Source organism: Beta vulgaris, chromosome 4, assembly GCF_026745355.1.
Source record: "Beta vulgaris subsp. vulgaris cultivar EL10 chromosome 4, EL10.2, whole genome shotgun sequence".
NCBI lineage: Eukaryota > Viridiplantae > Streptophyta > Magnoliopsida > Caryophyllales > Amaranthaceae > Beta > Beta vulgaris.
In genome coordinates, this window is record NC_079205.1 from 26103775 (window position 1) to 26175863 (window position 72089).

The 72089-nt window shown below is 38.2% G+C and overlaps 4 protein-coding genes across 5 annotated transcripts; 1 reads left to right on the plus strand and 3 right to left on the minus strand.

Moving 5' to 3' along the window:
• Nucleotides 1–6850: 6850 nt before the first annotated feature.
• Nucleotides 6851–25934, minus strand: LOC104884097 (COP9 signalosome complex subunit 3). 2 transcript variants are annotated; one of them, XM_010668690.4, is made up of 11 exons: nt 25651–25932; nt 23073–23185; nt 22748–22994; nt 21585–21642; nt 21192–21281; nt 21007–21072; nt 17813–17902; nt 17554–17712; nt 17135–17256; nt 7476–7548; nt 6851–7362 (listed from the first exon to the last, which is right to left on the minus strand). In XM_010668690.4, the coding sequence occupies exons 1-11, from the start codon at nt 25833–25835 to the stop codon at nt 7291–7293; spliced, it is 1275 nt and encodes a 424-aa protein (XP_010666992.3). In that variant the 5' UTR covers nt 25836–25932; the 3' UTR covers nt 6851–7290. The 2 variants fall into 2 exon arrangements, with proteins under 2 accessions (XP_010666992.3, XP_057250233.1); XM_057394250.1 differs by lacking the exons at nt 21007–21072; nt 21192–21281 and having other exon boundaries at nt 25651–25934.
• Nucleotides 25935–45472: 19538 nt separating this feature from the next.
• On the plus strand, nt 45473–46753 carry LOC104884100 (uncharacterized). The gene has a single exon (XM_010668693.2). It carries the CDS (start codon nt 45473–45475, stop codon nt 46751–46753), a length of 1281 nt encoding a protein of 426 aa, XP_010666995.2.
• Nucleotides 46754–63670: 16917 nt separating this feature from the next.
• On the minus strand, nt 63671–64958 carry LOC125494219 (uncharacterized). Its single transcript, XM_048637866.2, has 5 exons — nt 64768–64958; nt 64395–64532; nt 64149–64292; nt 63868–64062; nt 63671–63796 (listed from the first exon to the last, which is right to left on the minus strand). Exons 2-5 carry the CDS (start codon nt 64518–64520, stop codon nt 63671–63673), a joined length of 591 nt encoding a protein of 196 aa, XP_048493823.2. The 5' UTR covers nt 64521–64532; nt 64768–64958.
• A 1795-nt stretch (nt 64959–66753) lies between these two features.
• LOC109133755 (uncharacterized) lies at nt 66754–67568 on the minus strand. Its single transcript, XM_019247516.3, has 2 exons — nt 67453–67568; nt 66754–67309 (listed from the first exon to the last, which is right to left on the minus strand). The coding sequence occupies exons 1-2, from the start codon at nt 67566–67568 to the stop codon at nt 66754–66756; spliced, it is 672 nt and encodes a 223-aa protein (XP_019103061.1).
• Between the last annotated feature and the right edge of the window lie 4521 nt (nt 67569–72089).

Sequence of the window (72089 nt, forward strand, 5' to 3'; positions counted from 1 at the left end):
CAGAACTTGCTTATAGTCAAAGCCTCTTTCCATAGTTCTATACAAACTCATTAGTGTCAAGTTTGCCATCATAATCAGGTATATCTACCTTAATGTCATTAGATTGACAAGGATTAGGCCTTTTAGGACGAAAGGTAACGTCACTTGCTTCTTCTGAATCCTCATCTCCTTCTCTTTGTCTAGTGAGTCTAACTAAAAGTTGTCTCACTTGATCTTGGAGTAATGTCATTCTAGTATTGTTCTCCCTTATATCTTCTTCCAAAACTCACATAGTCTCACTCCAATTAGGTGGGGGTTGATCTTCATCTCCCATAGTGAAGATTAGGGTTTAAAAGTGGGTTTTAGGTGGTGTTTGTGTTTGCGGGTTTTGCGAGTATTTGGGACGAGGCTAAGATTGTGTTTGCGGGTTAATGGTGGATGAAATATGTAGTATGCTCGTACATACAAGTAGGAACACACATTGGTTGAGATAAAGCAAACTAAAGGAAGAACCGATGTAACTTGGGTGTTCTTCCAGCTCCAATGAGATACAGAAGCACCACTAAATAAACTTAGAATTTTCTAAGATCACAAATTAGCTTGCCAAGGTTAATTAATAAAATGACAAATTTCTTGTAAGTTTCCAATCCAAGAAACGCCAAAGGAAAACAAAGGGTTTAATATTCACTCGTATTTTGGTCATAAAACTTGATTGTCATTCTCATTTCAGTCATTGGTATTTATACAAGTCTTACAATCCATTTTCTAATTTTTTTTCCATTATTCAAAATGCATAAATAAAACTAAAGCACTACAGCATTATCTCCACTAAGCCATGTAAGAGGAACGTGGGAAATAACTCCTAAACTAGTCGTTTGTGGATGCTTCAACTAACTCTACTCCTTACTGTATTTTCCCTTGATTATTGGCGTGTCTTGAGTGATGACTTATGATCTCCAACACTTAAAATTGCAGACGCAACATGAGGATCCAATGCCACATAAATAGGAACAAACAGCCACATGTACTTGGTAGCTCTTCAGCTTTGAATGAGGCGCCTTAGAGATATGAAGTGGTTCCTATTTTCAAGGTTTGTTTTCTTACTTGTTGCGGATCATGTGGACGTGGTTGAGCATTCACAACAACCTTCAAACTACAGTGTTTCAAATGCTTTCTTACATGACTCAACTAACAACACTTTGTCCTAAAACAATCAACCGTAAAATCAACAAAGGAAATAAAGACTCCTATTACACTAGGACTCTTACAACTCGACAATAATGAAAATAAAACTAATGACAATGAAACTAAGAAAACTAATGAACATAGCTTATCAGGAACTCCTCAACAATGGATATAGAAGGACTTAAAGAATTTAAGACCTCACGCAAAGTTAGAGCCACTATGTGAATTAGTTTCGGATCCTTAGTCGGAGATGGTGATGTTGTAGATGGTCCTCCATCGTACTCGATGCTAAAACTAAAGATATTTTAATTGAAAAAGGGGCCTATTAGAGAATGGAATCTAACATTTCTTATAGATAGTCTATTTATACATTTTTCATATGCTTATTATTCCAAAAAAATGAGTAATGAAGAGACTTTTGTTAGAAAATGATTGGTTTATTCTAAACATATGGATAGAGTATATTGTTTTTGTTGTAAATTTTTCACTTCTCAGAATAAAAGAAGTGTTTTGGCAAATGATGGGGTGAATGATTGGAAGCATTTAAGTGAGAGACTTAAACAACATGAGAATAGTATTGAACATATGACCAATATGAATACTTGGAATGATATGAGACAATGATATGAGAGTGAGACTAAAAAATAATGAATGCATTGATAAAGATTTACAAGAAGGAATCTCAAAGAAAAAGGAGCGTTGGAGACAAGTTTTAATTAGAATAGTATCCCCTGTTAAATATCTTGCTAAATATAATCTAGCTTTTCAAGGATCCAGCGGAAAATTTTATGAGGATAATAATGGTATTTTTTGGGATTTGACAATGCAAGACCATGCTAGACGTATCAAAAACAAATAAATTCACTATCACTACCTAAGTCTGCAAATTAAAATCAATTGATTTCTCTTTTAGCCCATGGTGTTAGAAATTCAATGATAAGGATTATAAAAAAGGCAAACTACTTTTCTATAATCCTTAATTGTACCCCAGATATAAGCCATCAAGAACAAGTGACTTTTTAGGGTTGTGAACTGTCAGAAGAGTATGAGAGTACGTCAAGCTGTGTTGTCCTTAAGAATGAGGCCGACTTATGGTGGAGAGAGAATGGAGCTGAACTGAGTGCTGTGGAAGGATTCACTTGGGATGCTTTTATGATTGCCTTAAGAGGGCAGTTTTACCCTGCGTTTATGAGGAAGCAGAAGGCTCGGAAATTGATTAACCTTAGGATGGGTAGTATGACCATCTCTGAGTATTATAGTAAATTCACAGCACTGTCGAGGTTTGCACCTAAGGTTGTAGCTACTGAGGAGCTGAAGGCTCAGAGGTTTGAGCAAGGGTTGACTGATGAGATTTAGTCGGGGTTCGGAGGTGAGACCATTACATCCCTAGATATTGTGTATGGGACAGCCACCCATATTTATGGACTCCAGTTCAGGCGGGATAAAAACAATGTTATGGTAGGTGAAAAAAGGAAGGATTATAATGCTAGGGGAAAGCAAGGGAATTTCAAGAAAAACAGGAATGGGATTGGGAATTTTTAAGGGAGGAACAACTAGGTTAACCGCAATAGGGGTCGAGCTGAAAGAGTCTATCACTGCAACAAGTATAACAACAACCACCCTGGTAGAGACTGTAAGGGAGACCCAGTGACATGTAACTAATGCCAGAAGAAGGGGCATAGGTAATATGGGTGTTATACTAAGTAAAGCAAGAAACAAAAAAGCAATGGGAGTGGTAATCAGGTTAGATCGAGGTTCAACCAAACAGGAAACCAAGGTTCTAAGCCTGTAGGTTTGCAGAACAACCAAGGGAACTATAGTAAGCCTGGTAGTGAGAATGTCAACCAGAATAAGGCTGCAGGTAAACTGTACGTGATGAGTCGCAATGAAGCTGAAAAATCTGCTCACGTTGTTTCTGGTAATTTTTCTATTAACTCGATCCTTGTTAAAACATTATTTGATTCAGGGGTGACTTATTCTTTTGTGTCGTCATCTGTTCTTATGAGTCTGGGGCTAGAAGATTATGAAGAAATTGACTTGCCTATCAGTATACCTACAGGGGAGATCATAAGGTGTACCAAATTGTTTAAAAATTTGCCTATGAAGATAAGAGATTGTGTATTTCCATCTGACTTAATAGAATTCAATTTTGGAGACCTAGAAGTTATTATTGGGATGAACTGGTAAAGTCTATACAAGGCTAGCATAGACTATGAGGTTCATAAGGTAGTGTTGAGAAATCCTTTGGGAAAATTGACCTCCTATAGACGTTTTGGGAAGCCTAAGAACTTTGGGGTTATTTATGTGATGCAAGTGAGGAAGTTAATGAAAAAAGGGTGTGAATTATTTTTCTGTAGTGTGCAGGATGTGAGTAAGGAAGTTGGAGTAAATATTAAGGATGTCCCAATTGTGAATGAGTTTATGGATGTATTTTCGAGTGAAATTTCAGGTATGCCACCTCCGAATGTTGTTGAGTTCATCATAGACTTAGTTCCTGGAACTGCACCTATATCTAAGGCACCTTATAGAATGGCACCACCTGAGATGAGTGAACTGAAGATGCAATCGCAAGAATTACTGGATAAGGGTTATATTAGGCATAGTGCATCACCTTGGGGAGCTCCTGTGTTGTTTGTAAAGAAAAAGGATGTAAGTTTGAGGTTGTGTATGACTATAGGGAACTGAACAATGTAACCATCAAGAACAAATATCCTTCGCCTAGAATAGATGACCTATTCGATCAGTTAAATAGAGCGAGTGTGTCTTGAAGATTGATTTGCGTTCGGGGTATCACCAATTGAGGGTAGCTGATAAGGATGTACCTAAAACTGCCTTAGGACACGTTATGGTCACTATGAATTCACTATAATGTCATTTTGGGTTAACCAATGCTCCTGCTATATTTATGAACTTGATGAATAAGATTTTCCATGAGTTTCTAGATAAGTTTGTGGTGGTTTTCCTTGATGACATACTGATATATATTTTCGAGGAACGAGGTAGAGCATGATGAGCACTTGAGGATTATTTTGGAGACGCTTAGGAAAAATCAATTGTATGCCAAGTTCTCTAAGTGTGAGTTTTGTTCGGAGAAAATGGCGTTTTTGAGTCACTATGTGTCTAAGGAAGGAGTCTCTATAGATACTGCTAAGATTCAAGTTGTGAGTGAGTGGCCAACTCCAAAGAATGTGTCAGACATTAGAAGTTTCCTAGGTCTAGCTGGCTATTATAGGAGATTTCTGAGAGATTTCTTGAATATAGCGAGGCACATGACCAACTTGATGAAGAAAGAGTCGAAATTTGAATGGAGTGAAATGTGTGAAGAAGCCTTTCAGATTTTGAAGGAACGTTTAACCTCCGCACCTGTTTTGACCCTACCTGATGGGAGTGAGGGATTGGAGGTGTATAATGATGCTTCGAAGAATTTTGGGATGTGTGTTACAACATAATGGGAAGGTAATTGCGTATGGTGCCATGAATTTTAGGGCATATGGGTAGTTTGTATATGAAAGATAAAGAAAACTGAGTTGGCTAAACTTAGCCAACTCAACTTGAAAGGTAACATATACGCAATAACATATACGCAATAAAGGCTAAAATAGAGCGTATGGTGCCATGAAAATTTTAGACTTAATGTTTCTTTAATATGATGGGTAGTTTGTATATGCTGCCATGAAGGAAGGACGTGAAGAAGAGGTGCTTACATCCAAGAAGGAAAGCTAGGTTTGTTAGCATGAATCTAGACACTTTGTGCTATGAACTTAGACATTTGGGATTGGTTGTGGAAGCTCCTACAAAAGTGATGTGCTCCTTAGCCTCTTCTGTTTGTTGCATTCACTCCTACAAAAGTGTCGTGCACATTCAAGAAGGACAACTTAGGTGCCACTCCGACAAGAAGTCACAACAAACTCCTATTTTCAAGGGATGTGGAGTAGATCATGGAGAAGCTCATAGGAGAGGTTTAAACAGCCATATTACACGTCTCACATTCCATTACTTAGGTCCAAGTGATGTTTGAATCACTTAGGACATGATATTCATGTATTTAGTTAGTGGAAGTAGTGGTAGCTTAATTAGTTGCTTTTATTTCTGAAATTACAAGGACAACGGACATGTATAAATAGGACATTGAACTTAATGAATAACACATGCTTTTATCCAAAACTTGAGTATTGTTTACTTGATTTCGATTAATACTTGTGTTATTAATTGATTTGCCTTTGCTAGCTTAACTCTTAGCTTAAGTTAAGTGGTGATCTAAGAAACCTTCAATCAACTTAGTGGTGTAACTTTATTCAAGTCAATTTTAGGCTAAGCTTTAACCCTAATTCATTCTTATATTTCGATTCATATAGTTGAAATAAGACATTTCCCCATAAAAGTGAGCTGTCATGGGTTTCTTAATTTGATTAATGTTTCTTTGGGGCATTGCACCACCAGATTGGAGTCTAGGGGTTATTCTCTTCCTCCCCTTCTAGGGGGTATTCTCTTCCTCCCCTTCTATAGAAGTTTTCATTATTTTCCTTAGCTTTATCAACATATTGAGATGATCCTGCCACCACTTGCTTGAAGGACAGCTCCTAATATCTTTGCTTGGATGAAGGATTGGACGAATAACCATATTGTTCTATTCATCGTTCCTTTCAGTTTTACCAATTTCCACTATTTCCATAGGATGATCCTAATCAAGATTGCGTTTGTCAACCTGTAGTTCTTTTACTTGATCCTCCATAGGGGCCAGATCTTCAACCATCATCATTGCAGTAGAATTATCAGGTTTTGCGATATATCTGAATAGTAAATCCACTTCCTGAGAAGTCATTTCCAATTTCGCTCGACTTGAATTAAACTCAAGGCATTAAAGCTTAACTGGACGATACCTAAGGGCTTGGAACACTAACTGGATCCTACTAAAAATATAATAATCTGAGGACTTTCCGATCCAACAGAACACTCCCAGATCCTACAATTAGATGTAGTAGAACCTCCGGGTGATGAGGCTATTAGAGAGAAGATCGAGTTTAGTCATTAATAATATTAATCCAACCAAGATATGACCGATTAGAAATCTATCGATCAAGCTCCACCTAAACCTGAATGGACACAACCACACCAAAAGCCAAAATAACCCAACACAAATCCAAATTTAAAAGATCCAATCTCCACCTTAAAGCACAATACTTCATAAGCATTCTACAGCTTATGGTATGATATCTTATAGTGCTTTTCCTTTTTCAAAAAATAGATTTGCATGGAATTACATCAAACCTTTCGCATATTTTCAGCTCCTTCAATCTCAGATTGTGTGACAAAATCTTTTCAAACCTCAACTTTTCCAAGATGTCTTAACCTTCTGGATCCAATGATGTAATCATGAAACCTCGATCAATTGTACTTCATTCCATGAGAAATTTATATTATAACGATCCTTTTTGTTAGTGGTCATAAAGTATAATAATGTAAATTTAATGGTAATGGAATTTTATCACAAAACATGAATTCCCTACATAAATTTCCATTAATGTAAATTTAATGTAAATTTGAAAGGGAATTCTAATATTAATACTCATATTAATGAAATTTTATCACAAAACATGAGTTTCCCTGCATAAATTTCCATTACCGCCCAATATCACATTCCCAAGTGGTAATGGATGATAGTGGAATTCTTGGAAGAAAATAGATCTTTGAGGATGAAATAGCATTACCACAATTAACAATATAAGATTTTTTTTAAAAATTCATACTACAAATGGATTACCTAACTATTTATGACTACTAGCTAAACAAGCCGTCAAATGATTCATAGTTACTTGCCTCCGTTTTATGAGGATAAGATTCTGGAAACTGGGAGTACGTAGATGGCCGCTTTAAATAATTGGTTATCATCAATGGGACACACGGGTCATTTACTTTGTACCGGAGAGGACTCTACGGAAAGAAAAGCAGATTACCTTTTTTCAGCATCAGACTCAAAGCACAACGATCCAAAAGGTATGTACATTTTAAAGGTCCTACTAGATAGTTCTATTCTCTGCAAGATGAACGTAGAAAATACATGTTATAACCATGACCGGAAACTGAAGTAGGATCGAGCTTTTCGCCATGTACAGTGGATTCTTGGACTCAAATGGTGAATTTCTGAGGCACACTACTATCATAATCATCAAAGTCAAAACGCTGTCGTTCTTTCCCAACCTGTAGTATAAAAGGCAAATCATATATATATATATATACACATATATATATGTATATATCACATATGATGAACTAAACATTGAACACATTTAAACTTTAATAAGCAGGCTTACCTTTGTCAAGTACAGTGGATCGCATGAGATTAGTTCATCTACAGAAGCTAGTTTCTTTGACAGAGACATTATCCTTCAGACAAATTTCAAAGTATTACCAACGAGAATTAATCAAATAAATACCAGTTTCATATATAGTTATGCCTGATTCCAACAGTGACCTTGGGAGAAAAACCACAAAAAAAGATGAAATTGCAGAATATACTAATATTGATTTTCACAATACATAACCTTCAAGTGAGCCAGAATCTTTTTTTGGATTTGTTATATATGTACAGTTGGCGAAATAAGAGGTACGTTGTAGAAACTTCCAGCCATTGATAAGTGTTTTGCTAAAACAAAGTGTTCCTTCGGTTTATGGATTGAGATTCATAGATTTATTACGAAGATTTTTTTGTAAGACATTGTGTTATGCGTCACACCACTTTGCTTAATTTAAGATTAACTTTTCTCTCTTTACTCTCTAAGTTGTATCCCTTTAAACTCTAAATGTACACCTTAAATTTAAAGGAAAAATTGTCAAGAACAAAACAATTTTCAAGCCATCCACTAAAAGTAAGTCATTCTTTTGATTATTTCTGAATAAGATAATACACATCTGTTTTAAACAAGTCAAGTGACCACTAATCGGTTTGATGTGTAATTTCTTTTTTAAATTTTTTTTAAAATTTCTTTTTCTCATTTTTTTGAAGAGACATGATAAGATGGTTTTTTGTGTTTAATTTTCCTTGATTTTGGTGATTAATGATTCTAGGCCTTGATTTTTAGTTGAACTTGAGATATGGCGGATTTTAGGCCACGATGTTTTCACATTCTTTGATAAGATTGATTAACTTGAAGAACTGCGAACTTCTTTGCTGAATTGAGTATGTGGAACTTGATGTTTCCACATTTTGTTGCTGGAGTGATTACTAGATTGGACAGTATTGAAAGGGTTGCGGGTGGTCGTGTTAAAGGGGTTTTAGGCACCGGCAAAAGAGATGGTGGTGTTTGAGTAGGTAGTAGTGGGGATGGAAGAGGAAGAAAAGTGAAATTGATCCTAGACATTGATCCAAAGTCTAGCCCACATAAAGGCTCTTTGGTTCATGAACTGGTTGTTGCACTTGTTTTAGAAGCTCTTGGCTTTTCTACATTTGTTCACAAGCCTGCGTTTGTTACTTGTTTAACTTCGATGGTAGATTGAGGCGTGCATCACATTTCAAGAGTCCAAGTTCTGTTTGAGTCGCAAGCAAGGATGTCAAGGAATCCCAAGTTCTGTTTGGGTTCCTATTTATTTTTGTTTTTTATTTCAATGCTTTAAATAAAGCCTAGTGATTACTTGTATCACTTAGGCAAGTGGCGTGAGTTTTCATAAGTTTTTTAGGCTTATCATATGCTGATTTGCAAGCTTTGTAACGGCACATTGATTAAGCATCAAGTAGGGCATGATTTAAGGGGGTTTTGTAACTCCTAAATTATGTCCAAGTTGACAGTTTTTAGGATGGTTTTTGAAGAGTTTTTGCTGCTCCTTTGTCCTATATAAGGAGAGCATATGATAGCAGAAGTTTAGATTTTGGGTGATATAAAAAAACCTTTGTGTTTATAGTTTTGTGCTTTAAGTTTGTCTCAAGTTTGAAACAAACCCTTATTGCTTTGAGTATGTCTTGGGTGATAAGATTAGGGGAGATTGAGTGAGTTTTGTCTATGGCCTAAGATCCCAAATCATTTAGTTTGTCTTCAGATTTGGTCACTATCCTAAATTCGTGAGTTACAAAGTGTTATTGTAAGTGTTCTTGTTCTTTAGTTTAAAATCATCATCCAACTCTTTGGAAGGTGTTTTTAGATTCACATCATCTGGTATCAGAGCTTTGGAGAAGAGATTCATTGGGAAAATCGAGTTTTGGAGAAGAAACAAAACTGCCAGAATTCAACTAGCTTTTTATCCGACTTTGAAGGACGATTTCTCAACCTTAGGAGTCCAAATTGGTTGATTCTTTTTTTAATTCTGCATAACTTTTTGTATAGAACACTCACATAATTTTTCAGATTTTTGTGAATTTTTTAGATATTAAAGTGGGCACGTTTTTTGCAACTGCGCCAAAACGGAGCAAATTGAGCACACTGAACTTCAAACGACGATTACTCCGTCTGGAAAGCTTTTAAAGAGTTTATTTTTTTGATTCTGCTTGAAATTTCCTGAATTTTATTAATTTGAGAGTCTCAAGGCCATTTACATTTTCGTTTTGTTGTTCAAATTTACGGCAGTTTACATCTTGTATTTGTAATGGTCTAGCAAAAATAGTGAAATCATGGTTGATGGTGAACTTGCTAGGATGTTATAAGTAATAACTCAGAAGTTAGAAAAATTTTAGAAAAGAAATTAGAAGAAAATGAAGAAGATAAGGCCCAACAAAAGAGTAGGCTTGATGCTATATCTAGTATGTTGTTGCAACCTAATCAAAAACTAAATTTTCTTGAAACTGAAGATGGTGAGTTGAATACACCTAGAAACTTTGATGAAGATAGGGGTTTGAAAATTCAGATGCACGAATTTGATGGGGTGCATGATAGTGAGGCTTTTCTTGATTGGATGAGGCAAATTGAAACAGTTTTTGACTACAAGGGGTATGATGATAGAAAAAGGTTTAAACTTGATGTCCTGAAACTCACTAAACTTGCCGCCTTGTGGTATGAAAACCTCAAGTCAAATAAAAGGAGAGGGAAAAGATGAGATAGACTCATGGGATAAGTTGAAGAAAAAGATGAGGGCTAAATGGGTTAGCAAGGAGTATGAGCAAGAACAATACTTAAAACTTACCCACCTTTCCCAAGAAAATGACATGAGTGTGGAAGAGTATGCTAGTTGGCGTGTGAAAACATGTCTACTTGAGTTCCACAAGGAATCTTCATATCTTTATTGCTTTATGTTTCCTATTTTGAGTTGTATTAGGAGTCATGGTTTTGCCTACATTCTTAAAACGATGGATTTTACATGACTCAAACTTAGTTAGAGTTTGATTACGAGTATGACTTAGGTACTTGTCCGAAGCATAGTAGTAAGTTGTTTTCCATTTTATATATAGCAACAGGTTGTATTCGTTTCATTCAGATTATGTACATAATTTATTCCGTGAGTTTTATGCTTACATGTGAGTTTAATTGCTTGCAAACCATTAAGTTCAATTCAAGAGTGTTTTGAAGTTGGTGCTTGATTAATTAGGCTAGGAGTCACTTAATTGAATCAAAATCCTATTTGATAGTTCAGGAGTGTTCAATTTTTGTTCGAGTGTTATTCGAGTATATTCATTAAAGATTAAACCAAGAAACCATCAAGAACCCATCTTTCTTTCAAGATTCTCGGGATTTTGAAAACTTCACTATAGTGAATAATCAGAGCCACAAGAAATAAACACGGAGGAAGGTGCTTGATCTCATTCCAGATTCACCCAAAATTTGGTACGTTTTGTTATGTTTTATTCTCCTACTAGGAAACGAATTCTTCGGAGTTTCTTGATTCTAAATTGGACTATTTTAAGTCTCGAATTCTGTCCGAAAATTTCGTAAAATTTGGAGATCGTTTGATACCTTGTTGAGACGGTTTTTGTTAGGTGTGTCGGTTTTGCTGGAATCTGGCATAGTTGACTTCTGTTGGCTACTGGGAGCGTTCTAGATCGAACTTTTGAGTGATTCCAATTCGAGAGGTCTTAGAACATCTGGAAGTTTATTGTGTTAAAATTTCTTGGAGTTTCATCACGAGCTGAGGGAGTTGTGAACCAGAGAAGTAAGGGGTTGTGCAAAGGTTTTTTCCGGTTTTCGAACAACAATTTGGAGTTCGAAATAATGAAAGAGCAGTCCGAAACCATGAAGGCTATTAGGGAACTCACTCTTAAGGTTAACAATGTGGAGGGAATGGGCACTAGAACCGATGCACTCACGAGTATAGTGATGAAGAAAAAGAACAACATGTTTCCCGAAGAAGAAGAAGGATCTGATGAAAAAAAAGTGAGAGGAGTAGCAATAGCCGGAGTTATGATGAGGATAGGGAACTGAAATTGGAACTTTCGGAGTTTAATGGGGATTCGGATCCTGAGGATTTCCTTGATTGGATTCGACAAATAGAAAAGGTATTTGATTACAAGGGGTATGATGACCATAAAAGATACAAACTTGCAACGATGAAATTAACAAAGTATGCATCGTTATGGCTGGAGGGGTTCAAGGCTCAAAGGAGACGAGATGGGAAGGCATCTATAGATACATAGATACTTAGGTCGAGTTTGAAGAAGAAATTGAAGGCTAATTTTCTACCTAAGGAGCATCAACGGGAACAATATATTAAACTCACCTCTTTGGTGCAAGGTAACATGAGTGTGGAGGAAGCTGATTAGCTTAGCTTGATTTGTGATATGCTAAGAGAAGGAACCCTTGAAGATTGCAAGGTATATTAAGGGGTTAGTGAAGCATAAAGCAAGCCAGGTTGATGTCTCTCATTACATCACCTTCGACGATATGTGCAAACTAGCCTCAAGTTTGAAAATAGGAGTAAGGAGCAACAAAAACCCAACTTTGGTGGGGGGTACAAGTCTTGTTCCAGTGGTGCTTACAAAGGAAATCATTTCCAAAACACTTACAGAAACACTTCTTCCACGTTTGGAGGAGGAAACAAGGGTTCAAGTTCTCAAACTAAGGAGGACTCGAAGGGAGAAAAACATAAAGTGTTTGTACCAAAAGAAAAATTTGAAAATCGAAGGAAGTGCTTTAAGTGCCAAAGTAAGGGACATATTGCAATTGAATGTCCAACAAAGAGAGCTCTTACAATGAGGCAATATGAAGAGATGCTAAAGGAGGAGGAGTTATACGAATTCCTTCCTCAAGAGATGCATGATGAGGAGGAGGAAGAAGATGCTTTTGCTGAGGATGCGAATGAGGATAAGATACTTGGCGTGAAAAGGAGAGCTCTTCACATTGAGAGTACTCCTAAGGCAGAACAAAGGGAGAACCTTTTCCACATAAGGTGCAGGATTGGAGATCATACATGCAAATGTTATTGTGGATAGTGGTTCGTGCACCAATGTAGACTCGTCAAACATGGTATGTAAACTGAAACTACCTACTCGAGACCATCCTAGACCCTATAAATTAAATTGGCTTGATGATAGTGCTGGAATTAGGGTTAGAAAGCAAGCGCTTGTAGCTTTCTCTATTTGAAGTTATGTGGATGAATTATGGTGTGATGTAGTGCCTATGAGTGCGTGTCACTTATTGTTGGGGAGGTCATGGCAGTTTGATAGGAAAGTGAGCCATGACGGGGATACTAATGTGTACACTATGACGAGCCATAGTAAGAAAATTAAACTCCACCCTTTACCTCCACAAATTACACCTAAGGCACGTAAGGAGTCTAAGAGTAGTATGTTCTTGAGTGCCAAAGAGATAGAGAAGGAGATTGCGGAAGAGGGAGTTGGGTATGCTTTGTTCATTCGACATTCACAAACTTTGATCTCAAAACCTACATCCATAACTTTACAATAACTAATGGAGGAGTTCGGGGACGCGTTTCCTGATGAATTACCCCAAGGTTTACCTACAATGAGGGGCATTGAACACGCAATAGATTTGATTCCTGGAGCCCCATTGCCTAACAAACCTGCCTATAGGTGTAACCATGATGATTCTAATGAGCTTCAACGTCAAATTGAAGAGTTAATTGAGAGGGGCTATTTAGAGAAAGTATGAGTCCTTGTGCTATGCCTACTTTACTTGTGCCTAAAAAGCATGGGACTTGGAGGATGTGCATAGATAGTAAGGCAATGAATAACATTACCATCAAGTATAGGTTTCCTATGCCTAGGCTTAAGGACATGGATGATGAATTGCATGGAGCCACAATTTTCTCCGAAATTGATTTAAGGAGGGGCTATCATAAGATGAGGATACGGAAGGGGATGAATGGAAGACTACTTTCAAGACCAAGCAAGGCCTCTATGAGTGAGTGGTTATGCCTTTTGGTCTTTGCAATGCACCTAGTTCATTCATACGCCTAATAAATGAGGTATTACGCCCTTTCCTAAATAAGTCAATTGTTGTTTATCTTGATGATATACTTGTTTATAGTAAGAGTCAAGACGAACATCTTTTACACTTAAGGGCTTTGTTTGAAGTGTTAAGGAACCAAAGGTTGTATGGCAAGTTAAAAAGTGCACATTTATGTCTCGTAGCATTACTTTTCTTGGTTATATTGTTGCTGGGGATGGGGTTAGAGTGGATTCTGAAAAGGTTACGGCCATTTCTATTGGGTGGTTCCAAGGAATGTTCATGAGGTTAGAAGCTTTCATGGATTGGCTTCATTCTATAGGAGATCCATTCGCAATTTCTCCTCTATTATGGCGCCAATAATTGAATTGATGAAAAAGGGTGAGTTTGAGTGGACCAAGAGTGCTCAAAAATCATTTGAAGAGGTGAAATGATTGCTATGTAGTGCTCATGTTCGCTTTGCTAATTTTGATAAATTGTTTGAGGTAACGTGTGATGCTAGTAGAGTTGGGATAGGTGCGGTTTTATTGCAAGAAAAGAGGCCAGTTCCGTTTTTGAGTGAGAAGTTAAGTGGTCCAAAGCTTAACTATTCTAACTATGATCGAGAACCCTATGCTATTGTTCGAGCTCTTGATCATTGGTCCCATTATTTACGCCCTAAACCTTTAATTTTTCATTCTGATCACGAGGCTTTGAAGTAGATTCATGGGCAACAAAACATAACCATAGGCCTGCTAAGTGCGTGGAGTTCCTTCAATCTTTTACTTTCTCTTCGAAGTACAAGGATAGCGAAAGCAATGTAGTGGTCGATGCATTGTAAGGAGAAGCTATTTGTTAGCTATGGTTGATGCTAGAGTTCTTGGGATTGAACATGTCAAGGCTTTGTAAAAGGATGATCCGGTGTTTTCTAAGGAGTTGGTGCAGCCTAGTCATGACTATTCTGTCTAAGAGGGGTTTTTGTTCAAGGGTAATAAGCTATGAATTCCTAGTTGTGGCATGAGAGAATTACTTGTGAGGGAAGTGCATAGTGGAGGGTTGCTGATCATTTTGGTGCTCATAAAACCGTGGATGTCTTGAGTGAGCATTTTTATTGGCCATGTAGGATCAAGGATGTTCAAGGGGTGGTTTCTAGGTGTGCTCGTTGTCAACGAGCCAAGAGTACCTTCATAAAGGTTTATACATACGGATTTCATAGTTGGGTTGCCTAGAACTCAAAGAGGGAAAGATTCTATCATTTGTTGTAGTAGATCGATTCTCAAAGATGGCACACTTTGCTTCCATGCACAAAACTGATGATGCGCAACATGTGGCTGATTTGTAATTTGGAGGGATTGTGAAATTACATGGTGTTCCTAAGAGTATAGTCAGGGATTCCAAGTTTTTGAGTCATTTTCAGAAATCTCTTTGGAAGCATGTTGGTACAAAGTTACTTTTAGCACTTCTCACCATCGTCAAACAGATGGGCAAACGGAGGTGACTAATAGGACTTTGGGTACTTTGTTGCTTGGATTGGTAAGTAAGACTGAAAAGGATTGGGATGTGAAGCTATGTCATGCTGAATTTGCCTACAATCGATCATATTCTATTACAACTACTCGTTCTCCATTCGAGATAGTTTATGGTATAAATCCTTTTGTGCCTCTTGATTTGTTACCTTTTACTAGGGGTGATCTTGTTCACATGGACTGAAAGAAGAAACTTCAAGTTTTTCAGAAGACATGCTAAAATTGAAAAGATGAATAAACAATACAAGGAGAGAGCAAATGAGCAGTTAGCAGTACCTTTAACATTGGTGATCTGGTGTTGAGAATTTGAGGGCGAATTCTTTTGAAGAGGGGGAGAATGATGTGGATTCAAAGGCGTTTGTACAAGAGGAACCAATTACCTAGTGTTCGATGCTATGGGGTTTAACTTGTTTGCTTCTAAACAAAAATTTCTCACTTGTGCTACTTGGGCAGATTTGAGTGCACGTGAGGAGTAAAGGAACGTGTGTTTAGAAGACATTCCTAGTTCTGTTAGGAATGCTAGTTGGCTTGTGAAAACATGTCTAGTTGAGTTCCATAAGGACTCTTCACATTTTTATTGCTTTATGTTTCCTATTTCGAGTTGTATTAGGAGTCATGGTTTTCCCAACGTTCTTAAAACAAGGGATTTTACATGATTCAATCTTATTTAGAGTTTGATTAGGAGTATGACTTAGGGACTTGTCCTAAGCATAGTAGGAATTTGTTTTGCTTTCATATATGTAGCAATAGGTTGTATTCGTTTCATTGAGATTAAATACAGAACTTTATTTCGTGAGTTTTATGCTTACATGTGAGTTTAATTACTCGCAAACCATTAAGTTCAATTCAAGAGTGTTTTGAAGTTAGTGCTTGATTAATTAGGCTAGGAGTGACTTAATTGAATCAAAACCTATTTGATAGTGTTATTGGAGTATATTCATTCAAAATTCAATAAAGAAACCATCAAGAACCCATCTTTCTTTCAAGATTCTTGGGATTTTGGAAAACTTCACGAAAGTGTGGAATCACATCCACATCAACAGTAAATGGCTCGTCGGCTTCCTCTATCACCTCCGGCGACTTCACGCTCATCGATTGCCGCCAAACCATAAATTAGGGTTTTCTTCTCAAATTAGGGCAAAAATTTCGCTGAATTGAACGCGGTTAACAAAGGGGTTTTACTCGAAATAGGTGAAGCTAAAGCCAGGTAAGTTACATTTGAAAAATTTTTGTTTTTTTTCTGATTCTTCGTTCAAATCTACTCTCAACCTTCTCTAATGCGCCTATGTACTCAAAGCGGTCACGCGGTGCACCTTGCGCCTCGCACAAAGGCGGAAAGAGGCACGCGCCTTTCCTAGCCTGACGTAATACGCCTCGCATGAATTTGAGGAGGAGATTTTCTCAGCGCCTCTACTCGCCTAGCGACTGGGCCAGGCGCGCTTTTAAAACTAAGGAGATGAACGTATCCGTTCCGTTCCAACGAAACAGCAACCGTTTACCGAAACCGCAGTTTCGAACTATGGACCAACCGGGCCTTGGATGGTGTCCATAGCAGCGAATGGCGTGATGCCATGTGTACAAGATTGCTTTATCATTGCTGTTTTTTTGTTTCGAACAAGATTGTTTTTTTGTTTTGAAGTAAATAAAAAAAATCAGCTTATAATTAAAAAAAAACTAACAATAACTATAATTTTTTTCTCTATAAATTGTGCCAAAATTTGATATATTTTACCATGTTTTTTAGTATAGCAAAAGTAAGAGAGAGAAATAGAAAAGCCAAGTAACACTAGCCCACCCATTGTTAGAAACAAAAAAGATGAGTTGGTGGAGAGTTAGTGGGATGTGAGGGGTAAGGAGGAAAGGAGAGAGAATGGAAAAAATACAAAGACCAATAAAAGTGACTCATGTGAAGAAGAGAGAACTCAATGCCAAACGTGAAGTAGTGTGTTGCAAGTAATTTGATATTGCCATAAAAGGGAAGTGTTGCAAGTAAAAGTAAACAAAACAAATATTATGGTTGGTTTAGATGCACTTATACCAAAAAAAAAAAAAAAATAGGCTTAGTCCATCATTGTTTCGAGTAGTGCCACCTCAGCCAACTGTGACCTCAGATGAGAACATAGTTTAATTTCAGGAAAGTACCTCTGAATGGAGCAGTCTATATGCTCAATCATCTCACACGTCTTATACTGTTCTGGGTCCTCTAGGAATCGAACCATTCCATCTTTCTGGTTAATTGTAGCATATATATGACCATCTTGAATCTGCGAGGGGGAGACAGTAATTGAGCCATATTAGTTATATTCGAATGAAGCCAGAAATGTCTCATTGATATAGCTACGGAATAGCAGAACTTTAAAGAGTTATATTCTAATTGCAAGAGAGAATAAAAGTCTAAGATGTTATAGAAAAGTGTGGCGTCACAATAAGTAGCAGTGTAATAGAAAATAAATAACCATATCCGAACAGCTCTAGCATAGATAAAGATGTCCTACCCCCACAAGAAACCAAAAAACAAAATAAAAAGGAAAAAGAAGAAAGTTGTCCAAATTAGTATTTACCATTTGAAGTACATACATCTCTGCTTCCTTGGGGCTGTTTAATTGCACTGTAGTGGCTATATCCTGAAGGGATAAAGTCAAGTATGTTTGAGTCAATCTCTGGATATTTCTCTTATATATCGATGAAACAACCTGCTTCACCAATCCTAGATTGTTATCCTGGAAAATGAAAACAAAAAGGTTTGTAAAGCTTTGCCCACTTTCCAACAGAGCAATCACAACAGAAAGAACAACATTACTCCCAAATCAAATAACTCACCACCTCAAACTTATCCTTGTTCACCTGTAGAAACGTCTCTAATTCAACAATTTTCCCGTTGCTATAGCAATTAGCTAGTTCAAGGTAGGTCTGCGATTTAGATCAAAAGCAATAAATTACACTGAAGTTACAGAAGGCAAAACTAGAATTTGCAAATGCAAAAAACACAGCAGAAAGAACATGCGCCATGGGCCACAGATTACAGATCTGACCACTGCTAGTAAGAAAACGGCATCTTTAAACAAAAAAGGGCCAATGGTGCACTGAAGGACTAGTGTTTTGGTAGAAAGATATGTGACTGACGAGTGATCATTCTCCGATCAAAAGCTACCAGACCAAACATGTAGGGCATCAAACAAAAGTTGAAACATGTAAAATAGAACAGCTAATATTAACTCAAATCTAGCAAAAGCTGACATGAATCAATAGATAACCATACATGAACTTGGTTTTTTTGGGTCTCAAGGCAGGCCAAAGAGACTTTCCAATAGGATTTTGTAATCATAGTATTAACACTGTAAGTGTTTCAACAGTCAGCCGACCTCTACAAATTGCTTATTGTTTTACTTCAAGTGAAAAAAGGATGCAACCTTAGCAATTTTCATACCCACCATTACAGGCAAGAACCTAGGCAGAGCACAAAGGCAGAGTCATCAATTTAACTAGTAAGTTTGGGAAGGAATTTAGACCTAAAATCTAAGTCTTCAAAGGAACTCAATAAATTAGGGTTCACGGAGAATATTAGGGGCTTAACCTCAGTCAGCCAAAACCCTTATAGACGTGATCCAAAAACAAATACTAAATCATATAACACCCGTGCCTGAGGCCATTGGGGAGAGGGGTGTAGTAGATGCAGCTTAAAAAATTTAGTTTTAAAAAAGCTAAGAAGTGATTAATCAGCAGCAAAATAAGAAAAGGCAAAGTTGCATATAACTTAAATATTTTGGTTCATCAATCATAATCCAACACTGAACAATTATCATGCTCACCTCTATTCACGAAAAGATGGGTCACATCAATGGCATGACAACTACACAAAAAATTACAAACAGATATAATACTCATGATATCTACATATATTCTATGTTACCCTTGTCCAACAGACAACATTTAATTTAGACTTCATCGGATGTCAAGAAACAATATCAAGCAGCGCTCGACTAAAAGTTGAATTTTATGTAAGTACCATTACCAAAAACATAATACAAGTGAAAAATTACTTAATGACAAAAAGGAACTTCAATTTTCATTCTTTAGCGTTCAAGGAATGCATTTCAATTCAAGCACATTAAAGTGATGCAGTGACAATCAAGCCCAATGATAGGCAATCGCCTTATTATGTTTAAAGCTACATCTAAGCTCCGTGACTTTACTATTCATCTCACCTTATCTACCTGTATACTTGACGGCACTTCGAACATAGGTATGGACACTTGGCGATACTTCATTTTGGATCAAGAATATAAAAAGTACTTCATTCTTTTTCAAATATCATTTTCATGGAGTCCAGTGCAAACTTTGACCATTAATATTGTCAATTACGTATAAGTAAAATTATAAAAAGATTTGGAAAATACACATTAAGACGAATCCAATAAGATCTCACGTGATAATTTATTTTTGATAACATTAGAATAAATATACGGTCAAAGTTTGACAAGTTTGACCATATGTTGCGACTTGCGATAGAAAAAGAATGAACTAGACAATGACCATAAAATAGACAAGTCTAACCCCTGCGCATGTATTTGTATCCAAAATCACTACCTAGGTCTACAAAGGAGCTTAATCGGGGTTGATTGAAATACAGTGGCATGGACTGGGTTCTATGTTTGGGTGGACCCTTGACACCCTCCTGACAATGGAGCCTTGGTCAAGTCTAATGAGCGCACCATTGTTCCTTAGTCCTTCTCTGGGTGATAGCAAGTTGCTAATTTATACTATTTGTGTACTTGTATTAATCTGGAGCATGTCAATTGAAGAATAAAAGGCCTTTCAGCACCAATCGATGGATTCCAAGAAGATCTAGATGAAACTAAGCTTCATATAAAATGCAAGAACTATAGTGACATAAAAAGACTCAAGGCGCATTGAGGCGGTAAGGATACTCATGCGCCTTATTGAAGTGAGTCGCAACAAAAAAGATCTGATGTAGAATAATTTGATGATGGCCTTGCGTGCACCTCAGTGAGCTTTTTTGTGCTCATCTCTTAGGGACTCAAGAGATCAGTTTGGAGAACTGGTTGTCCACATGCACGAAATGCCGAAATGTGATAAGTCAGGAAGTATCAACTTAAAGTAGTAAGGAATTGATCAAAATAGTCCAATTATTGTAGGTATCATGAAAGACACCCCCTTTGATGATTATTCTATTCATTCTTCATTTGTTATACTCAAAATCATTATGCTTCCATTTCGCTTTGATCATGCTGCTAGTGAAGCCACTCATCCCTTCTTCAACCATTAAGGAAGAGTTCCCTAAGAAAGGGAGACTGATGCACATGGCAATAAAGAGCTCCAAAAGCTAAGTTCAAGAAACAAAATCCCTTCTTGGCTATCTCTTTCCTTATTAGGTTCATTAAGACATGTCATAGGAACTGAAATTTATTTCGCAACTTTTGCACCACAATAAGATCTTATATGACTTTCATTTTTCGGGAGTCATCATAGTAGCGTGAGGTTTTTTCAATATAAATTAAGGCCTTCTTCATTTGACACAGATAAAAAAAAATAAGGTCATTTAAGTATGTTTGGATGAAAGCCAATAAGTTCAGCCTTCGAGAAAGGGCTAGCAATAAGCATTTATAGCCCACAAAAAGTTCAAGTAAGTTCATACAAGAACAATTAAGTTTATGTAAGTTGTAGTAGGTGCAGAAAGTACAAAAAAATGAAATTAAGGTGGAAGAATAAAGACTGTGTCTGAAACTACACAAGGAAGCAAAACCAGTTTCTGGAGAATCTCTCTAGAAGAGGAGGTTCTATGTCACTAATATGTACTTGTTAGGACAAAAATCCATTGACAAACACAGAAAAATATAAAAAAGGACATGTAATCAACGATCATGGCGTTGTGACTGTAAATAGCAGGAGCTAAAAAAGCAAAATAAGCTCACATTTCCCTTCCCCATAACCCATGGACATGAAACCCTGTCAAAGAAACAAGCTTTAGACTGCTTCCACAAGCAACACTTTACCTGAGTAAAGTTCTTCAAACTCCTCTGACAAACTGAAGAAGTATACTTTGGAAAATGAGTGGAGAACTGCCACCAGACATATCTTAGTCAGAGCTTGCACCTTATAAAATAGATATTTATATAGGATATCAAAGAATGACAGCAAACCACCCAACATTCAAAAGTATACAGAGATAAACAAAGACCTGCCCATGGTGAATTAATGAAACCAAAATGTACTTTTTGTATGCTTCAACAGCTATTGCATTTAAAGTAGACATAGGAGCAGTAACAACCTGCAAGAAAGATGAAAATAGTAAAAAGGTCACAACAAGGACTTAGCCAGTAGTCCATCTATTTCACATTATCCTAGTATGAAACACAAACACCAAAAGGACAGGGAAGAGCGTGATTATTGGTAAGTAAGAGACCAGAAAAAGTGGATATTGCATAAAATTACATGGAATTATGGAACTTATGATTGCTGTAGACTATGCATTATGTCATTATAACTCATTTCTAACGTAGAGAATTAAAACAGAACATTTACCATAAACTGGACAAATAGGTCTCTAAGTCACAGCAAGAATAAGACTTACGTTGTGAAGAAGCTCCAATGCTTTCTCAAACTTCTTTAGTCCAATGTAAATCAGTGCCCTGTCATTCGAAGTCAAAGCAATCAGTAATTTAGATTACAAACTCCAATGCGTTGAGCAAGAAAAGGCAGTTAAGATCAGAAGAGAATTCTGCACATTCATACTGAAAGAGATTACATTCATATTAGCTTCATAAATGCCAAAGATAAAATTGAACACTTGTTGGCAATAAAGCTGAAAGTGCAATTTTAACTTTCAAGTGAGGGTACACAACTACACACAGAAGTTAGTGGTCAAGTTGAAAGACTTAACTGAAGGTAACCTTTGTTATTTTCATCAATAAAACCACATTGACAATGAAAACAACAATATCAAAGGTCTAAAGAAAACTACACGAAAACTACCTCAAATTACAGTTGGTATATCTATACTAATATATTAAAAGGCGTGCGTAAATCAGGAACGGTGCCACGTGGCGCTCTCCCTATGGAGTTTTAGTTCATGTAATCCATGTACAATAAAAAAAAAATAGAAATTGCATAGTATAGGTTTTGATCCCGTGACCTCAAGTTCATATACTAAAGTTTTAACCACTAGACTAAGTTGTATTTAGTACTATCATATCAAAGTACAATATTAATAAATGAAATTTTTCTTACCCGGGGCAAAGCCCGGGCCTAATAACTAGTTAGTTTTCAATAAGTGAAGCCCCTTTCTGATAGCCCTAGATTAGATGTACTTTTGCCACAGCTAACGATCTCAACAAAACATAGATGTAGTTCACCACAGAAATACTAGTGAAGAAGAAAACATAAGAGAAGTGCATACTTGCATGCCGAAACAACCTTTAGTCACCTACTCACCTTCAGGTGGGCACCTCCCCTAATTAAAATATTAGCATGACAGCACATAAGTCATCAGGTTGTTTGTCAGCCATATAATTCATTGAATCGAATGGTATATCAAAGTATTAAAGTGATGTGGCTTTCGTTATCTGACAATCAATTTATAAAAGGTTATGAGTAGTTACATCTTTTAACTTTCAAATTTAAGTCATAAACATTATGTTTCACGATAAGTAACAAGGCAAATCATTATTCGAGTTTAGAAAGGATGAGCCTTGGTAGAGAAAATCAAAATCAAAAGCAACAATAATAACAACTCACCCATAATAACAGTAAAGAAAAAGGTCCTTTGGCTGGTCAACCTCAAATACATCATCCTCTAGCACAGATAAACCAGTCTTGTAGCATTTTGCCAATACACAAAGAGAAAGAAAGTCAGGATGCAGAGTAGTTAAATGTTCAGAAGAAGGCCGGATTTTATGGATGGCAGTCAGCATCGGAGCAACACCCCTCATGGGAGCCGAAAGCACTATAAGTTGGTCCTTGAACCTCTTGCAAACACATATAACTGCCACACGAAAAGATCAAATAGTCAGATTACAGCTATAAGTTATAATTATATCCCCATCCTTCAAAACATTCATACATTTATGATGTGCAAGACGAATCTGTTCAGCGAGGCAAGAACTGATAAATCTAGCCACTAATAGAACGGCCTCATTTGTTTGATCTCTTGATACTGAAGCTGTGTAAGCATCCCTGTCGGTGACAAAGTAAGGTTAAACGTGTCACGTGCGAATTAGATATGTCCAAAGAAAAACAAAATGTAGACAGGCCATGTATGACATCAAAAACATAGATACTGCAATGAAATATCAACAGACAAGTTATCACCAGAACTACTTTTGAAACCAAATAGTTATTAAGTATAGAAAGCATACACAATTGCAGTCTAAGAAAATCAAAGAACCATCGTCACTGGTATTCGAACTTCTTCTCAAGACATATACGCACATAAAGACATCAAATTACTAGTATGTGTCAAAACATCAAATTCAAGACGTCATTTCTAGATACATATAGATTGTGTTTATATTTTCTTATCAGCCGTGATGTACACATAACTGGTGTTCATAATCATCTTATCCAAGAAGTTGTTCCAGAATTGCAGTACGATATCTCGCTTAGGTCACGCACCGCAAGCAAGACTATTTTGAAAAGCGCCTATTCCACTACAACATTGGATAAAATGTCTACCAGAATACCAGTCTTGTCAATACATGACAGTCTTCTCAAATTCAGGAGATAATGAATGAATTTATCAGTTCAAGATCAAGCATAAGGCCGTACGTCACATATGAGCTGACACGTTAAACCATACCCCTTCACTCTTTCCCCAACTAAATCCTAGTAAATTATGACTTTCTAATACATCCAAATTTTGCAAAAGTTGCAGAGAAATTCAAATCACATTTTTTAGTACCCTCCCAAGGATGTAATTCATAAACTCTGATGCACCCAAAAAATGGCAGAAAGTAGTTGGAAGCAAGATATGGCAATGCGAATTCTGCAAAGGTGGGGGAAGAGAGAAAATGATAGATCGGTGAGAGATCTTGGTTAGCTGAGGTGTGACAATGAGAAGGTGAGGGTCAGAAGATGCATTGCGCATAAGGGTAGAAAAGAAGAGTAGGGAAGAAAATTAGGGAGTATGTGCAGGTTCCAGTCCCCTTATTTATATTCAGAGATTTCCAAGTGGTAAATTAACAATCTTCATAACTTAATTAATCGTAAGGTGCAACTTAATAGTGATCATGAAAAATATTTGTGCGAAAAAAATAATACAAAAGGTCTAATATCAATCTTTGTATGTATAAACTTAGTTTCTCACACATCACAACTCGATTGAAAGAAAGCTAAGGGTTCTAACTCAAATTCAAGGCTCCATTAACCTAAGATATGACTTAGTGGATTTAGGCTGATAGTACTCTAACAAACTTTCCTCAGCAAGCTTTACTTGCATAATGAAACCATTCATTTTAACATGTTTGGTTCAACATTTTTTGGCTCCAAGAAGAAACGGAATCGTTTAGCTACTCTCTTTCTTCTTGTTTGGTTCAATTCCCCCTCAATCCATTACCATTACTTGGTGGTACCCGACTCCCCAACCTTGTTACCTTCTCTTCCCCCTACAATCTATCTCTTCATGGTAATGGTTACTATTCCCTTTCCATTACACATCTAGAGCCAAACACCAAATAAAGGTAGCACTTTTTGTTTACCATTCCTCTCCTCTTTGGATCCTATTCCCTTTTTCCAGGTTACATGAATTCTCATTTCTTTCCTCTCGACAGATGCTTTTTTCACTTCATAGCCTAAGCCCAATTCAACTTTCCGCTCCACGGCTTGTACCAAACAAGCACTAAAAGTAAAGTAAACCGCATTGGACCCTGAGAAGTAGTAAAGACAGTATTACTCAAATATAACCTTCTAACACATCAAGGTCTTCAAACGTTTTAGGTGTTAATAGGGCTACTAAAAGCAACAAATCAAGCCATTAGGTTCTAAATAAACAGTTTTTCCTCCTAGTAAAGAGCCTAAGAGGTCCACTCACACTTCGACAATTGCTAAGGCCCGACTCTGCTCATTCTCATAATCAAAGAGCCACCCTAATCCCCCTCCCCCTCCCAAAAATACAAAAGAAAGATGAAAAATACAGAAGGAACAAAAAAAAAAAAAAAAAAAGGCGAATTACAGTGTAATGAGTAATGACTAATGACAATATATAAACATTATGAATCATATAGTCACACGCATAGGCTAGTTTAGGGACAAACTAGAATCAATTTCAAAACATGAACACAAGTCATTGAACCGAAATATAGTGAAAACCATACCAGGAAACCAAGTTGACTATTACTTAAACTCATAAACTCTAACATATTAATAAATCGTGCATAGAATTAATTATTTATAAATCATCTGGTAATTACATATCAGCAATTACTCGCCAAAAAATTACAATTCTTATCTCAATTAACTTTTCCAAAATCTACGGAAATAATTGCCATCATATTCTTTCCCATTAACACCTAAAAGTGCAATAAAACCCTAATCGCACCCCCAAAACACAATGCAATCCTTAAAACTAAATCGCAAAATTAAAAATAAATGGAAAATAACTGGTAAATAGGAATTGAAACAATAAGCGCCAAAAGGGGGCTTACAAGAAGTAGAGATATCCGAGAGAGTGAGCGGAGGTATCAAGCTGAAGGAGGAAAGAAGGCAAGCGAGAGAAATTGGCACGAAGGGAATCTTCAGATTGTTTGAGGAGGACATGGAGGTTATTCAAATCTGCTGCGCTACCAGAAAGACCTTGGATTTGCGCTACCACCCTTTCCACCGCATCCATGGCCGCAGTTAGGAAATAGGGAGGAGGTGGAGAGACGAGAGACGAGAGACGAGAGAGACTTCTTCTATTGAGTAGGAAATAGGAATAGTGAGCTTTCAAGAGCGTTTATTATTGCGCCCATGCAAATAAAAATTGAAAAAATAGAATCTAATAATCCCACCTTTTGGTTGTGTTCTTGAAATATTAGACCTTTTAAAAGTGGAAATTGCCTACACTATTCCTTCTAATAGTGTTATGGGTGACAAAAAGTTGAAAATCACTGTTCATTTCACTTCCATGTGCAGCTCGCATGCACTGGTGAGCTCAGACCTCCACGCACCCTTCACGTGACGCAGCCATCTTCTCCCTCTCCTCATTCTCGCAAGGCGTGCTTCCATCTCAGCCACACATTGTTTTATTTCTCTCTTCTTCTTCTTCCATCACGTGAAACCCTAGACCGCCCCTGTCACTTCCTTCAGCTTTCATCGCTTTCTCTTCCACCACAAATTCATTCGGCTTGCGCTTGAATTGTTAGATAAAAATGGCGATTCCTCAGCTTCCTCCTCTTCTTTGATCGCTTTCATCTCTCTTTCAGGCGAAGACGGTTGAGAATACAGCAGCGAGCACAACATCTCCGGCACTGAAATTCTGACGAGCATAACGGTTAAATCTTTCTCCTTTGTGACTTATGGGTTCTTACATTTGTACTTACCTCCCAATTATGATGCTTTAGAACATTTAGATTTTAAAATTTTGTCCTATTTCTTACACATTCGCTCCTTTAATTGATGAGTTTTATCTGATTTTAGTTTCGTATTATGACTAATTGATGAAGCAAAGTACAAATTCATCTTCATCCATGGCTTTTACCCCTGTCGACATCATGCTTTAGTTGCAAAACATCTTTCTCCGGTAAATAGTTTGGTAAAAGTTTTTGATTTTGGTAGATTGCTTAGTACTTGGAGGCATATTTTTCCCCAGTTTCAAGGGTTCGTTTTCGCTTTAATTTCAAGTCATGATGCACATTAAATAGATCAGCAAAAATCCAACATTTTGGTTGCAACAAGTTCTAGCTTCAAATGTGCAAGCATCAGGAACTAGGAACCGATATACTTTCAAGGCCACACATTGATTATTCAATTGAAGAAGCTGTTAATCAGGTCAGAGAATTAGTGTGTCCGAATTTATCAAGAAACATCGAATTTCATTTCGTAATTCATTCAATTGACTTTTTTGATTTTATGTGCATCTATTGTAGTGCCTAGGTAAAATCAGAAAAGTTTCAGGTATGAAATCTTCACCAAGAGACCTTTGCTTTTGATGTTACTGTATTATACATCGGCACTAGAAATAAGAGAAAAGATATTGTTCAATCAATGTGCAAAATAGTCATTGGTTGTTCAAATTTTTTATTTGGGTTATTACCTTTTTTCAGCATTGCTTTTAACACCAGAAATTTAGTGGCTTCAAGATAAAATGAGTTAAACCGTTCTTTTGGAATATCAAATGTAGTACTTAATATCCAAAACTTGGATCTTACAAATGTGATGTAGTTTTGTTAATAGCACTTGAGTCAAAGGAAATTCATCAATTTTCTAAAATGACTTGAAAATTAGCAAATCATGATTGTATAGTTGCGTCCTGGTAAAATGTTTTTTAAGGGATAGAATTATTTAATATCGAAAACTTGGATCTTACATATCTGTTGTAATGCAAATAGCACTTGAATCACGGGAAAATCATCAATTTTCTAGCATGACTTGAAAATTAGCAAATCATGATTGTATAACTGTGTGCTGGTTAAATGCTTGTAAGGGATAGATTAGCAATTTTCATGGGCTTTTGCAGCTCCTTTTGCTTGAGCTGTTGTTTTTGTGGTGCAAACTAGATGTCATCTTCTCTTTATATTCTTTCTTGTGATAGTTACTGATACAATATATGTTTCCCTCTCAAATTTCTTTTTCCACAAATAATTCTGATTTGGTTGTAAGTCACTTATAGTTAGAGTTTTTGAAAGTGGGCACTTTCGGTTTCTGGGCGCAGTTAGTGTTGTCGTGATTCTTTCATTTTCCATTGTAGTCCCTGGAAGATCACATCGCCTGCTACCTTCTATGCTACAACGGATGGAATAGCTGCCACATTTATTTCTATTTCCTTTCCTTTTGGGTATCTTTGCCTAGCAGAGAACTCCGCAGAACAGCAAATGACCCATCAAAGGTATGACTAAAGAAAAAGCCACTGGTTTTCTATTGTTGGTATGTCTTTTCTTTGATTGTTCATGGAAATTGTCTTCAATAAGCATTCAAATATTCAGTGAAGGACCATGATAGAACAGCCTAAGTTTTTTGGTGTTCCCTTTGGCCCCATTTATATGCTAGAGATGATGTAATAGAAATCCCAGGCTCGAATATCATATCATGCTATAATATAAAATGCACCATCACGGTCCTAAGCATCTTAATACTTACTGAGTTTACTATACATATGATTAATTGACTGCTTGCTTAAGCTAAATTGATAAGTCATATCTGCACGAATGCGTATCATGGTTTGATTGTAATTTCATGTGGTACATGTTTATCAAATTATAGAGCTTCCCTTGCACATATGCAGTCAGAAATGCTGTAAAATTCAGAATCCATGTGATTTTGTCATCTCTTCTAAGTTTGAGTACAATATATATTAATAAAATTTGAGTGACTACAGTTTTTTGAGGTATGTAGTTCAGATGATTATCTCTTAAATTTTCAAGGAAAGGCGATAAACTCTTCAAATGCCTTGAATATGCAAATTTATCTATTTCTAGACTCACTCTTTAGCTTAGGCCTTTGTTTCTTCATGCATTGGCTATTATTTCACTCTTTTTTGCTTATTAAATGATCTTCTATTTAGATGATTTTTACCTGTATTTCATATGAGTTTCTTAATTAAACTAAATACCAATGTCTAGAAATATCTATAGTCCTTTTCATATTTAACTACAACTAAATGGCCTGCTTATCAGGGAATTGATTTGTAAGTGGCACATAGTTAAGCAAACACGTGGTTTTCTATATCATGCACTCACTTTTGGAGATTGCTTCAACACTCAGCACCACTTTTGCACACCATCCACTAGAGCATATTGAGCAATATGACTTATCACTATGATGCAGAAGCTCAAGCTTATCATGCCCAGCAGATCTTTTTGGGTCCTCTAGTTAGTTCCCTACCAGATTTGAACACCAAAGATAAGCTGCAATTGCACCTAACTTACTCTCATTTCATGTCTCTTGTTTTTTATCCCAACAAACATCAGGTAATGGATGATTTTAGGGTTTCGATTTTATCACAATTGGTTCTGATTTTATCTGTTTTGTTAAAGGTTTTCGTCAATTTGTTAATTGATTCTTCCTTTTTTTTTTAGTTCCATGAAATACCTAATTGTTCCTCTCATTTTTCTCTTCCCTTTTATGAATTTTTTCATCTCATTTTTCCTGATTTCCTCGCTTCCTGTTTTCTAACTTGTAATTCCATGAAATCCTCAATTTTTCCTCTTTGCATTTTGGGTGACTCCGGGTTTAGAAGGCTAGATTTTAAGGGGAAAATGGTTGCGCTTTGGCACTTGTAAGGCCCGGTATTATTTTCCTTGTTTTTGCTTGTTTTCTTCATATTTTGTCCAATATACTTTTTTCAAATTTTCTCTGTTTTTGCAGCAACAGATGGAAGACAAATAGAGATCAGATGATGCAATGAATTTTCGGAGCTAAGAAGCCCTTTCATTTTATTACAGATGCTTCCGAACAGGTATTGCTCTTTTTTGCTTTTGATTTTGTTTATACATACTTCACGCTAACATTGTAACTTTCAAAAGTAGAGATGTTTTGTAGGGTTTCTGAGTGGCTAATCTTTGGGAATGATTATATATTGACATATAATTTTGTTTGCAATAGCCTAATCTTTAGCTTTCATCTGCTAATCTACTGATTTTTGTTTTAATTATCTTTCTTTTTTCAAGCTTTATCTATTGATTTATATTTTTCATTTCTTGAACTGAATATAGAAAATGCTAATCTATGGAGATGAATATACAAGGATGAATAAGAAAAGGAAATTGATGCACATTGCTCTTTTTTCAATGATTGTGTATTCTAAGACTTCCAACAATACGTACCTCTCATTTTTGGGTTTCATAAATGTCATGAAAGGCTATGAGTAGGAGCAAATGTATCTCAGATTCTCAGTGCCTTCATCCATCAAAATTAAAACGGTTGCTCCTTGTGTAAGTATGTTTTCTCTTTTGTTATATTCCATTTATAAACGATATTCATTTCATATTTTGCTAAAGCCTTTGATAATGGTTTCATGTTCAATTATTAGAAGGATGTCTTACATATTACTATCAACTAAAGTCTAAAGAATCTGTCTATTTGAGACAGAAGTTTCATCCATAAATTTGTCTCACTTTCCGGTCAATATATTTCTCCTTCATAACCATGTCTCTGTGTAACACCCCCAAAATCCACACACGTCTACCACTACTACGTCGCATCGACTTTGGGAGTGTTATCGCCGCGATGGAACGCAAGTCATAATAAGAGTTAATGAATACTTAAAACATTGTCTCGAAAACTAAAATGCAGCGGAATTAAAATATAAATACAACTCGAGAATCATCAATGACCCATTTCATTCAAACCACAAACCATTTATGTAAGTACTAGAAAAACAAATAATACTTATTTCAAAATGCTTTAAATGCAAATACCAAAGACTAGTCCCCGTATGCTCGATATCATGCAGCAGCACCAGCACACCTAGTCTGCTAACCATTGTAGCATCAATGGTTCATCGCAGTTCAACAAACACATAGTAACACACAATCAGCTATGCTGAGTACGTAATGATCCATTGAATACATATAAGCATAAATGATGCACACATGAACAATCTTAAGCATGATACTACATTATATTACATCATTTAATCTTTATTTATTTGGCATCGAACGGGCACCGTCATCTTACTAGAATCATACGGGCTACTGAATCCTTAATAGACAACTTGGTCTATTAGATGAAATGCAATTACGGTTTTGTTTCCGTCTCACACCCATCACCTTAGTATGCATACCCCCAAGATCGAACGGAACCTTCCGCCTACTAGAGTTATAAAAAATATAAGGACACTACTGTCGTCACAGTAGGCCTGCGTAGGAGCATAGGACAAGTCCCACACTCCCCCCATTGTTCATCACTTGTAGGGAGTCCAGCTACAAGTTATTGCCATAATTCATTTTAATACTGTCCATTCATTTCATAACCACATAGAGTCATTTAAATGTTCTCTTAGTTACAATGCTCAAATCGTATCTCTTGTAACACTCTTGTTACACTATGGATACATAGAATCATTTACATGTTCTCTTAGTTACAATGCTCAAATCGTATCCCTTGTAACACTCTTGTTACACTATGGATAAGATTAATAATGCTCATATTTATACTACGATAGAATTACGCATTCCAATGCCACATATCGATTTCAAATTACAAATGTCTAATCAAACAATCTCAATCAATCAAACGTTCCCTATCATGCTTCTAGGTTCCAATAACATAGATTGCAACCTAATCATGATACTAATACTTGGGATTAAACTGGTACGCGTACGTACCTTGTAACGGAGAATTTTCGTTGTCTTAATCGAACGTTCCGCTTATGAAATTAGGACCTAAACTGTTAAATAAAACTTTAGTGCTACGTCGTTGGTAACATTAACAACTACTACGTAACTAAGACTATACGGTTTAATAATTCGAAATAAACGATAGCTAAACCCCTTGTTCATGAATTTTCATTACTTTTCTATTCTAATGAGTTTAGCGTCTTTTAGGAGTCAAAGTTAGTGAGCGAACTAAACTTAGCTAGTGTAATTAGTCCACTACCTTTACGAAACCAATTGAGTCATAAATCCAACCACGTCTTATGTCCAAAATCTTATGTCTAAAAGTCTTAGGTCCAATCCAGTCTTATGTCCAAAAGTCGTATTCACAATTATAGTCAGAATAATAAAATAAACTAATTAACTTGAATTACTAATTAACTAATTATAATTTAACATAATTATGAAAATAGAAATTATAATTAAACTAATACAATATATACCTATTAAGTTTTATACCATTGACTTTCGCCGGCAAAAGAATTCCGGCGACCAACTTCCGACGACGACACACACCTCACATCGCCTACTCGTGCGACCACCACGCTCAACCGCTCGCGCACGCCAACACACATCAGCAGCAGCAGCCTCGTGTAACCCTCGTCGCGCGCCCTTCGAGCCTCGTTGCACAACACGAGCCTCGCACCAGCCCTCGACTCGCACCACACTCCAACGCGAGCCTCGTCGCAGCACTTCGTCGCTCGCGTTGATCTTCGAACTCCCTCGCTCACCACCTCACTGGTTCGCACTTCACTCGCACTCAACCACACTCGTCCAGCCTCGTCGCTCGCAGCACACACGACGAGTCAAATCCTCGCTTTCACTCCTCGCTTTCACTCCTTGCGTCACACACTCTCGCACACCTCGCACTACACTGCAGCGCCACTCGCTCGCACACCTCGACGAGGATCCGCGAAGGAACCCGACGAGGGAGACGAAGAAAAGGACGTACAACGAGAGAAAGAGAAGAGGAAGAACAACACGAGAGAGGAGACCAGCGAGAGAGGAGAGAGAAATTGAGAGAGAAGAAGGGGATGACGGCTGAGAAGGAGAAAGGGAAATTTAGGGTTTCTCAAAATTTCTGCTCTTATTTTCCTTTTTATACTCTTCTAAAAGTGGTAACCCTAGATCGGGTGAACTCGGTTCAACCTTTATAAATCCGAAATTAGCACAACCGACTCGTATTATTATTATTATTCTATTCTTATTATTCATTAAATAATACTAAAATCCTTTTTATTAACTTCTTTATATTTTCTTAATTAATACGAATTAACTCCCAAAATACGGAGTATTACACTCTGTGTGATGGACTGATGATCACATTCTTAATTGCAACTACTTTATTTTTGGATTTTGTTTTTAGTATAAGAGATGCTCGACAGTTTTGAGTTTGCTTGAGGTTATCGTTATTCTTTATGGGGTTCCCTTCGAGCTGTAATACAATAGATGTAATCCCCCATAATTTTAATGGATTTTATAAATATATATATTTATATTTAACCCAAATTAGTTTTAAAATGATTTGACTATTTAAAATGGTTGACTATTTTAAAAGTCAAATGAATTTATTTTCATGATATAGTAAAGTTGAAAACTTTTTAATTAAGCATGCTTTGATAAAAGTTTTAAATACTAATTTGTATCGAATAGGAAAAGTCTAATGGAATTGAGAAACCTAAAAATCCTAAAAGGATAAGAAGGAAAAGAGTCCTAGTGATGATTAACGTCTCAAATTAATTGTCATGTTCATCATCAATTTTCATTAAACTTTATCTCTTTTCCTAAGCCCAACCAAGGAAGCCTTTATATAAATACCTTAATACCCAATTATTTTATCCCACACAAATTATTTTTTCTTCCTTTCTTCCACACGCCATTCCTCGATACTCGACTTTCTCTCTCTCCTTGCACGTCGTTCTTCTTTCTCTTCCAAAGTCTTTTCTTCTTCTTCAAGTAACGTTTCTTCTTCAACAAGAAACGTCACAAGCCTTCCTAAAGTTGCCAAATTGCTGCCGCCTTGCTGCTGCCGTGAGCTGTTGTTGCCGGCGCCCTTCCTTCTCCTCTTTTGTTGGTTGTTTTCTTTTCTTCCTTCTTAAGATTCCATTAAAGACTATATTTTTATGTTTTCTATTATTGTTAATCATATTTATTAGTTTAAATTACTGTTTTTAATAAGTAATTTTGATTCATCTATAGTTTATATTATAAGAGAAATTTCAGATTTATTATTATGATTAGATTTTTAGTTTTTTAGACATGAAAACATGAACTTTTAGGGTTTTAAATTGCTTGAAAACCATAGTAGCATATTAGGTACTATGAGATTAACTTAGTATATGATTTTAAATATGTTATACATGTTTTAAGGAGGTTTATTAATTTTTAAAGTTGCTCTAATTTCAGAAAAGGTTAATTTATAGAGTTTTTAAGAGTTTTTAATTACTAGCATGTAGTCCTATGCTAGACATTAAAAATAATTCAAGTTTTGATATTAAACTCGACTTTTAAACGTTTTTAAAGGGGGTTTTAAGTACTTTAAGGCTGCTGTAAATTTTATGTAAAGTTATTAATTTCGGTTACCTTGATTTCTACACGGAGAATATCTCGTAGGGGACTTTTAAAGGATTAAAAGTGGCCTACAGGCTAGTTTACACGAGGTACGTACATAATTACGTGCTATGTGATTAGTATCATGTTCTAAGGAAGATTAAATTTTAGTATAATGTATAGGAACCTACTTTGTTCATATATATGTGATTTCTAGTAATTGATTTACATGTTTTATGCCTGTGTGCAACATGTGATTTGGAATTTATTATGAATATTAGATTGTATGTTTGTATGGAATAATTGATGCAAGCATGAAAAGAAAGTTTATTTATTAATTCGCATGAAGAATTAGTATATGTTATAGAAGTTGAATCATGTTATTCATGTATTCCTTGACAAGTTTTATTTTATTATCTTATGAGGACTGTGGACCTTATTTCGTAAGTTTACAAGTTATATATGCCTATATAAAAGTAAGATTATTGTTGGCTAGGTTCAACAAGTAAAGAAAGTTGAGATTAAAAAGGAAAGTATTCTTGGATTGTAAGTTGTGATCACTTGCTAAATCCAAAGATAAAAGAAGTTCAGTTGTGACTGTCTGATTATTATTTATGTGTTACTTGTATGTGTGTGTCAACACAAGTGATAATATGTAAATAACGTAAAGTGTAACGAGAATAGTTATAGACTTTAGACTGGTGCACGTCTAGAGTTGGACATTAAGGGTTCGAGTACATGGTGGTAGTAGCCTATGGCTTTTCTAGGAATGGATTGATCACCATCCCTCTTTTATTTCAAAGGTTCCTCAATATCGCAGGTCACTCTGGAATACGGAGTCGCGCCCGTATTTCGCATTAGTAGATAAGACAACTCAGTTCCAATAACTATTCCATTTAAAGTGAGAAATGATGTTTAGAGTCTAGTTCAGTAAAAGTTACCTGCAGAATGTTATATGATTATACTATTATTTATCCCTGCACGCACTACTACAAAAAAGGCCTAGGAAACCAGTTGAAAATGACCTAGAAAACCAGACTACAACACGTCTCCATCTAACAGGTGTCCTAGGTTAGGAGACCGGTTATGATGTATGGTTTTCTTGTTTATTTGAGAGACCAGTTGACAACTAAAACCAGTCTCTTAGGTAAGCGTATATATCATATGACAAAGAGGTTAGGAGACCAGTTAACAATTCAAACCAGTCTCGTTGCCTTACCTTTTGAAACCAGTTATTAACCACAACCGGTTTCTTAGGTGTATTTACACGTTTTTTAAAATTAGAATGTTACAATATATATACAGTTTCCTGTAACTGCTCCTGTATTTTACGGCTCCTTGTATATATGCTTTTTCATAAAACAATTTATAAATAGCTACAACAATATTATTAAATAGAAATTCCTACTTGCTTTATTCATCATGTCAATAAAAATTGCTACATTTAATATTATATCCAAACCAATTTCACTCAAAGCATCAATTTCTTCCAGTAATATCTTTTAAAAAAATTCTATAATCTAATGTTATCTACTAAAAGTAAAATTCTAAAATATAATTAAATAATATGTACAATTTAAACTTGACAATCGTTTTCAATCTCCATCGCCTTGTGTTTGATTGTTTAAATATTTCACCTACATATCTCTTAGCTCATCAATCATCTCATGTGAATAAGTGCTAGGAATCCCGTGAAAGTACTACAAAATAATTTCAGATAATTATAATTAGGACTTATATACATACATATATATAAATAACAAAATAATTATATTCCATCAAGCTCAATAGTCAATAGCTAATTTCATGGATCCCAAGCAATAGTTGAACATAAAATTGTACGATGAACGAAAGTGGAACCATCTACTTAAGGAGAACCTGGCCATACTCGAGAGTTGTATATTCATATTGTGACATTAAGCAACATCGAATACCCTTCAGAAGTCATTACTTTAGAAACATATATACTCCGAATTAAGCCACGTTCTTTTGGACTAAATTGGACAACTGAACGAAAATTAAATGAACTGAATTGCAAAGAGAAACTGAACTGAACTGAAATTAAGTGAAATGAATTGAAATGGAATTAACTGAACTGAAAATAAGGGCATTAGATAAATTATTTCTATAAGGTCAGGTTGTATTTCACCTTTATTTAATGTATTCCTGCCCCATTACTACCATAAAAACATATTCTTGGTGCAATTAATCTGCATATTGGAAAGGACAAAAAAGGGACAACTACTTCTCTATTTGTGAAACTCAAGCGTACCAAGCAAGGCAATGAATCTGCATCAATCTAAAAGAGGTAGAATTGCAAAACTAAATAATAGAGTCCTCTAAATTACTTGCAGCATCTAGGAGGTGGGCAAGATATCCTTTGGTTGATCTCCACATCAGATAGAGCGTTAATCCCAGCTTTTAGCTTAGCAATTTCTTCAACAATTTCCTGTTTATCATGGAGCTCTAAATTGTACCTATAGCAAGCCTTAGCAAAAAATAATAGATACCTTCAGCTCCACATGAGCTATCCCAATTCTCTTTTGCTGTAGAATGTTGTAATGTCAAATACAAAGATATACCTTGAAATAGCCTGTCAACCACCTGTCGTCCCCTAAGTTTGATAATGCCTTTTGAGCTAGGTGATAAGCCTTCATTTGTATATCATTTACAACTCTAATTTTTGTATGCCAGTGATAACCAACTAATCCTAAAATCTTCTAGAGAATGAACAATATGATGTATCAAATATAATATTCCTTAATCAAAGATAGGGGAAAACAATCATGAAGATAAAGATACTAACATAAGTTGGTCGTCTAGCGGCAACAACAAGAGAAGATTTAATTGCACCATATCAATTATGCACTATAATATCGATTGCCTACACATGTGAAGGAAAAAGTTTGTTGACACTGCATCTATCAAAAATATACATAGTTATTAGTGAGCAAGTATAAAATCGCAAAGAAATTGTTGATATGCAAAGGTAAACTACCCACCTCCACTTATGTCTGCTTACACAATATAGAGAAATGGATAAGGTTCCCTCGGTCAATTGCAAAGTACGTCACTTCTAATTTTTTTTAAATATAAGGATGTCAGATCAATCTAAAGCTGATGAATGGGCTTGTTTCTTAAATGTGCTAATTGAAGTATTTCTTAAGATGACAAATGTGGCAAAAATCTATATCAGTAATTCCATATAGTTGGATTAACATACTTCATATAATAAAACTATCAGCAACATTAATAGGCCATGTTAAGCAGAAACTAACCGTATAAGTTTATTTGACTAGTTCTCTACCAAAAACCTAAAAGAGTTTCCCAAAAAAAAAAATAGCCCTTTCATGCAAAACCATGGAATTACAATCTTTTCCTCAAGTAAACAACAATACATCAAGCTCAATCAAATTAATTATATCCTAAGCTAGTTATCTTAATCCTAGGTAATTACAGTCAAACTAATTACAATTGTCATCTTTCACATTTTCATGATATTAAGATTCAGCAAAAATTAAAAAACAACAACGTAGTAATCTTAATCCTAAGTAATACAATAGGTTAGTTGGATGAATCAATTGTACCAAACACCCCCTTAATCTTTTCTCATGGAAACAAACCCAGTTATCCACACAGAAAACATAATTTACACCAAAGTTCAGCTTTTTATGCTAGAACGAGACACTAAATTGAAGAAGTGGGATCCCAAATTTGCCATTAACTAAATAACAATAGTATACGATAAGCATCATACATAAAAAAATCCTTAATCTAATTATCTAGGAAGAATGTATGTTAAGTTATCAATCTCCTTTTAAATGATTAATAGTCTATTAAATGTCTCATCTTCATTATTTGCACATAGAATTATCTTGTACATATTATAACGAAGAGGTGTACGGATATACATAATCATAAACTAAAAGAAGCAAAGACCTTCTCAATAGACAACATTCTAGATGATTGCAAATAACAAATACAAAATCAAACTTTGCAAAAGCTAATGCGGTAACATAGTTCCAAACTTCCAATCCACACAAAAAGAACAATGTAACTACTCGACTAAACCCCAAAAAAGCAAAGAAAACCCATGCCAAGAAGCCAAAAACACCATCTCAAAACATTCCAAACATTTATATACATTAAACTTGTTATTCTCACCTAACAGGCACTTGCGCACTGGCGGTCGCCGGTGATTCACGCAAGTGGAAGAACAAAGTGGTCGCTGGTGATTCCGTAGAGTGAATATGCTCTAATTAGATTTCAAGTTCACGCAAATTAGAACTTCTAAGATGGATTGAGATCTCAGATTTGAGAGAAATGAGGTGAAATTGTGATGGCAAAGATAAGTAGTTATGAATTTAAATGTAATTCTATTATTGAGATTTGAGAGGGTGGTTTGAGGGGGTTTAGCAGTTGGCGGCGTCATTCTTCAGAAATGGGGTATTAGTATGCATGTACAAAAAAAAAAGTGTTATTTCCCCAGGAACACTACAAGAGGGGGGTGAATTGTATGTGTAGAAATAAACGTAATTTTTTGCGGAAATTTAAACGAGGAAAAACTTCTTGGGCCCAACAAGAAGAAACAACCTCGACCACTAGGGATTTTAAGCTCAACTCTTTCACTAATTAGGCCAAACAACTTTGTTTCAACCTAATTCTATTCTCGAGCCACACCTTGAGTTCCTAAACTCAAGTTCCTGAGCCACTGTTCCCTTAACAGCAGTTCCTCTCAACTTCACTCGAAGTTTTCTCACTCTTACTAGCTTTACTCAAAGCTTCTCTCTTACAGAACTTCACTCAAAGTCCCCTTACCCCAAAGACCAAAATACAATTGATCGAAATAAGCTTAGTGGAATTAGAGTAAGTAAGCAAAGAACAAATGGCTATTATGAGAGAATGAAGGCACTGACACTTAATTAGTTAAACTCACTTAATTACTTAGTCAGACACACTTTGGAACTTACTTAGACTTCAATATTTATAGTGACAGTAACGTAGAACGTGGGAATTAAAATCGTGTTCATGATAAGACCATTATCCCATGATGTTCCTTCCATAAAGGAACGCGTTCCATAACACATCCCATGATCCCATGATCTTTACTTGGACGTGGACATGTTTTAATTACTGCTCCTAGAATATAGGAATTACTTGAGCATTATCCGAAAATCAGTTTTAATTTAAAACAGATTTAATATTAAAACTAAAATTAAATCTTTAAGAAAATATTATATTTTAAATAAAATCCTCTTTTTTTTTATTTTTAAACCGAATAATATTTTCTTTCTCTTTTTCGAAAAACAAAATCTTTTCCTTAAAAAAGATTTTTCATAAAAACGGATTTTCTCTTAGTAAAAAAGGGTTACCTATTATTTAGGCATGATTTACTCAACTTCCATTAGTGAACCGTTATAATGCTTCGAGCCTAAGTCTAGTTCCTTTTATTCATAAGTTCCTTTAACTTATTTGTTTAGTGCCAACTTGTCTGTTCCTTACAAAGGAACAAACTATCATTCTCAAATAAAACTGCCAATGTTCCTTACCAACATTACTTGTTCCTTTACAATGGAACTAGAAAATAAAAACGCCTTGCTTTATTCTTCTTGCTCCAATGCTTCTCCAGTATCAATTAAAAGAGACATCTTCACTTAGTCTTCAAAATCCTTACTTGATTTCTTCCTTGACTTAGTATTCTCTTTGTTCCTTTCAGTGATACCTTAAAAAATCATACACTTAAATAATTCATTAGTTCACTACTTAGTTTGCATCTTTGTTCCTTCGGTTTTTTCACCAAGTACCCCCGAGTTTTCAAAAAATTCACCTGGTACCCTCCAAGTTTTCAAAATTCACAGGGTACCCCTAAGTTTCAAACTAATACACGGGGTACCCTTAAATGCCCTTAATGACTAACAGCGTTAACCGACGTTAGTCATTAACCGTAATTAACATCTAATTTCCCCTAATTAACTTAAATAAACTCTAATTAACCTAAACAAACCCTAAACCCTAAAAGCTAACTAACCCTAACTACCACCCAGCCCCCCACCACCACACAGCCCCCCTCCCCCTCCCCTACCCCCACAACAGCCCGACCCCCTCCCCCGCCAGCAGCCCGACCCCCTTCCTCCACACTCGCTGCAGCCAGACCCCCTCCCCCACCCACACAACAGCCCTTCTCCCCCACCCACGCAGCAGCCCCCCTCCCCCACTCAGTTCAGTTCAGCCGTCCCCCCACTCCTCCCTCCCCATTGCGCTCCTGACCCTTCCCCCACCCCTCCACCGCACAACCCCCTTCCATTTTCGCACCCCACCGCTTGCGCCGTCCGGAACCCCTTCTTCTTCTCTCTGTTTTTTCGGTGTGGGGTACTCTGTGTTTCGCCGAAATTGGAGGAGGGTGGGGGAGGGTTGCGAAAATGGAAGCGAGGTGGTGTTGTGGTGGCGCTGGGGTGGGGTGCGGGGGTAGGGGATGGGTGAGATTTCGGGGCTGCACTGGTTGCGGGAGTGGGGGAGGGAGGGTGGGGGTTTGCGGGGATGGGGAGGGAGGGTGTGGGGCTGCGGTGGGGGTGGGGGGTTGCGGTGGGGGTTGTGGCTGCGGGGGTGGGGTGGGTGGAGGGGAGGGGGTGGTGGTTGGGTGGTAGTGGGGTTAGGGTTAGGGTTTGAAATTAGGGGTTATGGTTAGGTTAATTAAGCCTAATTAGGGTTTAATGAGGTTTAAGGCTAACGACGGTTAACGCCGTTAGTCATTAAGGGCATCTAAGGGTACCCCGTGTATTAGTTTGAAACTTAGGGGTACCCTGTGAATTTTGAAAAATTGGAGGGTACCAGGTGAATTTTTTGAAAACTCGGGGGTACTTAGTGAAAAAACCGTTGTTCCTTTGTCATCATCAAAACTAGGGTTCAACAATTTCCCCCTTTTTGATGATGACAACAAAGGTACAAACTAAGGAAGTAACAAATAATATAAGTGAATGAAAAAGATAAACTAAAAAGCAGAAAATGAAAAATACAACAAATTTAAGGAACCTACTTAATGTTTGATTTTGAAATGTTTGATTTTGATTCTTCATTTACCTTTACCTATTTTTGATTTTTCATTTACCTTTAATATAAGTCAATTTATTCATTCTATACAGTTTGTTCCTTAAATCTTTTCCCCCTTTGTCATCTTCAAAAAGAGCAAGCTCTGCGTGGTGTTATGAATTGGTTGGAAGACCTTAAGACCATAAGCAAGCACCAATTATGGTTAAGTTAGAATTGCAAAGGATAGACTTGCTCAAACATCAATCACAAAATACTAGCCATTCCAAGGAAGAAATTATGCACAAATAAGCACAAACGAAGACAAAATAGCAAAAGTCATATTTATATAGCACTTGTTCCTTGAACTACAAAAAGAGACAAAGAAAGAAAAGAAGAAAAGAAAAAAAATAAAGCTAACAGTCTTGTTCCTCGAAAGACAAACAGGAACAAAGAACTAAGGAAGGGAAGGGGAATGATGTTCCTCAACTACTTCTTCTTCTACCACATCCTCCAGTTTCTTCATCACTTCACCATGATTGTCACCAACCTTATTCGTCAAACTCTCAAGGGCTAGGACCATTGTCTCTATCTTCTTCTGTTGCTCAATCACCGTATCACTTAGAATTTTCATTAGACCCAGCATTTTGTCAGTTTTATCATCTAAGGTCCAGTGAACGTGATTATAAAATTTTATCATATGTTGTGCAGGAAGAAAAACTTCATTTACCCAGCCACAATCATCCGTTGGAACTTGTTCCTCACCCTTGGAACAAGAGGCAGTAGGAGGGTTTGGTGGAGGAACTGGGGTAGGGTTGTTTGAAGGACCATCAGTTCCTGGAGTAGAAACAGATGGTGAGGTGGTGTAAATGGGAGGAAGAAAAGGTGGTGGTGGTGGAAGAGTTGTAGGGGTGGTGGAGAAGGGATTAGGACCAGTCAACTCATTCTTAATCTGTTCAAAGCTGGAAGGAACAGAAAAAGATGAGGGAGATATGGAAGAGAGATTAGGGATAGGAATAGGGAGTTTTGGTGAGGATGGAGGAGTTGATTCCTTAAGAGAGTGTTGTTCCTGTTCCTCCACATCAGAAAGGACCAGTGGAGAGTCCTTGTTAGAAGGACAGGGGCAGAGAGATCAATTTTCAATTTAGTGCTCTGCCTAACTCTCTTAGGAACAGGAAGGGTAGGCTTTTTGGCAACTTGTTTGCACCTCTTTGGTTTAGGTTCCATAGGTATAGGAACTGGTTCCTCCAAAATTACATCTTCCAGTTCCTCTTCAGCTGCCTTAGGCAGTTTCCTCTTACTAGAGGAACCGGGAGCTGTTCACCCTTGAGTTAGTACTCCCTCTTGAACAGAGAGATCCAACCCACTTAGAGTTTTCTCATTCAAAATATTGCCCTGCTTAATTCCTAAAGTGGGCCAACCAGTTATCTTGACCTTAAAATGATGAAGAAGAGATGTAATCAAAGCGCCATAACCAACTACACAATTGTTTTCTATACAATGGGTAAGATGTTGTATAAAAAGAGAGGGAAAGTTGATTTGTATGTGGTGGTCTAGACAGAACATGTAACACATGTCCAAGAGACCCACTTCATTCCTCTTTTTAGTGCGAGGAATGAGTGCTCTCCAAACTAAATTGAACAAGACTTTGTGGACAGGAGAGAGTAGGTTGTGATTTATTTTATACTGACCAGCAGTTCCCCCAAAAGTTTCAACAATTTTGTCTTGGGCAAAGTTAGGGAAGGAAACAGTTCCTTTCCTTTTAAAATACAAATCTGTTCCTTTGCAAGGAACTTCCCATATCTTGGCCAATGTTTCTTGAGTAAATTTTATTTTCTTCCCTCTTACTTCAGTTGTGCAAATACCATCAGTGTTGGTAAAATTCGCACAGAATTCATCCATTGCTAAAGGAACTAGAGCATTGTTAAAGGCATATTCAAATAGGTATTCCATACCCTGTTCCTTTAGAATGTCTATCAATTCATTAAATTGCACATCTTTGGCCCATTCTAGATCTACACAGAAACCTAACACATACCTTGACTCACTTCGTTTAACTCGTTTCTTGGATGATGAAGGAGCAGTTCCTTTGAAAGGAACAAGGGTGACTTCTTTTTCCCCCTGAGTTTGTTCCGGGGATTCTTCATCATCCTCCCCTATCAATTTCCTTCTTCTTACACTCCTTCTTGGAGATTCTAATTTTTGCTCTTCAATGGGTGTTTCTTGATTTTGTTCGGTTTCTAGGATTTTGGTAGCAGAAGGGGTGTTTTCCATTTTAGAGGTGTTGGGAGATTTTGAGATTGGAAAAGGTGAATTTCGTGAGGTTTTTGCCATGAAGTGAAGTAAGATTGGTGGTTTTATGGTTTGTGAAGAGGTGTGAGGAGGTTTGTTAATGGCGAAGATGAAGAGTCTAAGGAACACGGTTTTAGAAAGATGAAATAAAGAAGGGAAGGAGATGCATGTAACAGTGAAGAGTTACACGCGTAAAAATAAATTAAAGAAAAGAGAAAAAAAATGCGAGAATTTGATAAATGAGAATCAAGATTTAATTAAATCTGATTCCTATATTTTTGGGATTTTTGGATTTTTATGAACTTTTAATTTTTGAAAAGAAAATAAAGGCTAAGGAACTTGTGCTATAGGAACAACTAATGCTATATATCAACATTTTTCATATTATGCATGTTTCTTTACCTTAGGAACAATAAGGGGAGTATTATGTGACATTTGTGAGTTGTTTTATTCCTTTGAATTCATGTTTATGTTTTTAACATTCTATTTTGCAATGGTCTTAGGCAATCAAACACAAACACTACATATCACATAGAGTCACTCAAATTAATTCAAACATGGAATAGGAACAATTACTTAAGTTTTATTAACCCTAACTCAAGCCTTAATTTTTCATATCTATCTTGTTTGGGCCCCTGGTCTGGCCCAATAAAATATCAAAAGGCACTTCACCCAAAGCCTAGGCCTCCCATATCAAGGAAGATTCACCAGCTTTTAGGGAACAAAAAGCCAATTACCTTAAAAAGGTGGTGGCTCCCCTAGGTATTGGGAGGCTCCCAAAAAGGGTTTCCTGTCTCAGAAATCCCCAACAACTATAAATACCAACAGTCCCATCAATGAACAGGTATTCAATTCTCACCTAACGAAACCAAAGCCTCTCTCTCTAGACTAGATTACTTTCTCTCTCTACCTCAATCTCAACTGACTTGAGCGTCGGAGGGGCTTTCCCGGAAACACCCCCGGGCCTGTTTTTCCTTGTTTTGCAGGATTGGAGATTACGAGACTCGGGACTCTAACCTAACTCGGGATTTGACTCTCACCTTAAACATATTACTCTTTTGACTAGTTTCTATGCAGAAACATTTTGACGCCGTCTGTGGGGATACTACATCTCAAAGTCACGTACCGAGAGCAACATGGCACCCCGAAGGAAAACCACCCGAGGCTCACTGTCTCGTCAACCCACACCTCTCCAGTCTCACCAACCCAATGTCTTGGTCGAATCCCTGGCCATAGACGACGAGGGGTCGACCCCCCGTAACGACGAGCATTCTGCTCCCCGAGATGACCCAATGCCAGTCACGATGGCGGACATTGAGCGGATTGCCCGACAGTTGAACGATAACATGCAGAGGAGTTTAGAGGAGCTCATAGCCGGGATCCCCCAGCTCAATCAAGGGGAGCCCCGAGAGATGACCAGGGCAGAGCCTCGTGGCAGGGATAATCCTCAAACTCACGTTCCTAACCGGAGCGAGCAGCGAGTGGTAGGAGAGAGATCCCGACAGGCTCCCTCTCAGAGGACACAGAACTCGGATGCCAGGCGCATCATAGAAGAGAACCGGAGGCGCAGAGCGGAGCAGGACGCTCGCAACCTCTTAAATAAGAAGAGAGAAGAAAGGGAAAGGACGCACCGAGAGGAGCAGGCTCACTCTCAGACCCCGAGAAGGGAACGGGAGAAGTCTCCTGTCGGGTCCCAGAGGACGAGACAGGAGGACGAAGCGGATTCAGGGCCCCCTCGGAACAAGGCCAACACCTTGATCAATCGGGGAGTCCTCAACTTCATGACCCCTTCAGTCGGGAGATCATGGAGGTACCCAACCCGGGAAAGGTTAAGGTCCCCACCATCGAGCAATACTCGGGCACTAGCGATCCCGAGGATCATATGGCGGCATATAAGGCTCAGATGAGTGTGCAGACGGGATGTGAGGCCACCTGGTGCCGTTACTTCCCGACGACCCTCAAAGGGTTGGCGCTCAGTTGGTTCTCGGGCTTATCACCTGGCATCATAACCAACTTTTCAGTTTTAGAGGCATTGTTTCACCAACACTTCATTGCGGGACGTAGGCACAAGAAAACCAGCATCCACCTAATGTCCATCAAGCAACAAGAGCAAGAGAGCCTTGCCGATTATATCAGGCGATTCAATGAGGAGTCGCTGAAGATTTCAGATCTTCAGGACGGGGTCGCATTCACCGCCTTGATGTCAGGACTCTGGCCGGGAAAGTTCAGATGGTCCCTCGCTGAGAATGAAGTCACCACCTTCACCGAGGCCATGAGTCGGGCTCAAAAATTCATCGAAGCCTCGGACATTTGTAAGCCTGTTGGGGAAAAGGCTAAGAAGAAGAAGGAAGAACTCCCTTACCAGGAACCAAACAAAAGCATAAGGAACCACCAACAATTGCTCCCGAGAGTGGTAGATAATGGGAATGACCCACGTTTCAACAGAAACAGGCGGGAGATCTACTTGGATCTCAAGCACAAGTCGGTATTACCCATTCCCCCACCTATCAGAACCTCCACAGATAGGCGGGATCAGAGACTATGGTGTGAATACCATCGGGAGTGTGGTCACACCACGAAAGATTGTCGGGAGTTAAAAAAGGCCTTGGATCACTTGGCTGATCAAGGAAAGTTAAATAGATACATCAAGCATCCCCGAGAGGAGAAGGGGAAGGAGAAAGAAGCAAGAAACGATAGTGACAACACCGACGGGTATGTTGGTGTCATAGCGGGGGGTCATGCCTCGAGAGGATCATCTGGCCGCGCCCGAAAGGCCCACCTTCAAGCAATGACACATCGGGTGTTGGAAGTAGAGCCCGTGAAGGCGGGGTGCCCATTAATGACATTCGGGGAGCCTGACCGGCACTTACATACCCCCAATGATGATCCATTGGTCATCGAAATGAAAATAGCGAACTCCCGGGTGAAGAGGATCCTTGTTGACAGTGGATCCTCAGCCGACATCATCACACTGGATTGCCTGCTCAAACTAAAGTACACCGAGAAGGATGTTATCCCTACCAACCAACCGTTGATCGGTTTCGGAGGCGGGTCGGTCTACCCTCTCGGTCATGTGAAGTTGGCGGTAAGACTCGGGGAGAGAGGAAAGGGTAGGAGTCTACCAGTAGATTTCCTAGTTGTGGACACCCCACTGCCTTACAACGTCATCATGGGTAGGCCCACTATGAACAAGATAAAAGCTGCCATCTCGGTATATCAATTGCTGCTCCAATATGAGACCGACGATGGACAAGTCGGGAAGATATATGGTGATCAGCAAACAGCCCGGGAGTGTTACATCAACAGCTTCCGAAACAGGGCACCCGAGGAGAAGAAGGAAAAGAAGAGAAAGAGAGAAGAACCGAAATAAATCCCCCCAGGGCTCGGGGTTTATATATCAGAAAACCCCAAGTACTATGAGCGACCTCGACCTGTGGAGGAGGCCGAAGAGGTCGTAATAGAGCCCGAAGTCGGGCATACATTGAGGATTGGCTCAAACCTCAGTCCCGAGATCAGAGATCAATTGATCCAGACCTTAAAAGAGTTCAAGGATGTATTTGCTTATTCAGCTGCGGATGCAAGGGCTGAGCCCCGACTTTGCCTCCCTTGAACTTAACATCAAGGAAGGGTTCCGTCCTATCAAGCAAAAGCTCAGGCATCAGGGTCCCGAGAGGAATGCCGCAGCTGCAGAGGAAGTGAAGAAGCTACTAGAGGCGGGAATCATCGAAGAGTGCCAATATACTAAGTGGTTGGCCAATGTGGTCTTGGTGAAGAAGGCCAGCAGAGCTTGGCGTATGTGCGTCGACTTCACAGATCTTAACAAGGCATGCCCCAAAGACAACCATCCCCTCTCGAAAATTGACAGGTTAGTCGACTCCACAGCGGGTCACGAGTTGCTCAGCTTCATGGACGCCAACGCGGGATACCATCAGATCCCCATGGCTAAAAAGGACCGAGTCCATACTGCCTTTGTCACGGCTCAAGGCGTGTACTGCTACAAGATGATGCCCTTTGGGCTAAAGAACGCAGGGGCCACGTATCAAAGAACCATAAACAAGGTCTTTGCAGAGCAACTCGGGAGGAACATAGAAGTTTACGTGGATGACATGATTGTCAAGAGCAAGAAGAAGAAAGATCACGTAGATGACCTGAGGGAGACATTGGCGACACTCAGGCGCCATGGCATGAAACTAAACCCCAAAAAGTGTGTGTTCGGGGTAACGGGCGGCAAGTGCTTGGGATTCCTGGTGGATGAAAGGGGTATAGAAGCAAACCCCGACAAGATTAATGCAGTGTTGAACATGTCTTCGCCCAGAAACGTTCGGAAGTGCAGAGGCTGACGGGATGCCTTGCTGCCTTGGGGCGCTTTCTGTCCCGATCAGCCGACAAAAGCTTGTTGTTTTTCAGGGCCCTAAAGAGAAAAGAGTTTGATTGGGACAAGGAGGCTGAAGAAGCGTTTCAGCGATTCAAAATAACACCTAGCAACGCTGCCAAAACTCATATCTCCCTTGCCGGGAGAGACTCTTTATATATACCTTTCGGTATCAGAGCACGCACTCAGTGCGGTGTTGGTTGCAGAAAAGGAAGCATCCCAACACCCCGTCTATTTCATCAGCCATGCATACCGAGGGGCAGAGTCGAGATACAACGAGGCTGAGAAAATGGTGTTCGCCTTGGTGATGGCAAGTAGGAAGTTAAAGCCGTATTTTCAAGCGCATCAAATCATCGTCCTAACCGGACAACCTATCAGGAAGCTAATTGAGAACAGGAATCATTCAACCCGAATGACCGAGTGGGCGGACCAGCTGGCCGACTACGGGTTGGAGTATGAGCCTCGCCGGGCAATCAAGGCCCAAGCCCTAGCAGATTTCATCAGCGAGTGCTGCTCCCGCCCTGATGACATTGAGATAAGGGAGTCGTGGGAATTACAAGTAGATGGTAGTGCGACCAAGTCGGGAAGCGGGGCTGGATTGGTCATCATTCCCTCTGTCGGGGACAAGATGGAGTACGCTGTGAAATTCGACTTCCTCGCCTCAAACAACGAGGCCGAGTATGAAGCACTGATCATGGGCTTACAGATTTGTATCACAGCGGGAGCTCAGAACATCTTGGCAAAATCCGACTCCCAACTAATAGTAGGGCAGGTCTCGGGGGAGTACGAAGCTAAGGAGGATAATATGAGGATGTACCTCAACAAGACCCGACAACTAATTCAGAAGCTGACTTCCTTCAAAATCCAACATTTCCCCCGGTCCGAGAACCAACAGGCTGATGCCCTGGCCCGTATGGCTAGCTCAGCTGAAGGGTTAGCCCCTCGCAGCATAATTTGGGAAGTCCTTGAGCAACCAAGCATCAACTCTTTGGAAGTGCATACTTTGAACCGCACCGACACCTGGATGGCAGAAATCATAGGATATCTCCGGGACGGAGTCTTGCCCATAGATGAGAAGGAGGTTGAGGCCCTTAAAAAGAAGGTGGGGTGGTTTCTCTGGCATGAGGGCAACTTGTACAAAAAATCTTACACACACCCGTTGCTAAAATGCGTCACTCCATTCGAAGGGAATTCCATTTTAAGGGAGATCCATGAAGGGGCTTGCAGCAGTCATCAGGGAGCCAGGACAATAGCTGGGAAAGCTCTAAGGGCGGGGTACTATTGGCCCACCCTAAAACATGATGCAGAGGTCCTAGTCAGGAAGTGTCCTAATTGCCAACTTCATGGAGATATACCTCGGGCCCCGACCAATCAAGTTACCACTATCCAAGCTGTTCTTCCATTTGACAAGTGGGGAATGGACCTCATAGGTCCCTTTCCAGCAGCCTCGGGGCAAAGGAGGTTTCTCTTGGTAGCCATCGACTATTTCAAAAAATGGGTCGAGGCGGAACCACTGGCCTCCATAACGGATAAGCAAGTGCAAAACTTCATATGGAGAAACATCATCACCCGGTTCGGGGTTCTCAAGACTCTCATCTCAGATAATGGAAGGCAATTTAACAGTGGGCCAACTCGGGAGTACTGCTCCAGATTCGGCATTAGAACAAGGTTCTCAGCAGTGTCCCGACCCCAGACAAATGGTCAAGCAGAGGCTGCAAACAAAGTTGTGCTGAATGGGATAAAAAAGTCTCTAGAAGGAGCTAAGGGAAGCTGGATTGACGACCTCCCGGGAGTATTATGGTCAGCAAGGACAACAGTGAAAGAGGCAACTGGCCATTCACCCTTCAACCTGGTTTATGGAAGCGATGTTGTCCTCCCTGTGGAAGTCGGGATACCATCCTCGAGAATGACATTCTACGACTACGAGTAGAATGAAGAGGAAAAACCAGTCAATCTCTACCTACTTCCCGAGACGAGAGGCAACGCTCTGCTGAAATCCATTCACAACAAGCTACGAGTAGCAAGACAGTTCAATCAAAGGGTCAGGGCTCGTCCTATCCTAGTCGGGGATTGGGTAGTAAGGAAGGTGGAAGCCACTGGCCTCACCCACCTCAAAGGCAAGCTCGGGCCAGTGGGATGGACCTTACAAGGTTGTCGCCGAGGTCAAGCCCGGGACATACCGACTTGAGTCATCAGAAGGCACCCCACTCGCCCGACCCTGGAATGCAGACAATTTAAAGAAGTATTTTATCTAAGTTACCTTGTAACATGGCCACACTTGAGCCATTTCTGTAATCAAAATGCAAGTAAACTCGGGGTATTCGCCAGTCCCCTTTTGAGTTAACATGACTAAAGCCGCTTTGGCCACAGTTGAGCCGTCGGTTTTATCATTCGTTACAACTCGGGGCCATTAGCAATACCTTATTAGAGCTCGGTATTATTGCAACAGTAATGAAAAGTTGGCACATTATCTTATAATTGCAACGAATGATACATATTTATAGCATAACACTGGAAAAGGCAAAAGATGAATCAAGAAAATACTTTCATTCATAAGAAAATAAAAGTACAGCCTAAGGGTTTCAAGAACAGACTCTCAGAAACCGCAAAATGTTACCCGGGAACAAACTCTCGGGGTAGGTAAAACAAAGTTCAAACGAAAAAGCAACAAAACAAATCTAAACAGCAGCAGTCTTGGTGGGGGAGCTGTCGGTACTGCCGGTACCGTCCTCGTCATTGGAACTCCCCGACAGAAGGTCCTCTGGTTCAACATCTACCTCGGGGTTTGGAGTTGGAGCCTCGGCAGATGTGGAAGCACTAGTAGAAAAAGGACGATTTGCGTCCCCTCAATTGCGTCGCACAGAAACGGAAACGACGCACAGTTAGGATTTGCGTCGCATGTGGGAAGCTGTGCGACGCAAATCACAAAAATCTCCCAACTGGTGCCTGGAATGTGCGTCGCACGTTATATAGGTGTGTTGCAAATGGCTAATGTGCGTCGGACCCCTTGGCCCATCCGACGCACATCAGCCCAATCACTTATATTTTTTTTTACGGGAATCACTCTAATGCACCCTACTCTTCAATTCATCTCATATTCTCTCAAACCCTAAAAATACCCTCTCAGCTCTCACCCTTCTCTCTCTCTCTGAAACCGCCCCCCCTCTCTCTCTCTCTCTCACCCTCAAACACTCAACCCCCCGTCTCTCTCTCACCCTCTCACCCTCAAAACCGTCTCTCTCTCTCACCCTCAAACACTCAAACCCCCCCTCTCTCTCTCTCACCCTCAAACTCTCTCTCTCTCCGGCGAAAAATAGGTATTATCGCAAAAAAAACCTTCGTTCTCAGATCTACAATTGCACAATCTAACTCGAAAATTTTGGTATAATCGGAACGAAAAATCTGATTTTTCATTTTCGAGTTAGATTTCCGGCGAAAATTTGGTATAATCGCAACGAAAATTGAAGATCTTCGAGTATTATCGCCGGCGACCTCTTCGTTCGTTCAGATCTGTTTTTCTTTCTTCGTTCGTTTTTCTGTCTTCGTTCGTTTTTCTTTCTTCGCACTCCAAGAATAAGGTAATTTGTTTATTTTTCTTTTTTCTTCTTTTTCGCATGTCTTAATTTTTAGCTATTTGTCATTTTTTCAGATCTGTTTGAAGACCTCCTCGTTTTTATTCGAACATTTCACAAAGAGCAACCGAGGAAGAGCCTGAATTTCAGAAATTTCGTCACTTCCAGTTCGAACATTGTCTTCAGCTTGTTTAGATCTGATTTTGTTGATTTTTAGGTTCATTTTTTTTATCTTAGTCTTGTATTTTTTAGATCTGACAAAGAACAAAATTAAGAAGAATAATATCTTATTTTCGTTTTATTTTCGCTCATTTTTTAGATTCAATTTAGTTTTATTTTTGTTCAATTTTTAGGTTCAATTTCGAACTGGAAGTCTGTTGTATAATATGATTTTGACATTTTTATCTGGTTGGTGTTTTATTTTCATTCATGTGAGTTTATGTTTTCAAGTCTGTAATTTAGATCTGGTTAATGGTGAAATGAAATTTTGTTTTTTTTAAAAAAAAAATGAGCCATTTGCGTCGGATGTGGCCCTCCATCCGACGCATATCCTACTTTTTTTTAAAAAAAATGAAGCATGTGCGTCGAACATGGCCAGTTGTGCGATGCAGATGCGTGATTTGCGTCGCACCGTATACAAGGTGCGACGCAAATAATACAACCATTTGCGTCGTTTCTCGTTCGACGCAGATCGTTTCCTAGTCATTTGCGTCGAGGGCTTTGGCGTCGCACCTATGTCCGACGCAAATAAGCGCCTCACATCCGACGCAAATTGCCTTTTTTCTACTAGTGAAGGAAGAGCAGTCTGGTCCTCAGAAACCTTTGAAGCCGAAGACTGAGGCACCTTGGAAGCAGAGGATTGGGGAGGATCCTTCTTTGCAGCCTTCTCTGCATTCACCCGCTGCTCCTCGGCTATGCGGGCATCAAACTCAGCCTCGACCCTCGACCAATCTAGAGAGGAGTCGGGACCAACTAGGATACCCTTCAGTCGCTCCTTCGTTTCCCTGACCGCCATCCGGTATGAACGAGAAGCCATCTGTCCCAGGAAATCCAAACCCTCGGGAGACCTCTTCCATCCCTCCAAGAACTCAGATTGCCCAGCCTTCGCCTCTTTGGAGGCCTTCTTTAGCTTGTGCGCGGAGCGCTTGGCTTTCTTCTCTGCGGCCGATAGCTTGACGCGTAGCTCATCCAGCTCCGCCTGAAGGGTGTTCCTCTCAAGGGTGACAACATTGAGGTCATCAGTCAGCACCTTCTGATTATCCTTCAACGCCTTGTGTTCCTTAACAGCGGTGGAGGCTTGCTCGAAGGTATCCTTCTGAGAGTCTAACTCGGCAGTGAGCCGAGTGACTTCAGCCTCCTTCTCCTTAATTTACTTCTTAAGGACGTTAATCTCCCCTTTCAGCTCCACGACACCCTCATCAAATTGGGAACGGTGATTGATCACCGAGGTCATACGAATGGAGGTCTGCAAAATAAAGCGGAACATTAAGAAACACCCGAAACGGGAAGATAGAGGAGTCGGGACATGCACTTACCTCGAGCCAGGACTCGTACAAAGCATTAATCTCCCCCATACCAAGGTCCAAGAGAGCCTTATCATCGGCATCGGTATAGAGGGTATGAAGAGCAAACCTCACTCTGGCCATCTTCTGCGCCGGAGTGATAGAAGTAAAGGGAGTATCAATCCCAAACTTCTTAACTCGGGTACGCTTCTGAAGAGGCTCCTCGGAACCTATCAGAGCGTCCTCGGGAAAGCTCGGAGCCTTCCGCTTGCTTCCCGAGGAGACCCCTGATGAGGCCTTATCGGAAGCCTTTGAGACCACGAGCGAAGGCGCCTTAGCAGCCATCTCCGCCTCTGCTTTTTCAGCGGCTTGAGCCTTCTCCACATCTCCCTTCACCTTGCGGGAGCGAACGTGAGGCTTCTTAGCCCTCTTGGACTCAGTATCCTGAAAATAAGAAAAAGGGGTTAGCAAAACCAGAAGGATCAACTCGGTGTCGGGCTTAAACTGGAAATAAGATTCACCTTGGGAGCCGGAGGTACAACCATAGCCTCCGCATCCAGTTCCGCCAGGAGCTTAGCGGCCAAGTCGTGGCTGCTGATGAATCGTTCGGCCATTACAGGATCGAGTCGGTGTCGGGCTAGAACTGAAACAAACAAAATGTCAAAATTTAGCATAAACAAGATAAATTGCACATTTAGATAAGGAGTTTACCCTTATCACAGCTACGGCTCAGGCCTACGGCCGCCAAGAACGTCTCGTTCCGGATATCATGGCAAATGGGCAACCAATTCGAGGGCACATAAGCCAAGTCCCCCGAACGTATTCTCGTGGTAGTAGAAAGGTATATCCCAGCAACCGCCTCCTCCCGAGACATCTCAGGGACCGTTTGATTCAGCCTAAATCTGGGACCTTCCTCGGGAGGTATAATGGGGATCCCCCATTCACCACTAGTATAAACGTGATAGAAGGTTCTCCTGAATCCTTTTTGGTTAGAGGGGGGATCACGAACCACTTTATAACCTGGGCGACACTGAAAACGGAACCACCCCGGCCCGTGGCGCTCAGCCGGGCCAAGCATCAAAGTAAAAACATTGCGCCACAGGTGCAAACTCGGGGCCACCCCGAGAAGATCACAAACAGCAATGAACCCGTTTATGGTTAACCAACTGTTCGGAAGTAAGTTGGTCAGAGTAAGCGGGTAACCATTTAGCAGGTCCTCGATGAATGGGTGTAAGGGAAACCTAAGGCCCATCTGCATACTATGGTGGTACACTGAAACACACCCGGCAGGAGGAGTCAATACCGACTCTGCACTCTTGGCCCTCACAACGAAATACGGGTCTTGGATCCAAAACTTAGTCCCAATGTACTTCGCATTCCTCTCCATGTAAGTCATAAAGCCGGCTTCGGGAAAGAAAGTGTGAGGACCGCCCTCGGGATCTAAGGAAGGGACCTCTTGTCCGGATGTGGTCGGGGCTTCATCTTCAGGTTCTTCGGATACCGTCACCACCTTGTCCGACAATAACCTATCCAGATAACTCGAACTACAGGGTTTATGGGCCAAGGAAACATCAAAAGGTCCCAAGACAACCCCTTCATCTTCCTCGCTCAGGGAATCCGAGGGAGTTGAAAGAGGAATAGCCTCGGGAACGGTGGAAGGGTCCTCACAGGGAACCCGAGTGCTAACCAAGAATCCATCTACCCCCCGTATCTCCTCAGAAAATCTAATGGGAGAAGAAGAACACGACTCGGGATCCATCCTAAAAACCTAGCAACAAAGAAGTAAGAAAAGAAAGGAACACGAGGGGCGTACCTTCTCAAAAACACAGTCGGGAGTGGAAACTGGGACGCGCGCTCGGAGGACTCGGGATCGGACGAAATTCTAGAGAAAATCTAGAGAGAAATTCTAGAGAGAGATTCTAGAGAGAGAGTGAAAGTGATTGCAAATGATTTGGGATACGGACAAATTCTCTCTCCATCTCTATATATAACCTCAATCTCCCCTCCGCGTCGCGACAACCTCTGGACCCTCAATGGGCCCTCAAAAGATTGGGCCAAAATTGAAGAAGAAGCCCAATTCGAATTCAGGCCCCAAAAGTCCAAATGGCTAAAAGTCAGAAAGTCAACGGTCAAACCTCCCAGGGTCAAACCCTACTCTCAAAATCCTTGACTCCCTCTAATCACCCCCCGAGTTGGGCGTCCCTACTTGGTCCATCCAAGGGGCTCCCATACTTACCCAAATAATGAGCTAAGTTCATTCATACTCAACTCGGGATTACATGGGAAGGCTCATTAGCCCCCGAGTTGGGTACCCCTACATGGTCAATCCAAGGGGCTCATACTTACCCAAATAATGGCTAAAGTTCTTTCAAGACCAACTCGGGATTGCATATAGAGGCTCATTAGCCCCCGAGTTGGGTACCCCTACATGGTCAATCCAAGGGGCTCATACTTAGCCAAACAATGGCTAAAGTTCTTTCAAGACCAACTCGGGATTGCATATAGAGGCTCATTAGCCCCCGAGTTGGGTACCCCTCCATGGTCAATCCAAGGGGCCCATACTTAGCCAAATAATGGCTAAAGTTCTGTCAAGACCAACTCGGGATTGCATATAGAGGCTCATTAGCCCCCGAGTTGGGTGTCCCTACTTGGTCAAGCCAAGGGGCTCCCATACTTAGCCAAATCATGAGCGTTTCAAACCGAGATCACCATGTAGAAGGTGGTCTCGGGTCTACCTACAAATTTGCGGCCAAATAATGGCCAAGTTCATTCATGACCAACTCGGGATTACATGGGAAAGCTCATTAGCCCCCGAGTTGGGTACCACTACATGATCAATCCAAGGGGCTCATACTTAGCCAAATAATGGCCAAGTTCATTCATGACCAACTCGGGATTACATAGGAAGGCTCATTAGCCCCCGAGTTGGGTACCCCTACATGGTCAATCTAAGGGGCTCATACTTAGCCAAATAATGGCCAAGTTCATTCATGACCAACTCGGGATTACATAGGAAGGCTCATTAGCGCCCGAGTTGGGTACCCCTACATGGTCCATCCAAGGGGCTCATACTTAGCCATATAACAAAGCCTGGATGGTGGACCAGAGACCACCTTCCTCTACGTGGTCTCACTCCAAAACACATCATTTTTCATATACAACGCAAAAAGCAACTATAGGAAATTAATTAATTAAAAAAAATTATAAAATCCAAAAAACCCCTGAAAACTTGCTGAATCCCGCAAGGGGAAAATACCGGTCAATGAGTTGGAAAAAAAAATGAAAATTCCTAAAAACAAGAAAACCGCAATCCTTCCCGTAATTGTTGGTAGTTGACCTTCTTAACCAATAATGATTGTGAAGATAATAGAATAAAATAATAGTTTTCTACATCTTTTACATATTGTCACGGATTTTTTTTCAAAAACAAAAATATAAACTACTACTATTTATTATTTTTTGTTTTTGAAAACATTGATATTATTATTGATACAAATTTAAGAGGTACTGGATTAACTTACTGTGCTAAAAAAAATATCAAAGATGGTTGATTGTGAATTTCGAGATGATTCGGATTGTCGTTTCGCTTCGGATGACATTAACAATGACGAAGATATATTAGATGGAATCGACATACAAGGAGGAGGTATTTTAATATTATTTCGTTGATCTCATTTTTCCTATTTTTTTGTTCTTATTTGTTATAGAATAATAAGTGTGCTGACGTAGAAGATGTAGTTTTATTTGGTGTTTGTTGATGTTCTTTTAAGAATTTGATACATTCAATGTTATTTTCTATATGAATTTCAATTTTTTTCTGAACTGAACTTGTGTAAATAAGAATATATGATGTAAAAAGGATCTGACTCATGGAATTATAACACAGTAGTAACTTGTAGATCCTCCAATAATAATATGAAGATTATATTGTCAGTTCAATTATAATATGGTATCGACCTGTAAAAAAACGTTATATAGTTGTTTGATAAAAAGTATATATGAAACCGTTATGAGAAAAAGAACGTATGACTCACGGAATTATAACATCATAGTAACTTAAAAAGAACATATAGCAGAATGAGGAGCTCATTGTTGGGAATATTGTGTGTGAAGCAGGGGAAGGTGAACTAGGGAGAGGGAACTCTCCCACTGAAAATGGATAATATCTTGTGTTGGAATGTCAGGGGTATCTCTAGTGCTAATAAGCAACAGGATGTCAAAAACCTGCTTAAGACTAGAGCCCTGGGATTAGTTAGTCTCATTGAGACTAAAGTTAAAGTAAATAAAATGGGTGCTATGTATCAGAAACTATTTAGTGGATGGTGTTTTTGTTCGAATTCAGCCTACCATCCTAATGGAAGAATTATATTAGCATGGAATGACTCATCTTTCCATGTTAATATATTAGCTATGTCTGCTCAGCTTATTCATTGTATGGTAGAAGTGGTGAGTAACAAAACAAAATTTTTCTGCACTGTTGTTTATGCTTTTAATCAGGCTGAGAAAAGGGAAGGTCTATGGAAGGATTTGGTGGATTTTGAGTCAAAGGTGAAGCTCCCATGGATAGTGTTAGGTGACTTTAACTGTATGATGAATAGAGAGGAAAGGATGGGAGGGAATTTAAGAGATGCTGATCTGTTGCCCCTGAGGGAATGTGTGGATAAATGTGGCTTGTGTGACCTTAAATCAACTGGAGCCTACTACACCTGGAACAACAAACAAGAAGGTGAAGCCAGAGTGTTTAGTAAGCTGGACAGAGCCCTATGTAATGAGCAATGGCTGGAGGTGTTTCCCACTTCTGAAGCTTGGTTCATGCCAGAAGGTTTGTTTGATCATAGTCCTATTATGGTCAGAGTACATAAGGAGATCATGCAGGGGAATAAGCCTTTCAAGTATTACAAGATGTGGAGCAAAGCTCATGATTTTCAGAGAAGAGTTAGGGAGGCTTGGAATTTACAAGTTACTGGTACTACAATGTTTAGTGTTGTACAGAAGCTGAAGAATGTGAAGAAGGAAATGAAGAACTGAATAAGGAAGGATTTGATAACATTCAAATTGCTGATGCACAAGCCTATGAGAAGCTGTTAGAGTGTCAGAAGAGAATGCAGGAGAACAATGACATGCTTAACAGAGAACTGGAACACAGTGCTGCTACTGAGTACAGGAAAGTTCATGAGAACTATTTGTCATACTTGAGACAGAAAGCAAAAGTGGATTGGATGGCAAATGGTGATGAAAATAGTGCTCTTTTTCATAGAGCAATCAAGCAAAGAAGACTTCAGAATACCATTTATGGCATTCATGATAAAGATGGGGTATGGCAAGAGAATGAGAAAGTGAATGATGCATTCATTGAATATTACCAGATGCTGTTGGGTACTGCTAGAGATCAGAGTACAGTGATCAGTCAGGAAATCATGAATAGGGGCAAGTGTCTCACTGAAGAACAGTAAAACATATTACTGGAGCCTGTTACTGGAGATGAGATCAAGAGATGTTTATTCTCTATTCCTGGAGATAAATCTCCAGGTCCTGATGGGTTTGGTACACACTTTTTCAGAGATGCTTGGAATATAGTGGGAAATGAGGTGATCCAAGCAGTTCAAGAATTTTTTATGAATGGTAAGCTTCTTAAAGAAGTTAATAACACCCACATCACTTTAATTCCAAAAGTGAAGTGCCCTGGGCATGTTACTGAATACAGACCCATAGCATGCTGTAATGTGATATATAAAACCATTACAAAGGTTATTTGTAATAGGTTGAGCAGGATACTACCTGAAATCATTGCTGAAAATCAAGGGGCTTTCATAAAAGGAAGGTTCATAGCTCACAATGTGCTTATTTGCCAGGATATGGTGAGGGGTTATGGGAAGAAAAAGGCAAGCCCAAGTTGTATTATCAAGATGGATTTGAAAAAAGCTTATGACTCAGTAGATTGGAAGTTCATGTTAAGAGCTCTTAAATTTCCTGATAAGTTTACACAGATGATAATGGAATGTGTAAAATCTCCCAAGTATTCACTGGTAATAAATGGCAGCTGTCATGGGTATTTTGCTGGGAAAAAGGGGCTAAGACAAGGTGACCCTATGTCACCTTTATTGTTTGTCATAGGAATGGATTATTTGTCTAGAACAATGAAGATGATTGGAGAGAAGTCAGAGTTTAAATTCCATCCTAGATGCTCTGGGGTGAAACTCAACCACCTTTGTTTTGCTGATGATCTCATACTATGCAGCAAGGGTGATTTTAAGTCAGTGTACATGATGTTACAAGGATTCAAGCACTTTTCAAATGTATCAGGCTTGGAGGTCAATGTGAACAAGACTGAAGTCTTTACAGCTGGAATGAAGGCAGAAGATGTTCAGAAAATTCTCAATGTTTCAGGTTTCTCTAGGGGTAAACTACCATTTAAATACCTTGGGGTCCCTATCAGCCATAGAAGATTGGGAGTGAAGGACTGTTTAATGATGGTGGAGAAGATAACAGCTAGAGTGAGAAGTTGGAGCAGCAGGAACATCTCATACCAGGGTAGATTGGTGCTGGTAAATGCAGTCCTTCTCAGTATTCAAGTGTACTGGTCCCAGATTTTTGTCTTGCCTAAGAAGGTTATACAGGAAATACAGATGGTTTGTAGAGCATACCTGTGGTCTGGAAATTATTTCAGTAGCAGAGGGGGTTATGTTGCTTGGGAGAAGGTGTGCACTCCTAAACATGCAGGTGGTTTAGGTGTTAGGAATTTAGAATGCTGGAACAAGGCAACTATGGGAAGATATGCTTGGGCTCTGGAAAATAAAAAAGACAATATTTGGATCAAATGGGTGAGTGAACTATATGTGAAGAATGATACTTGGTGGGATTACAAGCCTGCTCAAGGATGTAGCTGGTACTGGAAGAAAATATGTGAAGTAAAAGAAGAGATGAAAAGCAAGATCAATGCAGTGATGTTACAGAATATGAATGAATATTCTGTCAAGTCAATTTACAACATATTGACAGGCAATTTCATCAAGATACACTGGGACAAGTATGTATGGGAAAGAATGATAAGACCTAAGCATAGGTTTTTCTTGTGGTTGTTGAAAATGGACAGAATACAGACAACAAAAAGATTATATGACAAGGGCATTGCAACAACAGATCAGTGTCTGATTTGTGGTCTACAGGAGGAAAATCAAGAACACTTATTTTTTGAATGCAGATACAGCAAGGCTGTTCTCAGGAGGATTATCACATGGCTGGGAATTCAGAAGAATAATTTAAATGCACAATCGTTTATGCATTGGATAAGTAGATGCAAGGAAGCCAAGTTTAAGAAGCAGGTTTATGCTGCTGTACTGGGAGCTCTGGTATATAACATATGGAGAGTTAGAAATGAAGTGTATTGGACTCAAAAGGTGTCTTCTGTGAATAATACAGTAAATAGAGTACAAATAGATGTTATAGAAAGATGTTATAGTGTCCTCCCTAAAAAAGTGTCTCAAGTTAATAGAACTTGGCTTAGAGATCTTACTAGCAATGTATGTGTGAACTGAGGTGTGAGGGCCTTGGGGTAGGGGTCCAACCTAGTTGGTTTGCCTCCCCTTGGTTGCTCTGTAGGTTGTTGTATTTGAGAATGTTTGGCAATATAATTTCTTTGATTTAGCAAAAAAAAAAAAAAAAAGAACATATAATAATAATATAAAGAATATATTGCCAGTTCAATTATAATATGGCATCGACCTGGAAAAAAATTGTATAGTTGTATAATTGTATAGTTGTCAATTTTTTTTTTACCATTTGTCTATCTTTTTAATCATCGTGTAATTTACATGCATTCATAAATTTCAGGAATATTTGGATGTACCTGAGAATAGTTGTGTTGTGCACCCTACCAATCCTGAAGCGCAATTGCAATTTCATGGACATGATGACTACTTTGGAATCAATGTTACTCCTTTTGGGAATTAGAATATTCATGTTATTTAGAAATATTTAGGCTAAGAAATAAGTGAATGAAAAACTATTAGAATTTATAGTCAACCTTCTGTATTTCAGATTGGTTTGTGATTATTTGACATTACTTTTCTAAGCCGTTTGAACAATGGATGAATATTTATCATTTTTTTCGGTGTCTAAGTTCAAGTTGTGATTTTTTATTGTTTGGATATTATAGTTTTAGCGTGGATAGGTGTATTTTGAGGTGTTGGGTTGTAATTGTCCTCACAATAACTATTTTGAATGTTTTTAGGAAGAGATCATTAACACACATGGATGTATCTGTAGTGTCTAATTATAAAAGAATTAGAGGACATAATAATTAAGAGCAAACAAGCTACACACAAAAAAACGCACAAAATAAAAAGGAAAGAACATGAAGGTAAACACAAAAGAACACCATACTAATTTAAAAGGAACATTTGCAGATGAGATTTGAGAAACCAAAAATTATAGACAATCACAAAAATTAATGATCATGGAAAAAACATGAAACTGTTAAAAAAGGAACACCATAATTATTTAAAAAGAACATATCCATATAAGACTTGATATTACATATTAGTGATACAAAATAAATCAAATAAATGAAATGAACATGATAAGATATAAAAAGAACACAACACATACAGGAAAAGAACATTCACACTAAAAACAGAAAAAATGAATTATGAATATAGGATTTGTTAAATATATTATATAAGTACTAAAAGAACATACAAAAAAAAAAAAAAAAAGAACACCCACACTGTTTATAAAAGAACATAAGGACATAGTTGGTTTACTCACATTCTAAATCGAATTTTGATCATGGAAAAAATTTGAAAGTGTTAAAAAAGGAACACCATAATTATTTAAAAAGAACATATCCATATAAGACTTGATACTGCATATTAGTGATACTAAAAAATCAAAAAAATGAAATGAACATGATAAGATATAAAAAGAATACAACACATACAGAAAAAGAACATTCACACTAAAAACAACAAAAATGAATCATGAATATAGGATTTGTTAAATATATTATATAAGTACTAAAAGAACATACAAAAAAAAAAGAACATCCACACTGTTTATAAAAGAACATAAGGACATAGTTGGTTTACTCACATTCTAAATCGAATTTTGTTTTTGGTAACGTGCTTGCATGGACTGTTAGCACTTTGTAAAAGATGTGCAATGGCTCAATGGCATATTGTTTCTCTTTAATGACTAGAAAAATGTCTCTTCTCGGGATGTTTATTGTATTCCAAGATCTATTGTCATGCTATGTTTATGATCTTGGTGTTTAATTTAAACTAATTAAAGTTGGACGATGATTATACAGACCAAATACTGTTGGTATTTTTTGTTAAGCACATCTTGTAGATGATTACTTGACAAAGATCCTTTGTTAGGAAAAAAAGTTGCTATCACTTATTTTCAATTTTTTTCAGTTCATTTCGATTTGAGTCATTTTTTGTGAAATAGTTTATCTCATTCAATTGAATTTAGTTCAGGTCAATTTTAAAAGAATGGGGACTTAATAAGATAACGGTGAATTCCAAAAATATATTGTGTATTATTATGTATATAGAATATAATAAGAACTTGCAAAGAACATGAAAGTATACTATATAAAACATAAAAGTATATTACAAAGAAAATCAAGGTATTTATAAAGAACACAGGATCAAATGTCAATATTATTAAAAAATGAACATAATTAGACGAGAATACCATTTAAAAACAATTAACTAAAGCTATTATGTGCACCACATGCACACGAATCTTTAAATTTATTCATGGGTTAATTGGCTAGAACAGCACAACCTTGGGCTCAAGTGCAAGGAACAGCACAACCTTAAGCGGGTGCAAAGCATAGCACCAACTTAAACACGTGGTGCAGAAAATAACATAAATGGCACCGGAGCACGAAGATTCCACCGGAGCCAGGGAATCTCCATTATTTTAAGGGTTAATTGGCAAGGAACAGCACAACCTTTGGCTCAAGTGCAAGGAACAACACAACCCTTATTTTAATAAACACACCATTTGCTTAACCTCCACTACACTAAATCTACCTTAAACCACACTACATCACCGCCACCCTCTTCCCTAGCCCACAACACTACAACACCACCACCTCCCTCAACACCATCATCTTCCTTCACCACACCAAACACCACCTCTACTCCAACAATGTCATCCTCTGCCCCAAACACTGCAGCACCACCACACCAAACACCATCTCCACCACAACCTCGCATTACTCCCAGTCCACAAGAGCAGGCGCTCCATACTAATTCACCACAAAACAGAAGAGTTCCAGAAAGTTTGAGCGACCATGGCGCGACCTCCAAGCAGGCGCTCATCAAACCAACTCTTTTACAAACAGCACGTGGAGTGGTCTTTGGTGAATCAATAGTGAATATTGAGCTAGGAGAAACTAAGATCAGCCTCCACAATTATTACACGTCAATTATTAATGATGATAGATGTAAATCCAGCGACTTGATTTCGATATTTGCGCTGATGCAATTTGTTGATGATGTGAAGATCTGTGTTGCGTCGAATAGGGAAGAAAATCGCAAAATGAGGAAGTAGCACAGCAGCAAAGAAGAGTAAAGAGGAAATCAATTTTTTTTTTGAGATTGAAGTTGAAAGTTGGCTAGAACAGCACAACCTTTGGATCAAGTGCAAGGAACAACATAACCTTGAACGGAGATTCCCTAGCTCCGGTGGAATCTCCGTGCTCCGGTGCCATTTATGCTATTTTCTGCACCACGTGTTTAAGTTGGTGCTATGCTTTGCACCCGCTTAAGATTGTGTTGTTCCTTGCACTTGAGCCCAAGGTTGTGCTGTTCTAGCCAATTAACCCTTTATTCATTGTTTTCAAGCTTCTTAAACTTTCTTGCTAAGACCTGGAGCTCGACCCTTTTATCATTAGCATTGTCGGTGAGTAAATCAATGCAGTATTGTATCCTTAGCTTCTTCAAACCTTCAAACTGTTTTAATAAATATAAGGATTAAAATAAAATAACAATTAAAAAGGTAGTAATTAAACTACGAGACATACATTATCTGAGTATAGTCCACAATCCCAGTTGTTTTGTGCATGGTAGGTTTCCATATGTCTCATTGCATATACACCACAATCAACAATGTTCATGTTGGATCTCCAAGGCATCTCTATTAACCTTATCTTGAATTTAGCTATATGCCTATAACACTTGTATTCCACACGGTGGAGGAACAATGAAAATGCTTCCAGCTATAATTGAAAACATACATTACTTTGTCAATAACACATAGTTGCTATCATATAAAATAAGTTAGTCTTATAATTGTGAAATTTACCACTTTCCGAGGATAATCACGATACTTGCTTTCAAGGGGTATCCCATCCTCAAGTATTCTATTATCCAAGATGTCCAAAGTTTTGGCTTTCATATTAATGCACATAACGTAAAAGTGACTCCAAGCGTGAACAATGAAGAATACCTGAATAAATGAATTAGTTTAATAGAGTATATTATTTAAGTATATGAAAAAGTAATATCATAGTAAATAACATGGAAATTGGGTATGAAGAATATTACTCACAAGATTAAATCCTTTGATGGTATCAATTTTGTTCTCATACATGGTGAAATCAAGTGTCTCAAAGAATTTTGATTGTCTAAACTCAATGGTATCTTTTTGAGTACACTCACCATAATAATCATTCATGCACAACAAATTCTGCATAGATAAGGTGACAAGATAGTAAATATATAGTGTATTTTATGACGTAATATAATACGAACTTGAGAAGAACATAAAAGTATTTTACAAAGAACATCAAGGTAACTATAATAGAACAAATGCTCTAATGAAAATATTATTGGAGTTGAACATAATTAGAATATATGACATGACGTTCTAAGATATAAAGAAATCAATTATTAGAGGATTATAGTAAGGTATTAACACTTACAAATGCTGCATTAGGAAAGAATATCCTTTTCTCTTTTCTATTCAATTTATTCCTCGAGTTGAGTATGTGACACCATGCATCAATAAGTTCACCAAAGATATGTCCATCAGACCCAAGGGATAAACAATACTCTCTATTTAAAAAAGTGCTTCCATCATCGTATAATTCTTCGCTAAAAAATTAAAACATATACCCGTTAAATTATTTAGATCGATAAAGGAAAATAAATAATACATAAAAGAATAGATGAATAGTATTGTTATTCTTTAGGAAGTTTAGCTGAAAGAGCATATTCAAGTATGCAAATTTTATCGTCCTCCTCCTCGTCTACAAGATGTGAATATTGAATTAAATACGGGGACTTGAAAATTGCAGGGAGCTTTCTCATTCTTTTGGTAACCTTCTCCAAGTTATGATCACTGCTTTGTGTTTGAAAAAAAAATGGAGTGAGTTAATTATTTTTTAAAACATACACAACCACAAGCGTAGTTAAACATAAAATTTTCAAATACCAAGGAAGATTTAATTTAAAATTTTCAAATACCAAGGAAGATTTAATTTACCATTGTTGATCGTTTGCATTATCTTCATCACTAAATATCTCATTAAAATCCAAATTATCAAAATTCATATCAGACTCAGAATGGTTCTCATTCATAGGATGATGTGTGTTTGAGTTAAAAATGAGAGGCTGCAGAGGAGTAGATTGTTCTTCTCCGCAACGTGGCAACACTTGTTCAGATTCACCGACAACTCTTTTTACAGCTGAGTCAACCATCTCTCCAAACCACTCAGAAGAAAAGATTTCATTGTCCTGACTCAATAACGAACTTCCCACACACTTCTTCAAAAACTGTTGAATATCGGGAGGCATTTGCGAACCAGAGCACCTTGACCACATTGTTGCAACATTTTGCATCATGATATTATTTATCAAAGTGTTTGGGTAAAAATTCTCGACAGATTTCAAGAGGGTTGTAACCCGTACAAAACACAAAGCAATGTTTAACGTTGCCTCTCTCAATTGGGTGTTAATTTCCTGAAATGAACAAGGAAGCCAAAGACAAGATGCAAATATTATTATTTACTAAAAGGTATTGCCATTCAAAGGTAATACGAAATGCAAATAATGACCCAAAAGGTCATGGGATTGCTAGACACACTAGTTTTTTTATTTTATCATTACTTAATCTATGCAAAACATGACAAAATTCATTTTCATGTGGATTAGTAGAATAAGTACATACATGCAGATTGGATGGAGGTTCAAGGTGTTCTTGTTCCTCTGCCTGATGTTTATGATTTTGTTGTTCATTGATTAGTTGAGGATTGTCTACCTAAGGGTGTTGCTCTTCTTCGCATTGTCGTTGGCACGATTGTCCTTCTTTGCTCAAGAGATGAGTTGGTATTGAGATATCCATATTTACTGGCTTCTCAATCCTATCCAACAAAGCTCCACAACCAAAACCATACTCAGATTCAGAAGATATCCTTTTCTTAATGTCCTCTAAACGCCATGACGAGATAAGCGGAAACAATCTAGTATGAGAAAAAGTTTGCCTTTGCACCAAAGAACCCCATACTATTTTAAAATGAACATATTTGCAGATGAAATTTGAGAAACCAAAAATTAGACAATCACAAAAATTAATGATCATGGAAAAGAACATGAAAGTGTAAAAAAAGGAACACCATAATTATTTAAAAAGAACATATTCATATAAGACTTGATACTACATATTCGTGATACTAAAAAATCACAAAAATGAAAATGAACATGAAAGTATATAAAAAGAACACAACACAGACAGTAAAGAACATTCACATTAAAAACTTATAACATCATACTGATTGTCAGAATATGTACATATATACAAGAATTGACATAACTAAACTACAGACTAGAAATCAAACAGGGAAACTTCATAAGGTATAAATCAAATAACATCATACTACTAAAAAAAGAACATTTACGAATATACTAAACTAATAAAAATAAAATACCTTAATGTCTCTGTTCCTATCTAAAAGTATGCACATCCCATAGGGGTCAAAATCCCTCATAAGTTTTGCCGCGAATATTGTGTCATTCCTTGGAAAGTTAAGATGCATGAGGCCTCCGAATCCCATATCCCTTATCGCTCTTAGCTTATCATCTTGTCCCTCCAAACCTTTAATTAGTTGCATAAACTGTTGAACAGTATGCCTAGGATTAAGAGTGATTTCAACTTTATTTTTTCCTAATGTGTTAGCATTCTTCGAGCTCATTCCCCCTTTCTGAAGCGGCTCCCTGGTAACCAATTGTTTTCTTTTCCTTTTCTTTCTAGCATCTTGCTCACGACGTCCATTAGGTGCATCCATCTTTTTAACCCCTCCATTTCCCTCACTCAAATGTGAAGCTTCACATTGCAGTTTCTCCATAACTGGCAAGTTTGTAGTTTTCCGTGGTGTTCTCTGGTACTGGATAATGGTCTTATTATGACCAGAGAAATGTTCTTCTCCTTGATTCTGTGTGTCTTGAACTTGTATGCAGACTTCTCTACTATAATCAATGCATCATAAAAATCATAAGTATCTAATCACTTTAAAAATTATAGATTTAAGTAGCTACACTATTATTATAATCGTATGTATGTGATGTTTAAATTAAATAGCACAAAATTGCAATTAAATAATCGTCCTCACTTTTCAATATCCTTATGACCACATGATTTGTTAATGTCATCCAACAATTGCGGATCCACAACCTGTACTTGCATCGCATTAACCAATTTCTTTTTCTTCTTTGCAAACTTCTTCATCGGAACATCTAAATCACTGCTTCCCACCAAAAACAATAATAAAAAACAGCAGAGTTCATATTTATTTTCCAATGGTAAAAAGTTAACTTACATATACAAAGCTCGAATCGCAAACTCAAAAGAACATGACACTTACATATACAAAGCTCGAATAGCAAATACAAAAATCATGGCTACTTAACAATCCGAACATGCACATATAGTTTTGTCTATAAATTTAATTTTACTAACAATTCATTCAATTAACACAATTATAATTCAGTAACAATTCTCACTACCAATTAAAACTCACTATTATATTATCACTACCAAATACTAAAATATTATAGTAACTTTTAAAGAACAAACAATATACTTTTATTTTGGTATTCATCGCAATAATTTTTTTTTTTTAAAAATATAAAAAATACTACAATATTATCTATATATCAGATAAGCGCTATATTTTTTTTTGAAAGTAACTTATTTTAAAAGGAAAAAAATTATAAAAATTAATATCTATATATCAATTATCAGATAATATAAACTGATTAAAAAAAAATACATAGAAATCCCTTGATATCCGGTTTTGATAAAATACCTGTTAAATTTCAAAATTCATATCTCTCTCCTTCAAGGTTTTGCATGCCCTCTTCACAGTGATTCTTCACCATTGACGCCATGGATGATCGTCTGAAGGTTGGAAACAAAAGGTAACTAAGTATATATCCAATATTTGTCATTTTCTTCATTAAAATCTTGAATTCTTTTTGCTTTCTCCTGGGTTGGATGATTTTGAGTGGATCAAATTATACTTTGGTTAGTTAATTTTCATGATTTTCGCAAGAGAGAATGGGTGAGTTGGATGATTTTGAGTAATAGGAAAAAAATTATAAGCGACCGTTGTTTGTTCTTTGGTGTGAAGGTGATGTTAGATTGTAAAGTATCGGAAAAGGTAACTTACGTATTATTTGTTTGCTGCCACAAAGATCAACTTTGGCAAGTTCTTTTTTTGATAATTTATTTTGGATGGCACCTGATTAATATTCACTCACTTAGAGCATATTAAATGGTAGTCTTGGGTCTACCTACAAATTAGGACCAGATAGCAAAACGTCAATATAAAATACCAAAATAAAAGATATTAATTTATATAGATATTAATTTTTATAATTTTTTTCCTTTTAAAATAAGTTACTTTCAAAAAAAAAAAATAGCGCTTATCTGATATATAGATAATATTGTAGTATTTTTTTATATTTTTTTTAAAAAAAAATTATTTCGATGAATATGGAGTTATACCGCAATTTATGGGAGAATTTCACTTAATTCTGTCATTTTTTTTAAAATTATTTATATTAATAGTGCTTTGTCAATTTTTTTATAATAAATTATTTATATTTCTGCCATTTCTTGCGTTTCAATTTTTTTTATAATAAATTATTTATATTTCTGCCATTTCTTGCGTTTGGTTTGTTGGCTGTTGCGTTTCAAACCGAGATCACCATGTAGAAGGTGGTCTCGGGTCTACCTACAAATTTGCGGCCAAATAATGGCCAAGTTCATTCATGACCAACTCGGGATTACATGGGAAAGCTCATTAGCCCCCGAGTTGGGTACCCCTGCATGATCAATCCAAGGGGCTCATACTTAGCCAAATAATGGCCAAGTTCATTCACGACCAACTCGGGATTACATGGGAAGGCTCATTAGCCCCCGAGTTGGGTACCCCTACATGATCAATCCAAGGGGCTCATACTTAGCCAAATAATGGCCAAGTTCATTCACGACCAACTCGGGATTACATGGGAAGGCTCATTAGCCCCCGAGTTGGGTACCCCTACGTGGTCAATCCAAGGGGCTCATACTTGGTCAAATAATGGCTAAGTCCTTTCAAGACCAACTCGGGATTGCATATGGAGGCTCACTAGTCCCCGAGTTGGGTACCCCTACTTGGTCAATCCAAGGGGCTCTCATACTTAGGCAAATAATGGCTAAGGTTGTTCATTACCAACTCGGGATTACACAGGGGAAGGCTCATTAGCCCCCGAGTTGGGTACTCCTACATGGTCAATCCAAGGGGTTAAAAGATCTTCGCGACCTACTCGGGATAGTCCCTAAGTACACCGGAACTATCTCGACAGGAAAATATTCATACTCGGCTCGGGATCCCTAGAAGGACGTCCTTCTATCCCGAGTCGCATACCTCACACGGGGTCGGGATTATGCGTGGGCTCCCACCTGTCATCCGAAGTTAAGCCTCGAGGCACCCCGGTACACCCGAGTCGGGTAACCAAGCTCGGGGGTCCGCTTCGGGATGCCGCGCTTGGAGCCAAACGCCCGTCGTGACCCGGGACTTAAGCATACCACCTACAGATATGCCCGAGTACACTCGGGTTGAGGTAGCCAGCCCCCGAGGTCGGTGTCGGGATACCTCGACACCTCTAAGTCGGGGTCGATGCCACCTATCCTGCAGGTAAACGTTTCCCCCTCTCGGGATCTAAGAGATTCTCCGGAAAATGGCACACACGGGTCGGGACCCCCGACTCGAAATTAACCCTCATAAATCTCACCAAACAACCGCATTCTGAATCTAGAGTTCCTCTCCGATTATTTGGCGCGGGGCTAATTGTTTGTGCCCCTGGTCTGGCCCAACAAAATATCAAAAGGCACTTCACCCAAAGCCTAGGCCTCCCATATCAAGGAAGATTCACCAGCTTTTAGGGAACAAAAAGCCAATTACCTTAAAAAGGTGGTGGCTCCCCTAGGTATTGGGAGGCTCCCAAAAAGGGTTTCCTGTCTGGGAAATCCCCAACAACTATAAATACCAATAGTCCCATCAATGAACATGTATTCAATTCTCACCTAACAAAACCAGAGCCTCTCTCTCTAGACTAGATTACTTTCTCTCTTTACCTCAATCTCAACTGACTTGAGCGTCGGAGGGGTTTTCCCGGAAACACCCCCGGGCCAGTTTTTCCTTGTTTTGCAGGATTGGAGATTACGAGACTCGGGACTCTAACCTAACTCGGGATTTGACTCTCACCTTAAACATATTACTCTTTTGACTAGTTTCTAGGCAGAAACATATCTTTTTGTAAAGGCTTAGTTAGTATATCAGCAATCTGATTTTCAGTTTGACAAAACTCAAGTTTAATCAAACCTTTTTCCACATTTTCTTTTAGAAAGTGATGTCTGATATGTATATGCTTAACTGTTGAGTGATGCACTGGATCCTTTGAAATACTAATGGCACTAGTATTATCACAATAAATAGGAACACAATTAAAGTTTATTCCATAGTCACAAAGCTGTTGCTTTATCCAAAGCATTTGAGAGCAACATGCAGCAGCTGCTACATATTCTGCTTCAAAAGTGGATAAAGCGACTGTGTTTTGTTTCTTGGTACTCCAAGAAACTAAACTATGACTAAGAAATTGAACCATACCTGAGGTGCTTTTCCTATTTACAAGATCTCCAGCATAATCTGCATCTGCATATCCTCTTAGCTCAAATGTATCACTTCTTGGATAGTAGAGTCTAAGGTCATCTGTTCCTTTAAGATATCTAAGAATTCTCTTTACGGCAGTAAGATGACATTCTTTGGGATTTGCTTGAAATCTAGCACACAAGCCAACACTGAAAGCTATGTCTGGACGACTAGCAGTTAGATTCCTCTATATTTTGTTTGATCAACACTTGTTCCTATGGAGTCTTCATCTAATCTAGTTGAAGTTCCCATAGGAGTGTGATTTATCTTTGAGTTTTCGAGGCCATATTTCTTTAATGTTCCTTTATGTATTTTTGTTGGTGAACAATTATTCCCTTTTTCAGTTTGTTTGATTTGTAACCAAGAAAGAAATTTAACTCACCCATCATACTCATTTCAAATTCATTACTCATGAGATTGAGAATTCTTTGCATAATGTTTCATTTGTAGCTCCGAATATGATGTCATCAACATATATTTGAACAAGTAAATGTCAGTTCCTTTGATTTAGATCAACCTTTCCTCTTTTAAAATTGTTTTCTAAAAGGAACTTTGATAATCTCTCATACCATGATCTAGCGCTTGTTTTAACCCATAAAGAGCTTATCAAGCTTGTAGACATGTTTGGAGATTATTTTTTCAAAGCCTGGGGGTTGTTCAACATATACATCTTCATTTAATAGCCATTTAGAAATGCACACTTAACATCCATTTGATATAATTTAAACCCATTAAGCAGCAAATGACAATTAAAATTCTAATGGCTTCTAATCTAGCTACAGGAGCAAAGGTTTCTTCATATCTATTCCTTGTTGATATGTAACCTTTTACTACAATCTAGCTTTTTCCTGACAATGGTTCCATATTCATCTAGTTTATTTCTAAACACCCATTTCAAACCAATTACTTTTTGTTGTTTAGAAGAGGGAACTAAATGCCATACCTTGTTTCTTTCGAACTCATTTAATTCAACTTGCATGGCAGTGATCCAATCAGAGTCAGTTAGGGCTTCTTTATGATTTCTTGGTTCCATCATTGATAGGAACGCATGA

Bases quoted from the DNA above. Each gene is read 5' to 3' on its own strand.
- LOC104884097 (XM_010668690.4), bottom strand. From the start codon at position 25,835: ATGGATGCGGTGGAAAGGGTGGTAGCGCAAATCCAAGGTCTTTCTGGT. The intron at 22,995-23,072 runs GTATGAATGTTT...TTCGTGTGGCAG, and splicing joins TCGTCTTGCACATCATAAAT to TTATATGTGTTTGCAAGAGG. The intron at 21,282-21,584 runs GTAAGTCTTATT...TCTTTCTTGCAG, and splicing joins CATTGGAGCTTCTTCACAAC to GTTGTTACTGCTCCTATGTC.
- LOC104884100 (XM_010668693.2), top strand. From the start codon at position 45,473: ATGTCCATCAAGCAACAAGAGCAAGAGAGCCTTGCCGATTATATCAGG.
- LOC125494219 (XM_048637866.2), bottom strand. From the start codon at position 64,520: ATGAATGATTATTATGGTGAGTGTACTCAAAAAGATACCATTGAGTTT. The intron at 64,293-64,394 runs GTGAGTAATATT...TCATTTATTCAG, and splicing joins CCATCAAAGGATTTAATCTT to GTATTCTTCATTGTTCACGC. The intron at 64,063-64,148 runs GTAAATTTCACA...TTTCAATTATAG, and splicing joins GTGATTATCCTCGGAAAGTG to CTGGAAGCATTTTCATTGTT.
- LOC109133755 (XM_019247516.3), bottom strand. From the start codon at position 67,568: ATGAAGAAGTTTGCAAAGAAGAAAAAGAAATTGGTTAATGCGATGCAA. The intron at 67,310-67,452 runs GTGAGGACGATT...CATTGATTATAG, and splicing joins GGTCATAAGGATATTGAAAA to TAGAGAAGTCTGCATACAAG.